Source organism: Rhamphochromis longiceps, linkage group LG6 (genome assembly GCF_057381845.1).
Source record: "Rhamphochromis longiceps isolate RC_006_pf linkage group LG6, R_longiceps_female_GT1.1, whole genome shotgun sequence".
Taxonomy (NCBI): domain Eukaryota; kingdom Metazoa; phylum Chordata; class Actinopteri; order Cichliformes; family Cichlidae; genus Rhamphochromis; species Rhamphochromis longiceps.
The window spans coordinates 10,103,980-10,176,068 of NC_140562.1; the positions used below are offsets into that span (position 1 = coordinate 10,103,980).

General features: G+C 38.9%; 3 protein-coding genes and 1 pseudogene across 6 annotated transcripts; all 4 read left to right on the top strand.

The window, feature by feature from the left end:
- Positions 1–40,947: 40,947 nt before the first annotated feature.
- Positions 40,948–49,702, top strand: LOC146667500 (protein NYNRIN-like). Of its 4 annotated transcripts, none has more exons than XR_014912070.1 (3): positions 40,948–41,684; positions 46,884–46,950; positions 49,296–49,535. XR_014912070.1 is itself a non-coding variant. In XM_085409194.1 (3 exons), the coding sequence occupies exon 3, from the start codon at positions 47,167–47,169 to the stop codon at positions 49,594–49,596; it is 2,430 nt and encodes an 809-aa protein (XP_085265320.1). In that variant the 5' UTR covers positions 40,948–41,462; positions 41,544–41,684; positions 46,991–47,166; the 3' UTR covers positions 49,597–49,702. The 4 variants fall into 4 exon arrangements, 1 of the variants encoding a protein (XP_085265320.1); XR_014912071.1 differs by lacking the exon at positions 46,884–46,950 and adding an exon at positions 46,991–47,103; XM_085409194.1 differs by lacking the exon at positions 46,884–46,950 and having other exon boundaries at positions 40,948–41,462; positions 41,544–41,684; positions 46,991–49,702.
- On the top strand, positions 44,326–45,468 carry LOC146667501 (uncharacterized). The gene has a single exon (XM_085409195.1). It carries the CDS (start codon positions 44,326–44,328, stop codon positions 45,466–45,468), a length of 1,143 nt encoding a protein of 380 aa, XP_085265321.1.
- LOC146667502 (uncharacterized) lies at positions 45,471–47,068 on the top strand. Its single transcript, XM_085408334.1, has 2 exons — positions 45,471–46,950; positions 47,060–47,068. Exons 1-2 carry the CDS (start codon positions 45,655–45,657, stop codon positions 47,066–47,068), a joined length of 1,305 nt encoding a protein of 434 aa, XP_085264460.1. The 5' UTR covers positions 45,471–45,654.
- Positions 49,703–71,636: 21,934 nt separating the features above from the next.
- LOC146667503 (uncharacterized) overlaps positions 71,637–72,089 on the top strand; it is a 1,268-nt pseudogene continuing 815 nt past the window's right edge.

Genomic DNA, 72,089 nt, shown 5'->3' on the forward strand with positions numbered 1-72,089 from the left:
GAAATAAAGCGATTTTCAACCACTTCATATAAATCGCTGTAACTTTTGATAGAAGACTCAGACAAACATGTTTATGGCTTTATCTTATAGAACTCAATATCCCCGTGCTGGGCAAACAGGTTTTGCAGCCGTTTGAGCTAAGATTTTAAAATTATTCACATAATGAAAACCTATACTTTGTTTCAGGCGAGTTTCCCATTCAAATGCATGTAACAGTGAGAAACGCATTGTCTTGGCGAAATAAAGCGTTTTTGAACAACTTCATATAAATCGCTGTAACTTTTGATAGAAGACTCAGACAACCATGTTTATGGCTTTATCTTATAGAACTCAATATCCCCGTGCTGGGCAAACAGGTTTTGCAGCCGTTTGAGCTAAGATTTTAAAATTATTCACATAATGAAAACCTATACTTTGTCTCGGGTAAGTTTCCCATTCAAATGCATGTAACAGTGAGAAACGCATTGTCTTGGCGAAATAAAGCGTTTTTGAACAACTTCATATAAATCGCTGTAACTTTTGATAGAAGACTCAGACAAACATGTTTATGGCTTTATCTTATAGAACTCAATATCCCCGTGCTGGGCAAACAGAACAGGTTTTGCAGCCGTTTGAGCTAAGATTTTAAAATTATTCACATAATGAAAACCTATACTTTGTCTCGGGTGAGTTTCCCATTCAAATGCATGTAACAGTAAGAAACACACTGTCTTGGCGAAATAAAGCGATTTTCAACCACTTCATATAAATCGCTGTAACTTTTGATAGAAGACTCAGACAACCATGTTTATGGCTTTATCTTATAGAACTCAATATCCCCGTGCTGGGCAAACAGGTTTTGCAGCCGTTTGAGCTAAGATTTTAAAATTATTCACATAATGAAAACCTATACTTTGTTTCAGGCGAGTTTCCCATTCAAATGCATGTAACAGTGAGAAACGCATTGTCTTGGCGAAATAAAGCGTTTTTGAACAACTTCATATAAATCGCTGTAACTTTTGATAGAAGACTCAGACAAACATGTTTATGGCTTTATCTTATAGAACTCAATATCCCCGTGCTGGGCAAACAGGTTTTGCAGCCGTTTGAGCTAAGATTTTAAAATTATTCACATAATGAAAACCTATACTTTGTCTCGGGTGAGTTTCCCATTCAAATGCATGTAACAGTGAGAAACACACTGTCTTGGCGAAATAAAGCGATTTTCAACCACTTCATATAAATCGCTGTAACTTTTGATAGAAGACTCAGACAAACATGTTTATGGCTTTATCTTATAGAACTCAATATCCCCGTGCTGGGCAAACAGGTTTTGCAGCCGTTTGAGCTAAGATTTTAAAATTATTCACATAATGAAAACCTATACTTTGTTTCAGGCGAGTTTCCCATTCAAATGCATGTAACAGTGAGAAACGCATTGTCTTGGCGAAATAAAGCGTTTTTGAACAACTTCATATAAATCGCTGTAACTTTTGATAGAAGACTCAGACAACCATGTTTATGGCTTTATCTTATAGAACTCAATATCCCCGTGCTGGGCAAACAGGTTTTGCAGCCGTTTGAGCTAAGATTTTAAAATTATTCACATAATGAAAACCTATACTTTGTCTCGGGTAAGTTTCCCATTCAAATGCATGTAACAGTGAGAAACGCATTGTCTTGGCGAAATAAAGCGTTTTTGAACAACTTCATATAAATCGCTGTAACTTTTGATAGAAGACTCAGACAAACATGTTTATGGCTTTATCTTATAGAACTCAATATCCCCGTGCTGGGCAAACAGAACAGGTTTTGCAGCCGTTTGAGCTAAGATTTTAAAATTATTCACATAATGAAAACCTATACTTTGTTTCAGGCGAGTTTCCCATTCAAATGCATGTAACAGTGAGAAACGCATTGTCTTGGCGAAATAAAGCGTTTTTGAACAACTTCATATAAATCGCTGTAACTTTTGATAGAAGACTCAGACAAACATGTTTATGGCTTTATCTTATAGAACTCAATATCCCCGTGCTGGGCAAACAGGTTTTGCAGCCGTTTGAGCTAAGATTTTAAAATTATTCACATAATGAAAACCTATACTTTGTTTCAGGCGAGTTTCCCATTCAAATGCATGTAACAGTGAGAAACGCATTGTCTTGGCGAAATAAAGCGTTTTTGAACAACTTCATATAAATCGCTGTAACTTTTGATAGAAGACTCAGACAAACATGTTTATGGCTTTATCTTATAGAACTCAATATCCCCGTGCTGGGCAAACAGAACAGGTTTTGCAGCCGTTTGAGCTAAGATTTTAAAATTATTCACATAATGAAAACCTATACTTTGTCTCGGGTGAGTTTCCCATTCAAATGCATGTAACAGTGAGAAACACACTGTCTTGGCGAAATAAAGCGATTTTCAACCACTTCATATAAATCGCTGTAACTTTTGATAGAAGACTCAGACAAACATGTTTATGGCTTTATCTTATAGAACTCAATATCCCCGTGCTGGGCAAACAGGTTTTGCAGCCGTTTGAGCTAAGATTTTAAAATTATTCACATAATGAAAACCTATACTTTGTTTCAGGCGAGTTTCCCATTCAAATGCATGTAACAGTGAGAAACGCATTGTCTTGGCGAAATAAAGCGTTTTTGAACAACTTCATATAAATCGCTGTAACTTTTGATAGAAGACTCAGACAAACATGTTTATGGCTTTATCTTATAGAACTCAATATCCCCGTGCTGGGCAAACAGAACAGGTTTTGCAGCCGTTTGAGCTAAGATTTTAAAATTATTCACATAATGAAAACCTATACTTTGTTTCAGGCGAGTTTCCCATTCAAATGCATGTAACAGTGAGAAACGCATTGTCTTGGCGAAATAAAGCGTTTTTGAACAACTTCATATAAATCGCTGTAACTTTTGATAGAAGACTCAGACAACCATGTTTATGGCTTTATCTTATAGAACTCAATATCCCCGTGCTGGGCAAACAGGTTTTGCAGCCGTTTGAGCTAAGATTTTAAAATTATTCACATAATGAAAACCTATACTTTGTCTCGGGTAAGTTTCCCATTCAAATGCATGTAACAGTGAGAAACGCATTGTCTTGGCGAAATAAAGCGTTTTTGAACAACTTCATATAAATCGCTGTAACTTTTGATAGAAGACTCAGACAAACATGTTTATGGCTTTATCTTATAGAACTCAATATCCCCGTGCTGGGCAAACAGAACAGGTTTTGCAGCCGTTTGAGCTAAGATTTTAAAATTATTCACATAATGAAAACCTATACTTTGTTTCAGGCGAGTTTCCCATTCAAATGCATGTAACAGTGAGAAACGCATTGTCTTGGCGAAATAAAGCGTTTTTGAACAACTTCATATAAATCGCTGTAACTTTTGATAGAAGACTCAGACAAACATGTTTATGGCTTTATCTTATAGAACTCAATATCCCCGTGCTGGGCAAACAGGTTTTGCAGCCGTTTGAGCTAAGATTTTAAAATTATTCACATAATGAAAACCTATACTTTGTTTCAGGCGAGTTTCCCATTCAAATGCATGTAACAGTGAGAAACGCATTGTCTTGGCGAAATAAAGCGTTTTTGAACAACTTCATATAAATCGCTGTAACTTTTGATAGAAGACTCAGACAAACATGTTTATGGCTTTATCTTATAGAACTCAATATCCCCGTGCTGGGCAAACAGAACAGGTTTTGCAGCCGTTTGAGCTAAGATTTTAAAATTATTCACATAATGAAAACCTATACTTTGTCTCGGGTGAGTTTCCCATTCAAATGCATGTAACAGTGAGAAACACACTGTCTTGGCGAAATAAAGCGATTTTCAACCACTTCATATAAATCGCTGTAACTTTTGATAGAAGACTCAGACAAACATGTTTATGGCTTTATCTTATAGAACTCAATATCCCCGTGCTGGGCAAACAGGTTTTGCAGCCGTTTGAGCTAAGATTTTAAAATTATTCACATAATGAAAACCTATACTTTGTTTCAGGCGAGTTTCCCATTCAAATGCATGTAACAGTGAGAAACGCATTGTCTTGGCGAAATAAAGCGTTTTTGAACAACTTCATATAAATCGCTGTAACTTTTGATAGAAGACTCAGACAAACATGTTTATGGCTTTATCTTATAGAACTCAATATCCCCGTGCTGGGCAAACAGAACAGGTTTTGCAGCCGTTTGAGCTAAGATTTTAAAATTATTCACATAATGAAAACCTATACTTTGTCTCGGGTGAGTTTCCCATTCAAATGCATGTAACAGTGAGAAACACACTGTCTTGGCGAAATAAAGCGATTTTCAACCACTTCATATAAATCGCTGTAACTTTTGATAGAAGACTCAGACAACCATGTTTATGGCTTTATCTTATAGAACTCAATATCCCCGTGCTGGGCAAACAGGTTTTGCAGCCGTTTGAGCTAAGATTTTAAAATTATTCACATAATGAAAACCTATACTTTGTTTCAGGCGAGTTTCCCATTCAAATGCATGTAACAGTGAGAAACGCATTGTCTTGGCGAAATAAAGCGTTTTTGAACAACTTCATATAAATCGCTGTAACTTTTGATAGAAGACTCAGACAAACATGTTTATGGCTTTATCTTATAGAACTCAATATCCCCGTGCTGGGCAAACAGGTTTTGCAGCCGTTTGAGCTAAGATTTTAAAATTATTCACATAATGAAAACCTATACTTTGTCTCGGGTGAGTTTCCCATTCAAATGCATGTAACAGTGAGAAACACACTGTCTTGGCGAAATAAAGCGATTTTCAACCACTTCATATAAATCGCTGTAACTTTTGATAGAAGACTCAGACAAACATGTTTATGGCTTTATCTTATAGAACTCAATATCCCCGTGCTGGGCAAACAGGTTTTGCAGCCGTTTGAGCTAAGATTTTAAAATTATTCACATAATGAAAACCTATACTTTGTTTCAGGCGAGTTTCCCATTCAAATGCATGTAACAGTGAGAAACGCATTGTCTTGGCGAAATAAAGCGTTTTTGAACAACTTCATATAAATCGCTGTAACTTTTGATAGAAGACTCAGACAAACATGTTTATGGCTTTATCTTATAGAACTCAATATCCCCGTGCTGGGCAAACAGGTTTTGCAGCCGTTTGAGCTAAGATTTTAAAATTATTCACATAATGAAAACCTATACTTTGTCTCGGGTGAGTTTCCCATTCAAATGCATGTAACAGTGAGAAACACACTGTCTTGGCGAAATAAAGCGATTTTCAACCACTTCATATAAATCGCTGTAACTTTTGATAGAAGACTCAGACAAACATGTTTATGGCTTTATCTTATAGAACTCAATATCCCCGTGCTGGGCAAACAGGTTTTGCAGCCGTTTGAGCTAAGATTTTAAAATTATTCACATAATGAAAACCTATACTTTGTTTCAGGCGAGTTTCCCATTCAAATGCATGTAACAGTGAGAAACGCATTGTCTTGGCGAAATAAAGCGTTTTTGAACAACTTCATATAAATCGCTGTAACTTTTGATAGAAGACTCAGACAAACATGTTTATGGCTTTATCTTATAGAACTCAATATCCCCGTGCTGGGCAAACAGGTTTTGCAGCCGTTTGAGCTAAGATTTTAAAATTATTCACATAATGAAAACCTATACTTTGTTTCAGGCGAGTTTCCCATTCAAATGCATGTAACAGTGAGAAACGCATTGTCTTGGCGAAATAAAGCGTTTTTGAACAACTTCATATAAATCGCTGTAACTTTTGATAGAAGACTCAGACAAACATGTTTATGGCTTTATCTTATAGAACTCAATATCCCCGTGCTGGGCAAACAGAACAGGTTTTGCAGCCGTTTGAGCTAAGATTTTAAAATTATTCACATAATGAAAACCTATACTTTGTCTCGGGTGAGTTTCCCATTCAAATGCATGTAACAGTGAGAAACACACTGTCTTGGCGAAATAAAGCGATTTTCAACCACTTCATATAAATCGCTGTAACTTTTGATAGAAGACTCAGACAAACATGTTTATGGCTTTATCTTATAGAACTCAATATCCCCGTGCTGGGCAAACAGGTTTTGCAGCCGTTTGAGCTAAGATTTTAAAATTATTCACATAATGAAAACCTATACTTTGTTTCAGGCGAGTTTCCCATTCAAATGCATGTAACAGTGAGAAACGCATTGTCTTGGCGAAATAAAGCGTTTTTGAACAACTTCATATAAATCGCTGTAACTTTTGATAGAAGACTCAGACAAACATGTTTATGGCTTTATCTTATAGAACTCAATATCCCCGTGCTGGGCAAACAGAACAGGTTTTGCAGCCGTTTGAGCTAAGATTTTAAAATTATTCACATAATGAAAACCTATACTTTGTCTCGGGTGAGTTTCCCATTCAAATGCATGTAACAGTGAGAAACACACTGTCTTGGCGAAATAAAGCGATTTTCAACCACTTCATATAAATCGCTGTAACTTTTGATAGAAGACTCAGACAACCATGTTTATGGCTTTATCTTATAGAACTCAATATCCCCGTGCTGGGCAAACAGGTTTTGCAGCCGTTTGAGCTAAGATTTTAAAATTATTCACATAATGAAAACCTATACTTTGTTTCAGGCGAGTTTCCCATTCAAATGCATGTAACAGTGAGAAACGCATTGTCTTGGCGAAATAAAGCGTTTTTGAACAACTTCATATAAATCGCTGTAACTTTTGATAGAAGACTCAGACAAACATGTTTATGGCTTTATCTTATAGAACTCAATATCCCCGTGCTGGGCAAACAGGTTTTGCAGCCGTTTGAGCTAAGATTTAAAAATTATTCACATAATGAAAACCTATACTTTGTTTCAGGCGAGTTTCCCATTCAAATGCATGTAACAGTGAGAAACGCATTGTCTTGGCGAAATAAAGCGTTTTTGAACAACTTCATATAAATCGCTGTAACTTTTGATAGAAGACTCAGACAACCATGTTTATGGCTTTATCTTATAGAACTCAATATCCCCGTGCTGGGCAAACAGAACAGGTTTTGCAGCCGTTTGAGCTAAGATTTTAAAATTATTCACATAATGAAAACCTATACTTTGTCTCGGGTAAGTTTCCCATTCAAATGCATGTAACAGTGAGAAACGCATTGTCTTGGCGAAATAAAGCGTTTTTGAACAACTTCATATAAATCGCTGTAACTTTTGATAGAAGACTCAGACAAACATGTTTATGGCTTTATCTTATAGAACTCAATATCCCCGTGCTGGGCAAACAGGTTTTGCAGCCGTTTGAGCTAAGATTTTAAAATTATTCACATAATGAAAACCTATACTTTGTTTCAGGCGAGTTTCCCATTCAAATGCATGTAACAGTGAGAAACGCATTGTCTTGGCGAAATAAAGCGTTTTTGAACAACTTCATATAAATCGCTGTAACTTTTGATAGAAGACTCAGACAAACATGTTTATGGCTTTATCTTATAGAACTCAATATCCCCGTGCTGGGCAAACAGAACAGGTTTTGCAGCCGTTTGAGCTAAGATTTTAAAATTATTCACATAATGAAAACCTATACTTTGTCTCGGGTGAGTTTCCCATTCAAATGCATGTAACAGTGAGAAACACACTGTCTTGGCGAAATAAAGCGATTTTCAACCACTTCATATAAATCGCTGTAACTTTTGATAGAAGACTCAGACAAACATGTTTATGGCTTTATCTTATAGAACTCAATATCCCCGTGCTGGGCAAACAGAACAGGTTTTGCAGCCGTTTGAGCTAAGATTTTAAAATTATTCACATAATGAAAACCTATACTTTGTCTCGGGTGAGTTTCCCATTCAAATGCATGTAACAGTGAGAAACACACTGTCTTGGCGAAATAAAGCGATTTTCAACCACTTCATATAAATCGCTGTAACTTTTGATAGAAGACTCAGACAACCATGTTTATGGCTTTATCTTATAGAACTCAATATCCCCGTGCTGGGCAAACAGGTTTTGCAGCCGTTTGAGCTAAGATTTTAAAATTATTCACATAATGAAAACCTATACTTTGTTTCAGGCGAGTTTCCCATTCAAATGCATGTAACAGTGAGAAACGCATTGTCTTGGCGAAATAAAGCGTTTTTGAACAACTTCATATAAATCGCTGTAACTTTTGATAGAAGACTCAGACAAACATGTTTATGGCTTTATCTTATAGAACTCAATATCCCCGTGCTGGGCAAACAGAACAGGTTTTGCAGCCGTTTGAGCTAAGATTTTAAAATTATTCACATAATGAAAACCTATACTTTGTCTCGGGTGAGTTTCCCATTCAAATGCATGTAACAGTGAGAAACACACTGTCTTGGCGAAATAAAGCGATTTTCAACCACTTCATATAAATCGCTGTAACTTTTGATAGAAGACTCAGACAACCATGTTTATGGCTTTATCTTATAGAACTCAATATCCCCGTGCGGGGAAAACAGGTTTTGCAGCCGTTTGAGCTAAGATTTTAAAATTATTCACATAATGAAAACCTATACTTTGTTTCAGGCGAGTTTCCCATTCAAATGCATGTAACAGTGAGAAACGCATTGTCTTGGCGAAATAAAGCGTTTTTGAACAACTTCATATAAATCGCTGTAACTTTTGATAGAAGACTCAGACAAACATGTTTATGGCTTTATCTTATAGAACTCAATATCCCCGTGCTGGGCAAACAGGTTTTGCAGCCATTTGAGCTAAGATTTTAAAATTATTCACATAATGAAAACCTATACTTTGTTTCAGGCGAGTTTCCCATTCAAATGCATGTAACAGTGAGAAACGCATTGTCTTGGCGAAATAAAGCGTTTTTGAACAACTTCATATAAATCGCTGTAACTTTTGATAGAAGACTCAGACAAACATGTTTATGGCTTTATCTTATAGAACTCAATATCCCCGTGCTGGGCAAACAGAACAGGTTTTGCAGCCGTTTGAGCTAAGATTTTAAAATTATTCACATAATGAAAACCTATACTTTGTCTCGGGTGAGTTTCCCATTCAAATGCATGTAACAGTGAGAAACACACTGTCTTGGCGAAATAAAGCGATTTTCAACCACTTCATATAAATCGCTGTAACTTTTGATAGAAGACTCAGACAACCATGTTTATGGCTTTATCTTATAGAACTCAATATCCCCGTGCTGGGCAAACAGGTTTTGCAGCCGTTTGAGCTAAGATTTTAAAATTATTCACATAATGAAAACCTATACTTTGTTTCAGGCGAGTTTCCCATTCAAATGCATGTAACAGTGAGAAACGCATTGTCTTGGCGAAATAAAGCGTTTTTGAACAACTTCATATAAATCGCTGTAACTTTTGATAGAAGACTCAGACAACCATGTTTATGGCTTTATCTTATAGAACTCAATATCCCCGTGCTGGGCAAACAGAACAGGTTTTGCAGCCGTTTGAGCTAAGATTTTAAAATTATTCACATAATGAAAACCTATACTTTGTCTCGGGTGAGTTTCCCATTCAAATGCATGTAACAGTGAGAAACACACTGTCTTGGCGAAATAAAGCGATTTTCAACCACTTCATATAAATCGCTGTAACTTTTGATAGAAGACTCAGACAACCATGTTTATGGCTTTATCTTATAGAACTCAATATCCCCGTGCTGGGCAAACAGGTTTTGCAGCCGTTTGAGCTAAGATTTTAAAATTATTCACATAATGAAAACCTATACTTTGTCTCGGGTGAGTTTCCCATTCAAATGCATGTAACAGTGAGAAACACACTGTCTTGGCGAAATAAAGCGATTTTCAACCACTTCATATAAATCGCTGTAACTTTTGATAGAAGACTCAGACAACCATGTTTATGGCTTTATCTTATAGAACTCAATATCCCCGTGCGGGGAAAACAGGTTTTGCAGCCGTTTGAGCTAAGATTTTAAAATTATTCACATAATGAAAACCTATACTTTGTTTCAGGCGAGTTTCCCATTCAAATGCATGTAACAGTGAGAAACGCATTGTCTTGGCGAAATAAAGCGTTTTTGAACAACTTCATATAAATCGCTGTAACTTTTGATAGAAGACTCAGACAAACATGTTTATGGCTTTATCTTATAGAACTCAATATCCCCGTGCTGGGCAAACAGAACAGGTTTTGCAGCCGTTTGAGCTAAGATTTTAAAATTATTCACATAATGAAAACCTATACTTTGTCTCGGGTGAGTTTCCCATTCAAATGCATGTAACAGTGAGAAACACACTGTCTTGGCGAAATAAAGCGATTTTCAACCACTTCATATAAATCGCTGTAACTTTTGATAGAAGACTCAGACAACCATGTTTATGGCTTTATCTTATAGAACTCAATATCCCCGTGCTGGGCAAACAGGTTTTGCAGCCGTTTGAGCTAAGATTTTAAAATTATTCACATAATGAAAACCTATACTTTGTTTCAGGCGAGTTTCCCATTCAAATGCATGTAACAGTGAGAAACGCATTGTCTTGGCGAAATAAAGCGTTTTTGAACAACTTCATATAAATCGCTGTAACTTTTGATAGAAGACTCAGACAAACATGTTTATGGCTTTATCTTATAGAACTCAATATCCCCGTGCTGGGCAAACAGAACAGGTTTTGCAGCCGTTTGAGCTAAGATTTTAAAATTATTCACATAATGAAAACCTATACTTTGTCTCGGGTGAGTTTCCCATTCAAATGCATGTAACAGTGAGAAACACACTGTCTTGGCGAAATAAAGCGATTTTCAACCACTTCATATAAATCGCTGTAACTTTTGATAGAAGACTCAGACAACCATGTTTATGGCTTTATCTTATAGAACTCAATATCCCCATGCTGGGCAAACAGGTTTTGCAGCCGTTTGAGCTAAGATTTTAAAATTATTCACATAATGAAAACCTATACTTTGTCTCGGGTAAGTTTCCCATTCAAATGCATGTAACAGTGAGAAACACACTGTCTTGGCGAAATAAAGCGATTTTCAACCACTTCATATAAATCGCTGTAACTTTTGATAGAAGACTCAGACAAACATGTTTATGGCTTTATCTTATAGAACTCAATATCCCCGTGCTGGGCAAACAGAACAGGTTTTGCAGCCGTTTGAGCTAAGATTTTAAAATTATTCACATAATGAAAACCTATACTTTTTCTCAGGCGAGTTTCCCATTCAAATGCATGTAACAGTGAGAAACGCATTGTCTTGGCGAAATAAAGCGTTTTTGAACAACTTCATATAAATCGCTGTAACTTTTGATAGAAGACTCAGACAAACATGTTTATGGCTTTATCTTATAGAACTCAATATCCCCGTGCTGGGCAAACAGGTTTTGCAGCCGTTTGAGCTAAGATTTTAAAATTATTCACATAATGAAAACCTATACTTTGTTTCAGGCGAGTTTCCCATTCAAATGCATGTAACAGTGAGAAACGCATTGTCTTGGCGAAATAAAGCGTTTTTGAACAACTTCATATAAATCGCTGTAACTTTTGATAGAAGACTCAGACAAACATGTTTATGGCTTTATCTTATAGAACTCAATATCCCCGTGCTGGGCAAACAGGTTTTGCAGCCGTTTGAGCTAAGATTTTAAAATTATTCACATAATGAAAACCTATACTTTGTTTCAGGCGAGTTTCCCATTCAAATGCATGTAACAGTGAGAAACGCATTGTCTTGGCGAAATAAAGCGTTTTTGAACAACTTCATATAAATCGCTGTAACTTTTGATAGAAGACTCAGACAAACATGTTTATGGCTTTATCTTATAGAACTCAATATCCCCGTGCTGGGCAAACAGAACAGGTTTTGCAGCCGTTTGAGCTAAGATTTTAAAATTATTCACATAATGAAAACCTATACTTTGTCTCGGGTGAGTTTCCCATTCAAATGCATGTAACAGTGAGAAACACACTGTCTTGGCGAAATAAAGCGATTTTCAACCACTTCATATAAATCGCTGTAACTTTTGATAGAAGACTCAGACAAACATGTTTATGGCTTTATCTTATAGAACTCAATATCCCCGTGCTGGGCAAACAGAACAGGTTTTGCAGCCGTTTGAGCTAAGATTTTAAAATTATTCACATAATGAAAACCTATACTTTGTCTCGGGTGAGTTTCCCATTCAAATGCATGTAACAGTGAGAAACACACTGTCTTGGCGAAATAAAGCGATTTTCAACCACTTCATATAAATCGCTGTAACTTTTGATAGAAGACTCAGACAACCATGTTTATGGCTTTATCTTATAGAACTCAATATCCCCGTGCTGGGCAAACAGGTTTTGCAGCCGTTTGAGCTAAGATTTTAAAATTATTCACATAATGAAAACCTATACTTTGTCTCGGGTGAGTTTCCCATTCAAATGCATGTAACAGTGAGAAACACACTGTCTTGGCGAAATAAAGCGATTTTCAACCACTTCATATAAATCGCTGTAACTTTTGATAGAAGACTCAGACAACCATGTTTATGGCTTTATCTTATAGAACTCAATATCCCCGTGCTGGGCAAACAGGTTTTGCAGCCGTTTGAGCTAAGATTTTAAAATTATTCACATAATGAAAACCTATACTTTGTTTCAGGCGAGTTTCCCATTCAAATGCATGTAACAGTGAGAAACGCATTGTCTTGGCGAAATAAAGCGTTTTTGAACAACTTCATATAAATCGCTGTAACTTTTGATAGAAGACTCAGACAAACATGTTTATGGCTTTATCTTATAGAACTCAATATCCCCGTGCTGGGCAAACAGAACAGGTTTTGCAGCCGTTTGAGCTAAGATTTTAAAATTATTCACATAATGAAAACCTATACTTTGTCTCGGGTGAGTTTCCCATTCAAATGCATGTAACAGTGAGAAACACACTGTCTTGGCGAAATAAAGCGATTTTCAACCACTTCATATAAATCGCTGTAACTTTTGATAGAAGACTCAGACAACCATGTTTATGGCTTTATCTTATAGAACTCAATATCCCCGTGCTGGGCAAACAGAACAGGTTTTGCAGCCGTTTGAGCTAAGATTTTAAAATTATTCACATAATGAAAACCTATACTTTGTCTCGGGTGAGTTTCCCATTCAAATGCATGTAACAGTGAGAAACACACTGTCTTGGCGAAATAAAGCGATTTTCAACCACTTCATATAAATCGCTGTAACTTTTGATAGAAGACTCAGACAACCATGTTTATGGCTTTATCTTATAGAACTCAATATCCCCGTGCTGGGCAAACAGGTTTTGCAGCCGTTTGAGCTAAGATTTTAAAATTATTCACATAATGAAAACCTATACTTTGTTTCAGGCGAGTTTCCCATTCAAATGCATGTAACAGTGAGAAACGCATTGTCTTGGCGAAATAAAGCGTTTTTGAACAACTTCATATAAATCGCTGTAACTTTTGATAGAAGACTCAGACAAACATGTTTATGGCTTTATCTTATAGAACTCAATATCCCCGTGCTGGGCAAACAGAACAGGTTTTGCAGCCGTTTGAGCTAAGATTTTAAAATTATTCACATAATGAAAACCTATACTTTGTCTCGGGTGAGTTTCCCATTCAAATGCATGTAACAGTGAGAAACACACTGTCTTGGCGAAATAAAGCGATTTTCAACCACTTCATATAAATCGCTGTAACTTTTGATAGAAGACTCAGACAACCATGTTTATGGCTTTATCTTATAGAACTCAATATCCCCGTGCTGGGCAAACAGGTTTTGCAGCCGTTTGAGCTAAGATTTTAAAATTATTCACATAATGAAAACCTATACTTTGTTTCAGGCGAGTTTCCCATTCAAATGCATGTAACAGTGAGAAACGCATTGTCTTGGCGAAATAAAGCGTTTTTGAACAACTTCATATAAATCGCTGTAACTTTTGATAGAAGACTCAGACAACCATGTTTATGGCTTTATCTTATAGAACTCAATATCCCCGTGCTGGGCAAACAGAACAGGTTTTGCAGCCGTTTGAGCTAAGATTTTAAAATTATTCACATAATGAAAACCTATACTTTGTCTCGGGTGAGTTTCCCATTCAAATGCATGTAACAGTGAGAAACACACTGTCTTGGCGAAATAAAGCGATTTTCAACCACTTCATATAAATCGCTGTAACTTTTGATAGAAGACTCAGACAACCATGTTTATGGCTTTATCTTATAGAACTCAATATCCCCGTGCTGGGCAAACAGGTTTTGCAGCCGTTTGAGCTAAGATTTTAAAATTATTCACATAATGAAAACCTATACTTTGTCTCGGGTGAGTTTCCCATTCAAATGCATGTAACAGTGAGAAACACACTGTCTTGGCGAAATAAAGCGATTTTCAACCACTTCATATAAATCGCTGTAACTTTTGATAGAAGACTCAGACAACCATGTTTATGGCTTTATCTTATAGAACTCAATATCCCCGTGCGGGGAAAACAGGTTTTGCAGCCGTTTGAGCTAAGATTTTAAAATTATTCACATAATGAAAACCTATACTTTGTTTCAGGCGAGTTTCCCATTCAAATGCATGTAACAGTGAGAAACGCATTGTCTTGGCGAAATAAAGCGTTTTTGAACAACTTCATATAAATCGCTGTAACTTTTGATAGAAGACTCAGACAAACATGTTTATGGCTTTATCTTATAGAACTCAATATCCCCGTGCTGGGCAAACAGAACAGGTTTTGCAGCCGTTTGAGCTAAGATTTTAAAATTATTCACATAATGAAAACCTATACTTTGTCTCGGGTGAGTTTCCCATTCAAATGCATGTAACAGTGAGAAACACACTGTCTTGGCGAAATAAAGCGATTTTCAACCACTTCATATAAATCGCTGTAACTTTTGATAGAAGACTCAGACAACCATGTTTATGGCTTTATCTTATAGAACTCAATATCCCCGTGCTGGGCAAACAGGTTTTGCAGCCGTTTGAGCTAAGATTTTAAAATTATTCACATAATGAAAACCTATACTTTGTTTCAGGCGAGTTTCCCATTCAAATGCATGTAACAGTGAGAAACGCATTGTCTTGGCGAAATAAAGCGTTTTTGAACAACTTCATATAAATCGCTGTAACTTTTGATAGAAGACTCAGACAAACATGTTTATGGCTTTATCTTATAGAACTCAATATCCCCGTGCTGGGCAAACAGAACAGGTTTTGCAGCCGTTTGAGCTAAGATTTTAAAATTATTCACATAATGAAAACCTATACTTTGTCTCGGGTGAGTTTCCCATTCAAATGCATGTAACAGTGAGAAACACACTGTCTTGGCGAAATAAAGCGATTTTCAACCACTTCATATAAATCGCTGTAACTTTTGATAGAAGACTCAGACAACCATGTTTATGGCTTTATCTTATAGAACTCAATATCCCCATGCTGGGCAAACAGGTTTTGCAGCCGTTTGAGCTAAGATTTTAAAATTATTCACATAATGAAAACCTATACTTTGTCTCGGGTAAGTTTCCCATTCAAATGCATGTAACAGTGAGAAACACACTGTCTTGGCGAAATAAAGCGATTTTCAACCACTTCATATAAATCGCTGTAACTTTTGATAGAAGACTCAGACAAACATGTTTATGGCTTTATCTTATAGAACTCAATATCCCCGTGCTGGGCAAACAGAACAGGTTTTGCAGCCGTTTGAGCTAAGATTTTAAAATTATTCACATAATGAAAACCTATACTTTTTCTCAGGCGAGTTTCCCATTCAAATGCATGTAACAGTGAGAAACGCATTGTCTTGGCGAAATAAAGCGTTTTTGAACAACTTCATATAAATCGCTGTAACTTTTGATAGAAGACTCAGACAAACATGTTTATGGCTTTATCTTATAGAACTCAATATCCCCGTGCTGGGCAAACAGGTTTTGCAGCCGTTTGAGCTAAGATTTTAAAATTATTCACATAATGAAAACCTATACTTTGTTTCAGGCGAGTTTCCCATTCAAATGCATGTAACAGTGAGAAACGCATTGTCTTGGCGAAATAAAGCGTTTTTGAACAACTTCATATAAATCGCTGTAACTTTTGATAGAAGACTCAGACAACCATGTTTATGGCTTTATCTTATAGAACTCAATATCCCCGTGCTGGGCAAACAGAACAGGTTTTGCAGCCGTTTGAGCTAAGATTTTAAAATTATTCACATAATGAAAACCTATACTTTGTCTCGGGTGAGTTTCCCATTCAAATGCATGTAACAGTGAGAAACACACTGTCTTGGCGAAATAAAGCGATTTTCAACCACTTCATATAAATCGCTGTAACTTTTGATAGAAGACTCAGACAAACATGTTTATGGCTTTATCTTATAGAACTCAATATCCCCGTGCTGGGCAAACAGAACAGGTTTTGCAGCCGTTTGAGCTAAGATTTTAAAATTATTCACATAATGAAAACCTATACTTTGTTTCAGGCGAGTTTCCCATTCAAATGCATGTAACAGTGAGAAACGCATTGTCTTGGCGAAATAAAGCGTTTTTGAACAACTTCATATAAATCGCTGTAACTTTTGATAGAAGACTCAGACAACCATGTTTATGGCTTTATCTTATAGAACTCAATATCCCCGTGCTGGGCAAACAGAACAGGTTTTGCAGCCGTTTGAGCTAAGATTTTAAAATTATTCACATAATGAAAACCTATACTTTGTTTCAGGCGAGTTTCCCATTCAAATGCATGTAACAGTGAGAAACGCATTGTCTTGGCGAAATAAAGCGTTTTTGAACAACTTCATATAAATCGCTGTAACTTTTGATAGAAGACTCAGACAACCATGTTTATGGCTTTATCTTATAGAACTCAATATCCCCGTGCTGGGCAAACAGAACAGGTTTTGCAGCCGTTTGAGCTAAGATTTTAAAATTATTCACATAATGAAAACCTATACTTTGTCTCGGGTGAGTTTCCCATTCAAATGCATGTAACAGTGAGAAACACACTGTCTTGGCGAAATAAAGCGATTTTCAACCACTTCATATAAATCGCTGTAACTTTTGATAGAAGACTCAGACAAACATGTTTATGGCTTTATCTTATAGAACTCAATATCCCCGTGCTGGGCAAACAGAACAGGTTTTGCAGCCGTTTGAGCTAAGATTTTAAAATTATTCACATAATGAAAACCTATACTTTGTTTCAGGCGAGTTTCCCATTCAAATGCATGTAACAGTGAGAAACGCATTGTCTTGGCGAAATAAAGCGTTTTTGAACAACTTCATATAAATCGCTGTAACTTTTGATAGAAGACTCAGACAACCATGTTTATGGCTTTATCTTATAGAACTCAATATCCCCGTGCTGGGCAAACAGAACAGGTTTTGCAGCCGTTTGAGCTAAGATTTTAAAATTATTCACATAATGAAAACCTATACTTTGTTTCAGGCGAGTTTCCCATTCAAATGCATGTAACAGTGAGAAACGCATTGTCTTGGCGAAATAAAGCGATTTTCAACCACTTCATATAAATCGCTGTAACTTTTGATAGAAGACTCAGACAAACATGTTTATGGCTTTATCTTATAGAACTCAATATCCCCGTGCTGGGCAAACAGGTTTTGCAGCCGTTTGAGCTAAGATTTTAAAATGATTCACATAATGAAAACCTATACTTTGTTTCAGGCGAGTTTCCCATTCAAATGCATGTAACAGTGAGAAACGCATTGTCTTGGCGAAATAAAGCGTTTTTGAACAACTTCATATAAATCGCTGTAACTTTTGATAGAAGAATCAGACAACCATGTTTATGGCTTTATCTTATAGAACTCAATATCCCCGTGCTGGGCAAACAGAACAGGTTTTGCAGCCGTTTGAGCTAAGATTTTAAAATTATTCACATAATGAAAACCTATACTTTGTCTCGGGTGAGTTTCCCATTCAAATGCATGTAACAGTGAGAAACACACTGTCTTGGCGAAATAAAGCGATTTTCAACCACTTCATATAAATCGCTGTAACTTTTGATAGAAGACTCAGACAAACATGTTTATGGCTTTATCTTATAGAACTCAATATCCCCGTGCTGGGCAAACAGAACAGGTTTTGCAGCCGTTTGAGCTAAGATTTTAAAATTATTCACATAATGAAAACCTATACTTTGTTTCAGGCGAGTTTCCCATTCAAATGCATGTAACAGTGAGAAACGCATTGTCTTGGCGAAATAAAGCGTTTTTGAACAACTTCATATAAATCGCTGTAACTTTTGATAGAAGACTCAGACAACCATGTTTATGGCTTTATCTTATAGAACTCAATATCCCCGTGCTGGGCAAACAGAACAGGTTTTGCAGCCGTTTGAGCTAAGATTTTAAAATTATTCACATAATGAAAACCTATACTTTGTTTCAGGCGAGTTTCCCATTCAAATGCATGTAACAGTGAGAAACGCATTGTCTTGGCGAAATAAAGCGTTTTTGAACAACTTCATATAAATCGCTGTAACTTTTGATAGAAGACTCAGACAAACATGTTTATGGCTTTATCTTATAGAACTCAATATCCCCGTGCTGGGCAAACAGAACAGGTTTTGCAGCCGTTTGAGCTAAGATTTTAAAATTATTCACATAATGAAAACCTATACTTTGTTTCAGGCGAGTTTCCCATTCAAATGCATGTAACAGTGAGAAACGCATTGTCTTGGCGAAATAAAGCGTTTTTGAACAACTTCATATAAATCGCTGTAACTTTTGATAGAAGACTCAGACAAACATGTTTATGGCTTTATCTTATAGAACTCAATATCCCCGTGCTGGGCAAACAGAACAGGTTTTGCAGCCGTTTGAGCTAAGATTTTAAAATTATTCACATAATGAAAACCTATACTTTGTTTCAGGCGAGTTTCCCATTCAAATGCATGTAACAGTGAGAAACGCATTGTCTTGGCGAAATAAAGCGTTTTTGAACAACTTCATATAAATCGCTGTAACTTTTGATAGAAGACTCAGACAAACATGTTTATGGCTTTATCTTATAGAACTCAATATCCCCGTGCTGGGCAAACAGAACAGGTTTTGCAGCCGTTTGAGCTAAGATTTTAAAATTATTCACATAATGAAAACCTATACTTTGTTTCAGGCGAGTTTCCCATTCAAATGCATGTAACAGTGAGAAACGCATTGTCTTGGCGAAATAAAGCGTTTTTGAACAACTTCATATAAATCGCTGTAACTTTTGATAGAAGACTCAGACAAACATGTTTATGGCTTTATCTTATAGAACTCAATATCCCCGTGCTGGGCAAACAGGTTTTGCAGCCGTTTGAGCTAAGATTTTAAAATTATTCACATAATGAAAACCTATACTTTGTTTCAGGCGAGTTTCCCATTCAAATGCATGTAACAGTGAGAAACGCATTGTCTTGGCGAAATAAAGCGTTTTTGAACAACTTCATATAAATCGCTGTAACTTTTGATAGAAGACTCAGACAAACATGTTTATGGCTTTATCTTATAGAACTCAATATCCCCGTGCTGGGCAAACAGGTTTTGCAGCCGTTTGAGCTAAGATTTTAAAATTATTCACATAATGAAAACCTATACTTTGTTTCAGGCGAGTTTCCCATTCAAATGCATGTAACAGTGAGAAACGCATTGTCTTGGCGAAATAAAGCGTTTTTGAACAACTTCATATAAATCGCTGTAACTTTTGATAGAAGACTCAGACAAACATGTTTATGGCTTTATCTTATAGAACTCAATATCCCCGTGCTGGGCAAACAGGTTTTGCAGCCGATTGAGCTAAGATTTTAAAATTATTCACATAATGAAAACCTATACTTTGTCTCGGGCGAGTTTCCCATTCAAATGCATGTAACAGTGAGAAACGCATTGTCTTGGCGAAATAAAGCGTTTTTGAACAACTTCATATAAATCGCTGTAACTTTTGATAGAAGACTCAGACAAACATGTTTATGGCTTTATCTTATAGAACTCAATATCCCCGTGCTGGGCAAACAGGTTTTGCAGCCGATTGAGCTAAGATTTTAAAATTATTCACATAATGAAAACCTATACTTTGTCTCGGGTAAGTTTCCCATTCAAATGCATGTAACAGTGAGAAACGCATTGTCTTGGCGAAATAAAGCGTTTTTGAACAACTTCATATAAATCGCTGTAACTTTTGATAGAAGACTCAGACAAACATGTTTATGGCTTTATCTTATAGAACTCAATATCCCCGTGCTGGGCAAACAGAACAGGTTTTGCAGCCGTTTGAGCTAAGATTTTAAAATTATTCACATAATGAAAACCTATACTTTGTCTCGGGTGAGTTTCCCATTCAAATGCATGTAACAGTGAGAAACACACTGTCTTGGCGAAATAAAGCGATTTTCAACCACTTCATATAAATCGCTGTAACTTTTGATAGAAGACTCAGACAACCATGTTTATGGCTTTATCTTATAGAACTCAATATCCCCGTGCTGGGCAAACAGGTTTTGCAGCCGTTTGAGCTAAGATTTTAAAATTATTCACATAATGAAAACCTATACTTTGTTTCAGGCGAGTTTCCCATTCAAATGCATGTAACAGTGAGAAACGCATTGTCTTGGCGAAATAAAGCGTTTTTGAACAACTTCATATAAATCGCTGTAACTTTTGATAGAAGACTCAGACAAACATGTTTATGGCTTTATCTTATAGAACTCAATATCCCCGTGCTGGGCAAACAGAACAGGTTTTGCAGCCGTTTGAGCTAAGATTTAAAAATTATTCACATAATGAAAACCTATACTTTGTTTCAGGCGAGTTTCCCATTCAAATGCATGTAACAGTGAGAAACGCATTGTCTTGGCGAAATAAAGCGTTTTTGAACAACTTCATATAAATCGCTGTAACTTTTGATAGAAGACTCAGACAACCATGTTTATGGCTTTATCTTATAGAACTCAATATCCCCGTGCTGGGCAAACAGGTTTTGCAGCCGTTTGAGCTAAGATTTTAAAATTATTCACATAATGAAAACCTATACTTTGTCTCGGGTAAGTTTCCCATTCAAATGCATGTAACAGTGAGAAACGCATTGTCTTGGCGAAATAAAGCGTTTTTGAACAACTTCATATAAATCGCTGTAACTTTTGATAGAAGACTCAGACAAACATGTTTATGGCTTTATCTTATAGAACTCAATATCCCCGTGCTGGGCAAACAGAACAGGTTTTGCAGCCGTTTGAGCTAAGATTTTAAAATTATTCACATAATGAAAACCTATACTTTGTTTCAGGCGAGTTTCCCATTCAAATGCATGTAACAGTGAGAAACGCATTGTCTTGGCGAAATAAAGCGTTTTTGAACAACTTCATATAAATCGCTGTAACTTTTGATAGAAGACTCAGACAAACATGTTTATGGCTTTATCTTATAGAACTCAATATCCCCGTGCTGGGCAAACAGGTTTTGCAGCCGTTTGAGCTAAGATTTTAAAATTATTCACATAATGAAAACCTATACTTTGTTTCAGGCGAGTTTCCCATTCAAATGCATGTAACAGTGAGAAACGCATTGTCTTGGCGAAATAAAGCGTTTTTGAACAACTTCATATAAATCGCTGTAACTTTTGATAGAAGACTCAGACAAACATGTTTATGGCTTTATCTTATAGAACTCAATATCCCCGTGCTGGGCAAACAGAACAGGTTTTGCAGCCGTTTGAGCTAAGATTTTAAAATTATTCACATAATGAAAACCTATACTTTGTCTCGGGTGAGTTTCCCATTCAAATGCATGTAACAGTGAGAAACACACTGTCTTGGCGAAATAAAGCGATTTTCAACCACTTCATATAAATCGCTGTAACTTTTGATAGAAGACTCAGACAAACATGTTTATGGCTTTATCTTATAGAACTCAATATCCCCGTGCTGGGCAAACAGAACAGGTTTTGCAGCCGTTTGAGCTAAGATTTTAAAATTATTCACATAATGAAAACCTATACTTTGTCTCGGGTGAGTTTCCCATTCAAATGCATGTAACAGTGAGAAACACACTGTCTTGGCGAAATAAAGCGATTTTCAACCACTTCATATAAATCGCTGTAACTTTTGATAGAAGACTCAGACAACCATGTTTATGGCTTTATCTTATAGAACTCAATATCCCCGTGCTGGGCAAACAGGTTTTGCAGCCGTTTGAGCTAAGATTTTAAAATTATTCACATAATGAAAACCTATACTTTGTTTCAGGCGAGTTTCCCATTCAAATGCATGTAACAGTGAGAAACGCATTGTCTTGGCGAAATAAAGCGTTTTTGAACAACTTCATATAAATCGCTGTAACTTTTGATAGAAGACTCAGACAAACATGTTTATGGCTTTATCTTATAGAACTCAATATCCCCGTGCTGGGCAAACAGAACAGGTTTTGCAGCCGTTTGAGCTAAGATTTTAAAATTATTCACATAATGAAAACCTATACTTTGTCTCGGGTGAGTTTCCCATTCAAATGCATGTAACAGTGAGAAACACACTGTCTTGGCGAAATAAAGCGATTTTCAACCACTTCATATAAATCGCTGTAACTTTTGATAGAAGACTCAGACAACCATGTTTATGGCTTTATCTTATAGAACTCAATATCCCCGTGCGGGGAAAACAGGTTTTGCAGCCGTTTGAGCTAAGATTTTAAAATTATTCACATAATGAAAACCTATACTTTGTTTCAGGCGAGTTTCCCATTCAAATGCATGTAACAGTGAGAAACGCATTGTCTTGGCGAAATAAAGCGTTTTTGAACAACTTCATATAAATCGCTGTAACTTTTGATAGAAGACTCAGACAAACATGTTTATGGCTTTATCTTATAGAACTCAATATCCCCGTGCTGGGCAAACAGGTTTTGCAGCCATTTGAGCTAAGATTTTAAAATTATTCACATAATGAAAACCTATACTTTGTTTCAGGCGAGTTTCCCATTCAAATGCATGTAACAGTGAGAAACGCATTGTCTTGGCGAAATAAAGCGTTTTTGAACAACTTCATATAAATCGCTGTAACTTTTGATAGAAGACTCAGACAAACATGTTTATGGCTTTATCTTATAGAACTCAATATCCCCGTGCTGGGCAAACAGAACAGGTTTTGCAGCCGTTTGAGCTAAGATTTTAAAATTATTCACATAATGAAAACCTATACTTTGTCTCGGGTGAGTTTCCCATTCAAATGCATGTAACAGTGAGAAACACACTGTCTTGGCGAAATAAAGCGATTTTCAACCACTTCATATAAATCGCTGTAACTTTTGATAGAAGACTCAGACAACCATGTTTATGGCTTTATCTTATAGAACTCAATATCCCCGTGCTGGGCAAACAGGTTTTGCAGCCGTTTGAGCTAAGATTTTAAAATTATTCACATAATGAAAACCTATACTTTGTTTCAGGCGAGTTTCCCATTCAAATGCATGTAACAGTGAGAAACGCATTGTCTTGGCGAAATAAAGCGTTTTTGAACAACTTCATATAAATCGCTGTAACTTTTGATAGAAGACTCAGACAAACATGTTTATGGCTTTATCTTATAGAACTCAATATCCCCGTGCTGGGCAAACAGAACAGGTTTTGCAGCCGTTTGAGCTAAGATTTTAAAATTATTCACATAATGAAAACCTATACTTTGTCTCGGGTGAGTTTCCCATTCAAATGCATGTAACAGTGAGAAACACACTGTCTTGGCGAAATAAAGCGATTTTCAACCACTTCATATAAATCGCTGTAACTTTTGATAGAAGACTCAGACAACCATGTTTATGGCTTTATCTTATAGAACTCAATATCCCCGTGCTGGGCAAACAGGTTTTGCAGCCGTTTGAGCTAAGATTTTAAAATTATTCACATAATGAAAACCTATACTTTGTCTCGGGTGAGTTTCCCATTCAAATGCATGTAACAGTGAGAAACACACTGTCTTGGCGAAATAAAGCGATTTTCAACCACTTCATATAAATCGCTGTAACTTTTGATAGAAGACTCAGACAACCATGTTTATGGCTTTATCTTATAGAACTCAATATCCCCGTGCTGGGCAAACAGGTTTTGCAGCCGTTTGAGCTAAGATTTTAAAATTATTCACATAATGAAAACCTATACTTTGTCTCGGGTGAGTTTCCCATTCAAATGCATGTAACAGTGAGAAACACACTGTCTTGGCGAAATAAAGCGATTTTCAACCACTTCATATAAATCGCTGTAACTTTTGATAGAAGACTCAGACAACCATGTTTATGGCTTTATCTTATAGAACTCAATATCCCCGTGCGGGGAAAACAGGTTTTGCAGCCGTTTGAGCTAAGATTTTAAAATTATTCACATAATGAAAACCTATACTTTGTTTCAGGCGAGTTTCCCATTCAAATGCATGTAACAGTGAGAAACGCATTGTCTTGGCGAAATAAAGCGTTTTTGAACAACTTCATATAAATCGCTGTAACTTTTGATAGAAGACTCAGACAAACATGTTTATGGCTTTATCTTATAGAACTCAATATCCCCGTGCTGGGCAAACAGGTTTTGCAGCCGTTTGAGCTAAGATTTTAAAATTATTCACATAATGAAAACCTATACTTTGTTTCAGGCGAGTTTCCCATTCAAATGCATGTAACAGTGAGAAACGCATTGTCTTGGCGAAATAAAGCGTTTTTGAACAACTTCATATAAATCGCTGTAACTTTTGATAGAAGACTCAGACAAACATGTTTATGGCTTTATCTTATAGAACTCAATATCCCCGTGCTGGGCAAACAGAACAGGTTTTGCAGCCGTTTGAGCTAAGATTTTAAAATTATTCACATAATGAAAACCTATACTTTGTCTCGGGTGAGTTTCCCATTCAAATGCATGTAACAGTGAGAAACACACTGTCTTGGCGAAATAAAGCGATTTTCAACCACTTCATATAAATCGCTGTAACTTTTGATAGAAGACTCAGACAACCATGTTTATGGCTTTATCTTATAGAACTCAATATCCCCGTGCTGGGCAAACAGGTTTTGCAGCCGTTTGAGCTAAGATTTTAAAATTATTCACATAATGAAAACCTATACTTTGTTTCAGGCGAGTTTCCCATTCAAATGCATGTAACAGTGAGAAACGCATTGTCTTGGCGAAATAAAGCGTTTTTGAACAACTTCATATAAATCGCTGTAACTTTTGATAGAAGACTCAGACAAACATGTTTATGGCTTTATCTTATAGAACTCAATATCCCCGTGCTGGGCAAACAGAACAGGTTTTGCAGCCGTTTGAGCTAAGATTTTAAAATTATTCACATAATGAAAACCTATACTTTGTCTCGGGTGAGTTTCCCATTCAAATGCATGTAACAGTGAGAAACACACTGTCTTGGCGAAATAAAGCGATTTTCAACCACTTCATATAAATCGCTGTAACTTTTGATAGAAGACTCAGACAACCATGTTTATGGCTTTATCTTATAGAACTCAATATCCCCATGCTGGGCAAACAGGTTTTGCAGCCGTTTGAGCTAAGATTTTAAAATTATTCACATAATGAAAACCTATACTTTGTCTCGGGTAAGTTTCCCATTCAAATGCATGTAACAGTGAGAAACACACTGTCTTGGCGAAATAAAGCGATTTTCAACCACTTCATATAAATCGCTGTAACTTTTGATAGAAGACTCAGACAAACATGTTTATGGCTTTATCTTATAGAACTCAATATCCCCGTGCTGGGCAAACAGAACAGGTTTTGCAGCCGTTTGAGCTAAGATTTTAAAATTATTCACATAATGAAAACCTATACTTTGTCTCGGGTGAGTTTCCCATTCAAATGCATGTAACAGTGAGAAACACACTGTCTTGGCGAAATAAAGCGATTTTCAACCACTTCATATAAATCGCTGTAACTTTTGATAGAAGACTCAGACAAACATGTTTATGGCTTTATCTTATAGAACTCAATATCCCCGTGCTGGGCAAACAGGTTTTGCAGCCGTTTGAGCTAAGATTTTAAAATTATTCACATAATGAAAACCTATACTTTGTTTCAGGCGAGTTTCCCATTCAAATGCATGTAACAGTGAGAAACGCATTGTCTTGGCGAAATAAAGCGTTTTTGAACAACTTCATATAAATCGCTGTAACTTTTGATAGAAGACTCAGACAAACATGTTTATGGCTTTATCTTATAGAACTCAATATCCCGTGCTGGGCAAACAGAACAGGTTTTGCAGCCGTTTGAGCTAAGATTTTAAAATTATTCACATAATGAAAACCTATACTTTTTCTCAGGCGAGTTTCCCATTCAAATGCATGTAACAGTGAGAAACGCATTGTCTTGGCGAAATAAAGCGTTTTTGAACAACTTCATATAAATCGCTGTAACTTTTGATAGAAGACTCAGACAAACATGTTTATGGCTTTATCTTATAGAACTCAATATCCCCGTGCTGGGCAAACAGGTTTTGCAGCCGTTTGAGCTAAGATTTTAAAATTATTCACATAATGAAAACCTATACTTTGTTTCAGGCGAGTTTCCCATTCAAATGCATGTAACAGTGAGAAACGCATTGTCTTGGCGAAATAAAGCGTTTTTGAACAACTTCATATAAATCGCTGTAACTTTTGATAGAAGACTCAGACAACCATGTTTATGGCTTTATCTTATAGAACTCAATATCCCCGTGCTGGGCAAACAGAACAGGTTTTGCAGCCGTTTGAGCTAAGATTTTAAAATTATTCACATAATGAAAACCTATACTTTGTCTCGGGTGAGTTTCCCATTCAAATGCATGTAACAGTGAGAAACACACTGTCTTGGCGAAATAAAGCGATTTTCAACCACTTCATATAAATCGCTGTAACTTTTGATAGAAGACTCAGACAAACATGTTTATGGCTTTATCTTATAGAACTCAATATCCCCGTGCTGGGCAAACAGAACAGGTTTTGCAGCCGTTTGAGCTAAGATTTTAAAATTATTCACATAATGAAAACCTATACTTTGTTTCAGGCGAGTTTCCCATTCAAATGCATGTAACAGTGAGAAACGCATTGTCTTGGCGAAATAAAGCGTTTTTGAACAACTTCATATAAATCGCTGTAACTTTTGATAGAAGACTCAGACAACCATGTTTATGGCTTTATCTTATAGAACTCAATATCCCCGTGCTGGGCAAACAGAACAGGTTTTGCAGCCGTTTGAGCTAAGATTTTAAAATTATTCACATAATGAAAACCTATACTTTGTTTCAGGCGAGTTTCCCATTCAAATGCATGTAACAGTGAGAAACGCATTGTCTTGGCGAAATAAAGCGTTTTTGAACAACTTCATATAAATCGCTGTAACTTTTGATAGAAGACTCAGACAACCATGTTTATGGCTTTATCTTATAGAACTCAATATCCCCGTGCTGGGCAAACAGAACAGGTTTTGCAGCCGTTTGAGCTAAGATTTTAAAATTATTCACATAATGAAAACCTATACTTTGTCTCGGGTGAGTTTCCCATTCAAATGCATGTAACAGTGAGAAACACACTGTCTTGGCGAAATAAAGCGATTTTCAACCACTTCATATAAATCGCTGTAACTTTTGATAGAAGACTCAGACAAACATGTTTATGGCTTTATCTTATAGAACTCAATATCCCCGTGCTGGGCAAACAGAACAGGTTTTGCAGCCGTTTGAGCTAAGATTTTAAAATTATTCACATAATGAAAACCTATACTTTGTTTCAGGCGAGTTTCCCATTCAAATGCATGTAACAGTGAGAAACGCATTGTCTTGGCGAAATAAAGCGTTTTTGAACAACTTCATATAAATCGCTGTAACTTTTGATAGAAGACTCAGACAACCATGTTTATGGCTTTATCTTATAGAACTCAATATCCCCGTGCTGGGCAAACAGAACAGGTTTTGCAGCCGTTTGAGCTAAGATTTTAAAATTATTCACATAATGAAAACCTATACTTTGTTTCAGGCGAGTTTCCCATTCAAATGCATGTAACAGTGAGAAACGCATTGTCTTGGCGAAATAAAGCGATTTTCAACCACTTCATATAAATCGCTGTAACTTTTGATAGAAGACTCAGACAAACATGTTTATGGCTTTATCTTATAGAACTCAATATCCCCGTGCTGGGCAAACAGGTTTTGCAGCCGTTTGAGCTAAGATTTTAAAATTATTCACATAATGAAAACCTATACTTTGTTTCAGGCGAGTTTCCCATTCAAATGCATGTAACAGTGAGAAACGCATTGTCTTGGCGAAATAAAGCGTTTTTGAACAACTTCATATAAATCGCTGTAACTTTTGATAGAAGAATCAGACAACCATGTTTATGGCTTTATCTTATAGAACTCAATATCCCCGTGCTGGGCAAACAGAACAGGTTTTGCAGCCGTTTGAGCTAAGATTTTAAAATTATTCACATAATGAAAACCTATACTTTGTCTCGGGTGAGTTTCCCATTCAAATGCATGTAACAGTGAGAAACACACTGTCTTGGCGAAATAAAGCGATTTTCAACCACTTCATATAAATCGCTGTAACTTTTGATAGAAGACTCAGACAAACATGTTTATGGCTTTATCTTATAGAACTCAATATCCCCGTGCTGGGCAAACAGAACAGGTTTTGCAGCCGTTTGAGCTAAGATTTTAAAATTATTCACATAATGAAAACCTATACTTTGTTTCAGGCGAGTTTCCCATTCAAATGCATGTAACAGTGAGAAACGCATTGTCTTGGCGAAATAAAGCGTTTTTGAACAACTTCATATAAATCGCTGTAACTTTTGATAGAAGACTCAGACAACCATGTTTATGGCTTTATCTTATAGAACTCAATATCCCCGTGCTGGGCAAACAGAACAGGTTTTGCAGCCGTTTGAGCTAAGATTTTAAAATTATTCACATAATGAAAACCTATACTTTGTTTCAGGCGAGTTTCCCATTCAAATGCATGTAACAGTGAGAAACGCATTGTCTTGGCGAAATAAAGCGTTTTTGAACAACTTCATATAAATCGCTGTAACTTTTGATAGAAGACTCAGACAAACATGTTTATGGCTTTATCTTATAGAACTCAATATCCCCGTGCTGGGCAAACAGAACAGGTTTTGCAGCCGTTTGAGCTAAGATTTTAAAATTATTCACATAATGAAAACCTATACTTTGTTTCAGGCGAGTTTCCCATTCAAATGCATGTAACAGTGAGAAACGCATTGTCTTGGCGAAATAAAGCGTTTTTGAACAACTTCATATAAATCGCTGTAACTTTTGATAGAAGACTCAGACAAACATGTTTATGGCTTTATCTTATAGAACTCAATATCCCCGTGCTGGGCAAACAGAACAGGTTTTGCAGCCGTTTGAGCTAAGATTTTAAAATTATTCACATAATGAAAACCTATACTTTGTTTCAGGCGAGTTTCCCATTCAAATGCATGTAACAGTGAGAAACGCATTGTCTTGGCGAAATAAAGCGTTTTTGAACAACTTCATATAAATCGCTGTAACTTTTGATAGAAGACTCAGACAAACATGTTTATGGCTTTATCTTATAGAACTCAATATCCCCGTGCTGGGCAAACAGAACAGGTTTTGCAGCCGTTTGAGCTAAGATTTTAAAATTATTCACATAATGAAAACCTATACTTTGTTTCAGGCGAGTTTCCCATTCAAATGCATGTAACAGTGAGAAACGCATTGTCTTGGCGAAATAAAGCGTTTTTGAACAACTTCATATAAATCGCTGTAACTTTTGATAGAAGACTCAGACAAACATGTTTATGGCTTTATCTTATAGAACTCAATATCCCCGTGCTGGGCAAACAGGTTTTGCAGCCGTTTGAGCTAAGATTTTAAAATTATTCACATAATGAAAACCTATACTTTGTTTCAGGCGAGTTTCCCATTCAAATGCATGTAACAGTGAGAAACGCATTGTCTTGGCGAAATAAAGCGTTTTTGAACAACTTCATATAAATCGCTGTAACTTTTGATAGAAGACTCAGACAAACATGTTTATGGCTTTATCTTATAGAACTCAATATCCCCGTGCTGGGCAAACAGAACAGGTTTTGCAGCCGTTTGAGCTAAGATTTTAAAATTATTCACATAATGAAAACCTATACTTTGTTTCAGGCGAGTTTCCCATTCAAATGCATGTAACAGTGAGAAACGCATTGTCTTGGCGAAATAAAGCGTTTTTGAACAACTTCATATAAATCGCTGTAACTTTTGATAGAAGACTCAGACAAACATGTTTATGGCTTTATCTTATAGAACTCAATATCCCCGTGCTGGGCAAACAGAACAGGTTTTGCAGCCGTTTGAGCTAAGATTTTAAAATTATTCACATAATGAAAACCTATACTTTGTTTCAGGCGAGTTTCCCATTCAAATGCATGTAACAGTGAGAAACGCATTGTCTTGGCGAAATAAAGCGTTTTTGAACAACTTCATATAAATCGCTGTAACTTTTGATAGAAGACTCAGACAAACATGTTTATGGCTTTATCTTATAGAACTCAATATCCCCGTGCTGGGCAAACAGGTTTTGCAGCCGTTTGAGCTAAGATTTTAAAATTATTCACATAATGAAAACCTATACTTTGTTTCAGGCGAGTTTCCCATTCAAATGCATGTAACAGTGAGAAACGCATTGTCTTGGCGAAATAAAGCGTTTTTGAACAACTTCATATAAATCGCTGTAACTTTTGATAGAAGACTCAGACAAACATGTTTATGGCTTTATCTTATAGAACTCAATATCCCCGTGCTGGGCAAACAGGTTTTGCAGCCGTTTGAGCTAAGATTTTAAAATTATTCACATAATGAAAACCTATACTTTGTTTCAGGCGAGTTTCCCATTCAAATGCATGTAACAGTGAGAAACGCATTGTCTTGGCGAAATAAAGCGTTTTTGAACAACTTCATATAAATCGCTGTAACTTTTGATAGAAGACTCAGACAAACATGTTTATGGCTTTATCTTATAGAACTCAATATCCCCGTGCTGGGCAAACAGGTTTTGCAGCCGATTGAGCTAAGATTTTAAAATTATTCACATAATGAAAACCTATACTTTGTCTCGGGCGAGTTTCCCATTCAAATGCATGTAACAGTGAGAAACGCATTGTCTTGGCGAAATAAAGCGTTTTTGAACAACTTCATATAAATCGCTGTAACTTTTGATAGAAGACTCAGACAAACATGTTTATGGCTTTATCTTATAGAACTCAATATCCCCGTGCTGGGCAAACAGGTTTTGCAGCCGATTGAGCTAAGATTTTAAAATTATTCACATAATGAAAACCTATACTTTGTCTCGGGTAAGTTTCCCATTCAAATGCATGTAACAGTGAGAAACGCATTGTCTTGGCGAAATAAAGCGTTTTTGAACAACTTCATATAAATCGCTGTAACTTTTGATAGAAGACTCAGACAAACATGTTTATGGCTTTATCTTATAGAACTCAATATCCCCGTGCTGGGCAAACAGAACAGGTTTTGCAGCCGTTTGAGCTAAGATTTTAAAATTATTCACATAATGAAAACCTATACTTTGTCTCGGGTGAGTTTCCCATTCAAATGCATGTAACAGTGAGAAACACACTGTCTTGGCGAAATAAAGCGATTTTCAACCACTTCATATAAATCGCTGTAACTTTTGATAGAAGACTCAGACAACCATGTTTATGGCTTTATCTTATAGAACTCAATATCCCCGTGCTGGGCAAACAGGTTTTGCAGCCGTTTGAGCTAAGATTTTAAAATTATTCACATAATGAAAACCTATACTTTGTTTCAGGCGAGTTTCCCATTCAAATGCATGTAACAGTGAGAAACGCATTGTCTTGGCGAAATAAAGCGTTTTTGAACAACTTCATATAAATCGCTGTAACTTTTGATAGAAGACTCAGACAAACATGTTTATGGCTTTATCTTATAGAACTCAATATCCCCGTGCTGGGCAAACAGAACAGGTTTTGCAGCCGTTTGAGCTAAGATTTTAAAATTATTCACATAATGAAAACCTATACTTTGTTTCAGGCGAGTTTCCCATTCAAATGCATGTAACAGTGAGAAACGCATTGTCTTGGCGAAATAAAGCGTTTTTGAACAACTTCATATAAATCGCTGTAACTTTTGATAGAAGACTCAGACAAACATGTTTATGGCTTTATCTTATAGAACTCAATATCCCCATGCTGGGCAAACAGGTTTTGCAGCCGTTTGAGCTAAGATTTTAAAATTATTCACATAATGAAAACCTATACTTTGTCTCGGGTAAGTTTCCCATTCAAATGCATGTAACAGTGAGAAACACACTGTCTTGGCGAAATAAAGCGATTTTCAACCACTTCATATAAATCGCTGTAACTTTTGATAGAAGACTCAGACAAACATGTTTATGGCTTTATCTTATAGAACTCAATATCCCCGTGCTGGGCAAACAGGTTTTGCAGCCGTTTGAGCTAAGATTTTAAAATTATTCACATAATGAAAACCTATACTTTGTTTCAGGCGAGTTTCCCATTCAAATGCATGTAACAGTGAGAAACGCATTGTCTTGGCGAAATAAAGCGTTTTTGAACAACTTCATATAAATCGCTGTAACTTTTGATAGAAGACTCAGACAACCATGTTTATGGCTTTATCTTATAGAACTCAATATCCCCGTGCTGGGCAAACAGAACAGGTTTTGCAGCCGTTTGAGCTAAGATTTTAAAATTATTCACATAATGAAAACCTATACTTTGTTTCAGGCGAGTTTCCCATTCAAATGCATGTAACAGTGAGAAACGCATTGTCTTGGCGAAATAAAGCGTTTTTGAACAACTTCATATAAATCGCTGTAACTTTTGATAGAAGACTCAGACAAACATGTTTATGGCTTTATCTTATAGAACTCAATATCCCCGTGCTGGGCAAACAGAACAGGTTTTGCAGCCGTTTGAGCTAAGATTTTAAAATTATTCACATAATGAAAACCTATACTTTGTTTCAGGCGAGTTTCCCATTCAAATGCATGTAACAGTGAGAAACGCATTGTCTTGGCGAAATAAAGCGTTTTTGAACAACTTCATATAAATCGCTGTAACTTTTGATAGAAGACTCAGACAAACATGTTTATGGCTTTATCTTATAGAACTCAATATCCCCGTGCTGGGCAAACAGAACAGGTTTTGCAGCCGTTTGAGCTAAGATTTTAAAATTATTCACATAATGAAAACCTATACTTTGTTTCAGGCGAGTTTCCCATTCAAATGCATGTAACAGTGAGAAACGCATTGTCTTGGCGAAATAAAGCGTTTTTGAACAACTTCATATAAATCGCTGTAACTTTTGATAGAAGACTCAGACAAACATGTTTATGGCTTTATCTTATAGAACTCAATATCCCCGTGCTGGGCAAACAGAACAGGTTTTGCAGCCGTTTGAGCTAAGATTTTAAAATTATTCACATAATGAAAACCTATACTTTGTCTCGGGTGAGTTTCCCATTCAAATGCATGTAACAGTGAGAAACACACTGTCTTGGCGAAATAAAGCGATTTTCAACCACTTCATATAAATCGCTGTAACTTTTGATAGAAGACTCAGACAAACATGTTTATGGCTTTATCTTATAGAACTCAATATCCCCGTGCTGGGCAAACAGGTTTTGCAGCCGTTTGAGCTAAGATTTTAAAATTATTCACATAATGAAAACCTATACTTTGTTTCAGGCGAGTTTCCCATTCAAATGCATGTAACAGTGAGAAACGCATTGTCTTGGCGAAATAAAGCGTTTTTGAACAACTTCATATAAATCGCTGTAACTTTTGATAGAAGACTCAGACAAACATGTTTATGGCTTTATCTTATAGAACTCAATATCCCCATGCTGGGCAAACAGGTTTTGCAGCCGTTTGAGCTAAGATTTTAAAATTATTCACATAATGAAAACCTATACTTTGTCTCGGGTAAGTTTCCAATTCAAATGCATGTAACAGTGAGAAACACACTGTCTTGGCGAAATAAAGCGATTTTCAACCACTTCATATAAATCGCTGTAACTTTTGATAGAAGACTCAGACAACCATGTTTATGGCTTTATCTTATAGAACTCAATATCCCCGTGCTGGGCAAACAGGTTTTGCAGCCGTTTGAGCTAAGATTTTAAAATTATTCACATAATGAAAACCTATACTTTGTTTCAGGCGAGTTTCCCATTCAAATGCATGTAACAGTGAGAAACGCATTGTCTTGGCGAAATAAAGCGTTTTTGAACAACTTCATATAAATCGCTGTAACTTTTGATAGAAGACTCAGACAACCATGTTTATGGCTTTATCTTATAGAACTCAATATCCCCGTGCTGGGCAAACAGAACAGGTTTTGCAGCCGTTTGAGCTAAGATTTTAAAATTATTCACATAATGAAAACCTATACTTTGTTTCCGGCGAGTTTCCCATTCAAATGCATGTAACAGTGAGAAACGCATTGTCTTGGCGAAATAAAGCGTTTTTGAACAACTTCATATAAATCGCTGTAACCTTTGATAGAAGACTCAGACAAACATGTTTATGGCTTTATCTTATAGAACTCAATATCCCCGTGCTGGGCAAACAGGTTTTGCAGCCGTTTGAGCTAAGATTTTAAAATTATTCACATAATGAAAACCTATACTTTGTTTCAGGCGAGTTTCCCATTCAAATGCATGTAACAGTGAGAAACGCATTGTCTTGGCGAAATAAAGCGTTTTTGAACAACTTCATATAAATCGCTGTAACTTTTGATAGAAGACTCAGACAAACATGTTTATGGCTTTATCTTATAGAACTCAATATCCCCGTGCTGGGCAAACAGAACAGGTTTTGCAGCCGTTTGAGCTAAGATTTTAAAATTATTCACATAATGAAAACCTATACTTTGTTTCAGGCGAGTTTCCCATTCAAATGCATGTAACAGTGAGAAACGCATTGTCTTGGCGAAATAAAGCGTTTTTGAACAACTTCATATAAATCGCTGTAACTTTTGATAGAAGACTCAGACAAACATGTTTATGGCTTTATCTTATAGAACTCAATATCCCCATGCTGGGCAAACAGGTTTTGCAGCCGTTTGAGCTAAGATTTTAAAATTATTCACATAATGAAAACCTATACTTTGTCTCGGGTAAGTTTCCAATTCAAATGCATGTAACAGTGAGAAACACACTGTCTTGGCGAAATAAAGCGATTTTCAACCACTTCATATAAATCGCTGTAACTTTTGATAGAAGACTCAGACAACCATGTTTATGGCTTTATCTTATAGAACTCAATATCCCCGTGCTGGGCAAACAGGTTTTGCAGCCGTTTGAGCTAAGATTTTAAAATTATTCACATAATGAAAACCTATACTTTGTTTCAGGCGAGTTTCCCATTCAAATGCATGTAACAGTGAGAAACGCATTGTCTTGGCGAAATAAAGCGTTTTTGAACAACTTCATATAAATCGCTGTAACTTTTGATAGAAGACTCAGACAACCATGTTTATGGCTTTATCTTATAGAACTCAATATCCCCGTGCTGGGCAAACAGAACAGGTTTTGCAGCCGTTTGAGCTAAGATTTTAAAATTATTCACATAATGAAAACCTATACTTTGTTTCCGGCGAGTTTCCCATTCAAATGCATGTAACAGTGAGAAACGCATTGTCTTGGCGAAATAAAGCGTTTTTGAACAACTTCATATAAATCGCTGTAACCTTTGATAGAAGACTCAGACAAACATGTTTATGGCTTTATCTTATAGAACTCAATATCCCCGTGCTGGGCAAACAGGTTTTGCAGCCGTTTGAGCTAAGATTTTAAAATTATTCACATAATGAAAACCTATACTTTGTTTCAGGCGAGTTTCCCATTCAAATGCATGTAACAGTGAGAAACGCATTGTCTTGGCGAAATAAAGCGTTTTTGAACAACTTCATATAAATCGCTGTAACTTTTGATAGAAGACTCAGACAAACATGTTTATGGCTTTATCTTATAGAACTCAATATCCCCGTGCTGGGCAAACAGAACAGGTTTTGCAGCCGTTTGAGCTAAGATTTTAAAATTATTCACATAATGAAAACCTATACTTTGTTTCAGGCGAGTTTCCCATTCAAATGCATGTAACAGTGAGAAACGCATTGTCTTGGCGAAATAAAGCGTTTTTGAACAACTTCATATAAATCGCTGTAACTTTTGATAGAAGACTCAGACAAACATGTTTATGGCTTTATCTTATAGAACTCAATATCCCCGTGCTGGGCAAACAGAACAGGTTTTGCAGCCGTTTGAGCTAAGATTTTAAAATTATTCACATAATGAAAACCTATACTTTGTTTCAGGCGAGTTTCCCATTCAAATGCATGTAACAGTGAGAAACGCATTGTCTTGGCGAAATAAAGCGTTTTTGAACAACTTCATATAAATCGCTGTAACTTTTGATAGAAGACTCAGACAAACATGTTTATGGCTTTATCTTATAGAACTCAATATCCCCGTGCTGGGCAAACAGAACAGGTTTTGCAGCCGTTTGAGCTAAGATTTTAAAATTATTCACATAATGAAAACCTATACTTTGTCTCGGGTGAGTTTCCCATTCAAATGCATGTAACAGTGAGAAACACACTGTCTTGGCGAAATAAAGCGATTTTCAACCACTTCATATAAATCGCTGTAACTTTTGATAGAAGACTCAGACAAACATGTTTATGGCTTTATCTTATAGAACTCAATATCCCCGTGCTGGGCAAACAGAACAGGTTTTGCAGCCGTTTGAGCTAAGATTTTAAAATTATTCACATAATGAAAACCTATACTTTGTTTCAGGCGAGTTTCCCATTCAAATGCATGTAACAGTGAGAAACACATTGTCTTGGCGAAATAAAGCGTTTTTGAACAACTTCATATAAATCGCTGTAACTTTTGATAGAAGACTCAGACAAACATGTTTATGGCTTTATCTTATAGAACTCAATATCCCCGTGCTGGGCAAACAGAACAGGTTTTGCAGCCGTTTGAGCTAAGATTTTAAAATTATTCACATAATGAAAACCTATACTTTGTTTCAGGCGAGTTTCCCATTCAAATGCATGTAACAGTGAGAAACGCATTGTCTTGGCGAAATAAAGCGTTTTTGAACAACTTCATATAAATCGCTGTAACTTTTGATAGAAGACTCAGACAAACATGTTTATGGCTTTATCTTATAGAACTCAATATCCCCGTGCTGGGCAAACAGAACAGGTTTTGCAGCCGTTTGAGCTAAGATTTTAAAATTATTCACATAATGAAAACCTATACTTTGTCTCGGGTGAGTTTCCCATTCAAATGCATGTAACAGTGAGAAACACACTGTCTTGGCGAAATAAAGCGATTTTCAACCACTTCATATAAATCGCTGTAAATTTTGATAGAAGACTCAGACAACCATATTTATGGCTTTATCTTATAGAACTCAATATCCCCGTGCTGGGCAAACAGGTTTTGCAGCCGTTTGAGCTAAGATTTTAAAATTATTCACATAATGAAAACCTATACTTTTTCTCAGGCGAGTTTCCCATTCAAATGCATGTAACAGTGAGAAACGCATTGTCTTGGCGAAATAAAGCGTTTTTGAACAACTTCATATAAATCGCTGTAACTTTTGATAGAAGACTCAGACAAACATGTTTATGGCTTTATCTTATAGAACTCAATATCCCCATGCTGGGCAAACAGAACAGGTTTTGCAGCCGTTTGAGCTAAGATTTTAAAATTATTCACATAATGAAAACCTATACTTTGTTTCAGGCGAGTTTCCCATTCAAATGCATGTAACAGTGAGAAACGCATTGTCTTGGCGAAATAAAGCGTTTTTGAACAACTTCATATAAATCGCTGTAACTTTTGATAGAAGACTCAGACAAACATGTTTATGGCTTTATCTTATAGAACTCAATATCCCCATGCTGGGCAAACAGAACAGGTTTTGCAGCCGTTTGAGCTAAGATTTTAAAATTATTCACATAATGAAAACCTATACTTTGTTTCAGGCGAGTTTCCCATTCAAATGCATGTAACAGTGAGAAACGCATTGTCTTGGCGAAATAAAGCGTTTTTGAACAACTTCATATAAATCGCTGTAACTTTTGATAGAAGACTCAGACAAACATGTTTATGGCTTTATCTTATAGAACTCAATATCCCCGTGCTGGGCAAACAGGTTTTGCAGCCGTTTGAGCTAAGATTTTAAAATTATTCACATAATGAAAACCTATACTTTTTCTCAGGCGAGTTTCCCATTCAAATGCATGTAACAGTGAGAAACGCATTGTCTTGGCGAAATAAAGCGTTTTTGAACAACTTCATATAAATCGCTGTAACTTTTGATAGAAGACTCAGACAAACATGTTTATGGCTTTATCTTATAGAACTCAATATCCCCGTGCTGGGCAAACAGGTTTTGCAGCCGTTTGAGCTAAGATTTTAAAATTATTCACATAATGAAAACCTATACTTTTTCTCAGGCGAGTTTCCCATTCAAATGCATGTAACAGTGAGAAACGCATTGTCTTGGCGAAATAAAGCGTTTTTGAACAACTTCATATAAATCGCTGTAACTTTTGATAGAAGACTCAGACAAACATGTTTATGGCTTTATCTTATAGAACTCAATATCCCCGTGCTGGGCAAACAGAACAGGTTTTGCAGCCGTTTGAGCTAAGATTTTAAAATTATTCACATAATGAAAACCTATACTTTTTCTCAGGCGAGTTTCCCATTCAAATGCATGTAACAGTGAGAAACGCATTGTCTTGGCGAAATAAAGCGTTTTTGAACAACTTCATATAAATCGCTGTAACTTTTGATAGAAGACTCAGACAAACATGTTTATGGCTTTATCTTATAGAACTCAATATCCCCGTGCTGGGCTAACAGGTTTTGCAGCCGTTTGAGCTAAGATTTTAAAATTATTCACATAATGAAAACCTATACTTTTTCTCAGGCGAGTTTCCCATTCAAATGCATGTAACAGTGAGAAACGCATTGTCTTGGCGAAATAAAGCGTTTTTGAACAACTTCATATAAATCGCTGTAACCTTTGATAGAAGACTCAGACAAACATGTTTATGGCTTTATCTTATAGAACTCAATATCCCCGTGCTGGGCAAACAGGTTTTGCAGCCGTTTGAGCTAAGATTTTAAAATTATTCACATAATGAAAACCTATACTTTGTCTCGGGCGAGTTTCCCATTCAAATGCATGTAACAGTGAGAAACACACTGTCTTGGCGAAAGAAAGCATTTTCGTACAACTTCATATAAATCGCTGTAACTTTTGATAGAAGACTCAGAAACACATGTTCATGGCTTTATCTTATAGAACTCAATATCCCCGTGCTGGGCAAACAGGTTTTGCAGCCGTTTGAGCTAAGATTTTAAAATTATTCACATAATGAAAACCTATACTTTGTTTCCGGCGAGTTTCCCATTCAAATGCATGTAACAGTGAGAAACGCATTGTCTTGGCGAAATAAAGCGTTTTTGAACAACTTCATATAAATCGCTGTAACTTTTGATAGAAGACTCAGACAAACATGTTTATGGCTTTATCTTATAGAACTCAATATCCCCGTGCTGGGCAAACAGAACAGGTTTTGCAGCCGTTTGAGCTAAGATTTTAAAATTATTCACATAATGAAAACCTATACTTTGTCTCGGGTGAGTTTCCCATTCAAATGCATGTAACAGTGAGAAACATACTGTCTTGGCGAAATAAAGCGATTTTCAACCACTTCATATAAATCGCTGTAACTTTTGATAGAAGACTCAGACAAACATGTTTATGGCTTTATCTTATAGAACTCAATATCCCCGTGCTGGGCAAACAGGTTTTGCAGCCGTTTGAGCTAAGATTTTAAAATTATTCACATAATGAAAACCTATACTTTGTTTCAGGCGAGTTTCCCATTCAAATGCATGTAACAGTGAGAAACGCATTGTCTTGGCGAAATAAAGCGTTTTTGAACAACTTCATATAAATCGCTGTAACTTTTGATAGAAGACTCAGACAAACATGTTTATGGCTTTATCTTATAGAACTCAATATCCCTGTGCTGGGCAAACAGAACAGGTTTTGCAGCCGTTTGAGCTAAGATTTTAAAATTATTCACATAATGAAAACCTATACTTTGTTTCAGGCGAGTTTCCCATTCAAATGCATGTAACAGTGAGAAACGCATTGTCTTGGCGAAATAAAGCGTTTTTGAACAACTTCATATAAATCGCTGTAACTTTTGATAGAAGACTCAGACAAACATGTTTATGGCTTTATCTTATAGAACTCAATATCCCCGTGCTGGGCAAACAGAACAGGTTTTGCAGCCGTTTGAGCTAAGATTTTAAAATTATTCACATAATGAAAACCTATACTTTGTCTCGGGTGAGTTTCCCATTCAAATGCATGTAACAGTGAGAAACACACTGTCTTGGCGAAATAAAGCGATTTTCAACCACTTCATATAAATCGCTGTAAATTTTGATAGAAGACTCAGACAACCATATTTATGGCTTTATCTTATAGAACTCAATATCCCCGTGCTGGGCAAACAGGTTTTGCAGCCGTTTGAGCTAAGATTTTAAAATTATTCACATAATGAAAACCTATACTTTTTCTCAGGCGAGTTTCCCATTCAAATGCATGTAACAGTGAGAAACGCATTGTCTTGGCGAAATAAAGCGTTTTTGAACAACTTCATATAAATCGCTGTAACTTTTGATAGAAGACTCAGACAACCATGTTTATGGCTTTATCTTATAGAACTCAATATCCCCGTGCTGGGCAAACAGAACAGGTTTTGCAGCCGTTTGAGCTAAGATTTTAAAATTATTCACATAATGAAAACCTATACTTTGTCTCGGGTGAGTTTCCCATTCAAATGCATGTAACAGTTGTTGTTAAAGACTAGTAGTCAAACATATGCCATTTTATGACCAGTAGTCAATGTAGTAAATTAGCTTAACAGCTGCAGGCCATATATTATCCTTTAGTTCTAATGGTGTGTTATATACGTAGTTTAGTCTCTATTATACTCTTGAATAAAAGAAACATAATCATTTGTAGTTCATTAGACAAAATGTGCATTACTCTGTATCCTTGATCAGCTGTGAATGTCTGACACTGTTTTCTTGAGAATGTTTTACTGCTGAATCATGTGAAGAAGGCCATAAGAGGGAGACTAGGTGTCTGAACAGAAGAGATAAAACACATTCTTTACCCCCCTTCCAGTTTCACACAGAAAGACAGGGAGGCAAGGTCAGGAGCCAGGCTCACTAAGAATTAGAAAAACATGTGAAGATGCAGCTTTTATGACAGAAAGGGGGGCTGGGATTAGCTATAAAAGTCTGTGAAAGTTGCCACCATTTTGAGACATGCTGTCGAACCTCTGCAGGCATCTCTCCCGTCCGGACGTTGTAATGCTCTTATTGTGAATTGTACCGAAATAAATGATTGTTGATTGAGCATATATACACCGAGTATTGTCCTTCCTTCAGCCCAAAGATTCAAAGAACTGCTTGTTTTCAACAACTTGGTGCCGTGTGACCCGGATCTTTGGTGTGCTGAGGAGGTGCAGATTTGGCCTTTGGTGAGATCGTGGGGCAAGGCGAACGGAAGACCGGTCTAACAACAAAAAGGTAAGCACAACCTGTTGTATTATACCAAATGTGCATATTGGGCTTTCCAAATTAATCTGTTCGCTGAGTCACATGTATTTTCACAGTAAATTTGTCGGTGTCTGGTTTTTGGCGCAAGATACTAACAACATAAGTTGAGGCTGAATTCCAGTGTGTTAAATAAACTGCTTCTACCGAGATACTAATAACATACTACGTTGGTCTAGATTGCAGTAATCTGCTTCTACCGAGATACTAATAACATACTACGTTGGTCTAGATTGCAGTAATCTGCCTCTACCGAGATACTAATAACATACTACGTTGGACTAGAGTGCAGCCACTTTACCTTCCACATTTAATTTTGTCTAATACTGGCTTCTGTAGCAATAATACGTTAGAATTTCTTCTGAAGACGCGGCCATTAGTTCAGTACATTGAAGTCGAGGTTTGTTTATTTTGTTTATGGTGTCAGTGACGTCCTGGCTTTTGCCGGCTATGAAATAGAAGTTGATTTAAGGACAAGCAGATACTGGCTTCACGGTGCAGTTGGACGCTGGCAACGCGAGAGCGAAACACGTCCGTAGGTTTGGTTTATGATACGGCGTGTTCCGGTGGTGCGGCCGTGAAGTGCAGTAGTGGTTGGTGCTAGTTTTAGTACATTTGATAGAGGTTTTGACGGTGGTTTGTGGCGTCAGTCGAGTATAAAGGGCTGCGGCCATAATACAAAGTAAAAATTTAAGTACAGAGCAACACCTGGTTTATGATGTCAGGTATAACTTCGGGGATGCAAGCATCACTTTTATGATGCGACTTTGCCCCGTGGTGGCGGTCATAATCGCAGAGAAAAGGGTATTTTGGTCTATGGTGCAGTGTGCTTTCAGAAGATCTAATAGTTGAGCTCAGAGGTTTCTGTGTAAAATTCCCGCTGAGGAAAAGTGTTGTGTGTGAGTGTCAAAGCGCGCTCTGGGTGAGAGAGTGTGTGTGAAGCTGCGAGGCGCGCTCTGGGTGCTGTCTTGTGGGTGAAGCGCGCACTGAGTGAGAGGGTGAGTGAGGCGCGCTCTGAGTGTGTTTTGTGTGGAGTGTGAAGCGTGAACACAGTGACAGTGACGGTTAATGTGTTTGATTAGGAGGACATTAGAGCAAACACACATTTTAGGATCAAAGGTTGATGCCTAGTGTACCTGTGGAACTTTGCCTATGGAGTAGCGACCCTCCTGTCCGTGGACGCGTGGCCAGGACCGGCGTTGTCCGGGTGCTGAGGTGGTGACTTGGGGAGGTGAGGGCCCCCGCATAGCCACGGAAATAACACTGGAACGACCGTGTAATCACGGGTTCACATTTATTTCCGGACTAGAACAAGACACATTTTGCGAACAAACGTTGAGTCTAGATTTAGTAAAGAAATATAAAAAGGTTGAATTCCTCGTTTCAGTGGTTGAAATTGTTGTGTGCCTGTCCCCTGACGAGTGTGAAATTAGAATAAAGAGGGAATTCGGAGCCACATAGAGATAGACGGGCATAATTGGGTGTATTACTCTGTGGTGTAAACATTTAAAGTATTAAAAATAAAAAAAAAAGGGAGTGAAAGGGCGAGAAGCGTGTGGTGGTGTGAATATGTCGGGTCCTAAATCTGACATAGAAAGAGGAGAAATGCAGGGTGAGTGGAAAACTGTTGATGAGCAGGTGAAGGAGTTGTTGCGGGCGCTGAGGGTCATGCGACCTGGCAGCGTGGGTGAGAAAAAATCAAAGGCTGCAGCTGTGGCAGCCAAAGTAAAAAAGTTGTGTGATAAGGAAGGAGTGAGAGGAGAATCAAGAAGTTCGTTGGCAAAATTACTTCTGGGAATAGCACAGAAGCGCCAGGAAGAAGAACAGGACATTAGTACACAGTTAGAGGAGGCTGCTTTTTGGAGCAGGCGGAAACTCGGGAAAAAGTTGCAGGAAATTCAGGAGGAGAAAGCCCGTGTAACAAGGTGGGCTGTGACATGCCAGGGGGTGGAGCACTGGATGAGGGAGAGAAGGGAGGAGCCTGAGAAGCTGATGCTGCCGGCTTCTCCGGTGAAGTCATCGCTCACTGGCTTTCCCCCTCCCTATCAGGCCCCCGCCCCCCTCTACCCTGTGCTGAGGGTGGAGCAGGGCAGTCTCTCTAGTGAAAATGGCCAAGTTTTAGAAGTGACAGGAGGCTATGTAGATTGTGATATATCTAAAGAGCCCAAACGACCTACTCCACCCCCGAGGGGTGAAACAATAAAACAAAGCTCCACTTTTGTTAATGAAGAGGGAGCTTGTGGCGGAGTGCAGTCACCGCCCATGAAACAGTCTCCCCAGCAGGCAGAGTCTGAAGAAGAGCGGGCTGTGCGGCTGCTTGAAACAGCTATAATAACTCTAGAGCAGCGTCATCAAATTTCTGAGGATGAGACATGTAGTGGAGTAGTTGTTGCACCACAGGTTGAGAAAGGTGAGGTGTGCGGGCCCGATGGGGACGCATACGAGGGCTGGTTATCAGGCACACTGGATGATAATACACCAGTAAGTGTCTGGGAAAAGCAGAAATTAGATGCAGTGCCGGAGCTAGAAGAGGCCTTTTACAATAGAGCAGCTAGAGAAAAAAGCAGGAAGAGGCAGAGTAGTTAAACCTAAACTTCCAAACAAACCACACCCCATGACACGTCGGAGCCAGGATGACAGGGACACTTTGTCTCTGCCGGGATCATTTCCCCTGGTGGTGACCGCTGGGGGTCACATGAAATACAAGCCATACGGGGTGGGAGATGTAACTGCATTGATTGAGTTATTACCTCCTATTACAGACGGAGGTGCAGGGTGGTTGAGAGAATTTGATAGAGCAACAACAGGTGTTCAACTGGCCATAGGTGATTTCAGAGCTGTGGTGGCCAGATGTGTTAAAGGCACAGCACTGGATGACATAGAAAAAATAGCAGGTACAGCATTGATGGCTGATAGCATCCCGTTTTGCCGTGTTGTGAATGAAATATCTCATGCATTACGTGAAAAATATCCCACTCCAAATGCTGCTAAAATTTTGAAGTTGTTGTGGAAGCCTGATCAAACTCCAAGGGAGTACATAGAACAGGCTAAAGCCACATGGGCCCTTAACACTGGCCAGCATCCTGGTAGAGAGGAGATGCAACAATTGTGGTTTAGAGACGCTGTGTTAAAAGGTGTGCCCGAAAAGGTCAGAGTGGCCATGACTGATAATCCCGACATGGAGGGAGCAGAGTCTCATGTGTGGGAGAAACATCTGGTGCATCGCCTGCAGACAGCTCATGATGAGGTTATGGCTAAGAATGAGGATGCAGATAACATGAAAGAGCAATTGTTGAAATTACAGCTGGGTGAAGCGAGGCTAAAAGCACAGGAGAAGAAAAAGGAGGAAAAAATAGCAAAAGTAATGGTAGCTCAAGGTTTCCAACAAATGGGGACTGATGTTGATCCTAATGCATTGCCAGTAGACACACCGGGACCCGCGCGAGGCACAAATTGGGGTGGCCGTGGGGTCGGTAGAGGAAATTGGGGCTCACGTGGTGGTCAACGGGGAGGAGGCGGCGGCATGGGCAGACAAAGGGGTGCGCCAAGAGGAGGTTTATATGTGCCAGGGACTGTGTGCTTCAACTGTGGTCAGACTGGACATTGGTTTCGAGAGTGCCCAGAACCACCTCAGCCGTTCACCAACAACATGCCACGTTCAGCCAGAAGGGGGCGTGGACAATGGTCGGCCCCCAACTCACAGATGGCTCCACCAGGCCAGTATTCAGTGGAATACGGGCAGCAGGGACAATACTGACACACCCCACAGAGAGGCCTGGAAATAGGGGGAGGGGCAGACCCCCTGTTACCACTGAGGGTTCATGGACGTAACCTGCCCTTTTTAGTGGACACAGGAGCAACGTATTCCACCATTCGTACGGCTCCTGACGACATCCCACTCACAGACACAAAAATCAGTGTTATCGGCTTCTCTGGGGTAACCATGACTTTGCCAGTGACTGTCCCTCTAAAGACGGAGTTAGGACGTCAGTCCTTAACACATTCATACATGATTTCATCACAAGTTCCAGTTAATCTGTTGGGCAGGGACCTGCTCATTAAGCTTGGAGCTACTATCATGTGTGGAGCTGATGGATTGACAGTGACTTTGAGAGATGGCACACAGCTGTCCTGTTTGCAATCAGGAATGAGAGGACAGTGGCTGTTATCTGAGGATTGTGAACGTACAGCGCAGATTTACTGGGCGCGACTGACCACATCAGATGGAATTCTGGCACAATACCAACTCTGGCGTCCCTGGATAATGTCCATGTCTGTTTACTCTCCCTTGCGTGACCCCTACCACGTGACCTTGTTTTATGATCACGAGCGCACTGAGTGCTTTGAGGAATTGTTTAACGAGTGTTTAGATGAGACAACTTGGGAGCTTAACTCTCAGGACATTTATGTTGGTACAGCTGGAGTGGCAGCGTTTGTTCCACTCCCTGAAGAGAAAATGAGCTGGTATAGAATGGGGGATGAAGCGGTTCCCCATGTGTCTTTGGCAGTACACGAGGGTCATCAAGCAAAAGATTTAGGCCCCATGGTGAGAACAGCCACAAGGGCCACAGATTGGCAACAAACACAACTCACTGATGTCTCATACTCACCCAGTTGTAAAACATATCGAATTTCTGTGACTGCTACTGATCAGAGTGTGTTAGAGCACAAATTTTTAAAGCGCACACATGGCAGGGAGAAATCTGATCACGAGGAAGCTGTTAAAGGCTTAACAGAACTCCCAGACACTCTGTGGTCTAAAGGTCCAACTGATGTGGGTTTAACATTTTGTTCACCCATCACATTTGAGTTAAAGGATGACACCCCTATTTGGCGTTCACAATACAGACACAGTCCAGAGGCAGATAATGGGATTGCAGAAACAATTTCAGGGCTCCTGCAGGTGGGTGTGCTGGAGTCGTCTTCCTCTGCATGGAACACTCCGATCCTCCCAGTTGAAAAGTCAGGCACGGGCAAGTATCGCATGGCACATGACCTTAGGGCAATAAACGCTGTCCTTAAGACACAAACAGTACCGGTACCAAACCCCTACACAGCTTTGACTAATTTATCTCCAGACCAGCGGTGGTTCACATGCATAGATTTGGCAAATGCTTTCTTTTGTCTCCCTCTGCATCCATCCTTAAGAGATATTTTTTCATTCACATACAGGGGCCAGCAGCTGCGTTACACACGGCTGCCGCAGGGTTTTGCCCTTTCACCTGGCATTTTCAATCAGGTACTAAAAAATGCTCTTTCTCCATGTGTTTTACCTGAAGGATGCACACTGATCCAATATGTGGACGATTTGCTGATTGCCGCTAAAACAGCTGATGCTTGTTTTCAAGCGACACTGACGGTGCTTCGCCAGCTGGCTAAAACAGGCTTTAAAGTAAGTAGAGAAAAACTCCAACTTGTCAGAACTGAAGTTACATTTCTAGGTCGTGTGGTGGCGATGCAGACGGTGGGCATGTTGGCGTCCCAGAGGGAAACAATTATGTCACACCCCCAGCCACGTACAGTCAAAGAAATGTTGTCATTTCTTGGGCTCACAGGTTACAGCAGACACTACATTCCTGACTATGTGGGCAAAACCAAACCTCTCAGGGATTTGGTAAGAGAACACGGCATGAGAGATCTCACAGCTAATCTCAACTGGACCACTGAAGCTGAAATGCGGTTCATTGAATTAAAGCAGGCCCTGTCTCGTGCAGCAGATTTGGCAATCCCCGATTATAACTCTGATTTCTCAGTTGATGTTTCTGAAACAAATGGAGTAGTAAATGGTGTGTTGTTTCAGAAAAAAGGGGGAAAGAGACAAGTACTGATGTATATCAGCATTGGCCTGGATAACACAGAAAAAAGACACCCCATGTGCACACAACATGCAGCAGGGGTAGCAAAAATAATTCAGAAAGTGGCTCACATTGTAAGAGGGCACCCACTGAAAGTGCTCACAACACACAGTGTGGTGGCCTATGTGAACTCACAGGCATTTACAATGACCCCATTGAGACAACAGAGACTGACTAAGATTCTGGAGTCTCCAAACTTGACCTTCACACATGAAGGGATTAACATGGCAGATCAAATGGGGGGGGGAACACCTCATGACTGTACACAAATAGTAGAGGTTGAAGAGAAAGTAAGATCTGATTTGAGGGCAGAACCGGTGAGTGACGCAGATGATTACTTTACAGATGGATGTTGTTTTAGAGATCCGAGTGAAGGATTGAAAACAGGCTATGCAGTGATGAAAGGAGTTGGAGAACAGCTGCTGGTGGAAAAATCAGGAACATTAGAAGGGCCTCAGTCAGCACAGAGAGCAGAGCTTGTTGCAGTGATAGAAGCTCTGAGATTAGGGAAAGGAAAAAGAGTTAACATTTATACTGACTCAGCATATGTTTTCGGAGCAGCACATGTAGAGTTGGGGCAATGGAGAAGGGCTGGATTCAGAACAGCCACAAATAAACCAATCAAACATGAGGAGGAAATGAGACAGCTGGAGGACGCTCTGAAAGAGCCTCTGGAGGTCGCTATCATAAAGTGTAAAGGGCATGACGACTCTGACACTTGGGTGGCGAAAGGAAACAGAGCAGCCGACGAGGAAGCAAAACGGGCGGCAGGCTATAAGGAAGGAAAACAAATGGTAAGTATGGGTATGGAATGGGGAGACCTGCCAGCCCAAAAGCGAGAGGACATCGAAAAGGCGCAAGGGGGAGCCTCACCCGAGGAAAAGGCGGTGTGGCAGGAAAGAGGGGCTGTACAATCAGAAGGATTGTGGAGAGGGCCCGACGGGCGACCAGTGCTCGCAGCAGGAGTGGCCCAGGAGAAAATCAAAGAAGCTCATGGGTTAGGTCATGTGGGCGTGGCCCAGATGGAAAGGGATTTGTGTCATTGGTGGCATCCCTACATGAAAAACCTGGTAAGGGAACATCTGAGAGCCTGCCTGATTTGTGGACAACACAATCCGAAGCCCACCGTGAAACCAGAAATGGGTAAGTTTCCTTTGCCAGAAAGACCAGGCCAGGAAATTGTGATTGATTACACTGACATGATAACCGCCGTTCGAGGGTGTAGATATCTGTTGGTGTGTGTGGATGGACTGACTGGTTGGCCAGAGGCGTGGCCTACCCGCAGAGAGGATAGCAAAACAGTGATCAAATGTCTGGTGAATTATTATGTCCCTTGGCATGGATTCCCAGAGAAGGTAAGATCAGATAATGGCACTCACTTTAAAAATCGAGATCTCGCTGAGGTGGAATGTATGTTGGGGTTGCAACATAGATATGGTACAGTTTACCATCCACAGTCTCAGGGAAAAGTGGAGAGAATGAACCAAAATCTTAAAAACAAATTGGCAAAAATCTGTGCACAGACTAACATGAATTGGGTTGATGCTCTTCCCATAGCCTTAATGAGTGTAAGGTGCGCCGTTAATCAGCGCACTGGGTTCACTCCATATGAGCTGCTGACAGGAAGACAATTTCCAGGCCCTGCAGCAGGTGTAAGAGAATTGAGAGAGGAAGTAAAAGTGTCTGAACATGTGAAACAGTTTAAAGCACTAAAAGCTCTTGTCTCTAGTTTCACTACGCAGGTGGGAGATCCAACAGGAAAGGAGGTGACCACGCCAGAGGCAAAGTGGGTGTGGCTGAAGGTGTATAAGCGAAAGTGGGACGAGCCAAGGTGGACAGGACCTTTCGAGGTGACCACTCGAACCTCTCACGCGGTCCAGCTGAGGGGCAAAGGCGACACCTGGTACCACTGGAGCCAGTGTGCAGCGGCGGAGGAGCCTAGGCGATCGGAGAGGCTCTTGGCGAAAAAGGGGGACACGGCTGTGACCCCAACAAAAAACACAGATCTTAGTATAGAAGGGGAAAAATAATACCCTGATCTGTGTAACGACCAAAGGGTAGTCTACCCCTGAGGTTGAAGAAAGAAGTCGAGAATCACCCGACGAGAAGATAGAATTACCTACAGCAAAATTAAAATTTAAAAAAAAAAAAAAAGTGCCATAGGCCCAAAGCTATAGTCTACAAGTTATTAGCCAGTATTAAAATGGGGGAGGAAAAGTCTAATGTAAAAATAAAGCTTCTGGAGAACTGGAAACTGATGGGAGTGTTAGCTATGATCACTATTGGTGTGCTAACTACTGTTTTTCTGTTGTGTGAGTTGCCCAGTTACAGAACTCATCCACCTCCTCTTCCTCTCGCGGACCCTGAGGCGACCAGCTCTGAGCGTGATGTAGGTGAGAAACCAGATCCTTGTTTGGAGTATTATGGAGGCATAGAGGTGGATTACGTTAGAGGATCCACCACAGCCTTCACTTTTGATCTGTGTTCCGTGATAGACTGTGGAAAGGATCAGACCAGTTGGCGCGGGTACGAAGTGTGGACATGTCATGACAGAAGATTCACAAATGCTTGTCTTGTAGGTAAACCCACCGCCACGGGGTACACCCCGTGTGAGGAGTGGGACATGGTGACCGGTTACACCCTCCCAGGATGGGATACACGGGGCCGTTGGGAGGGGTTTGCAATCCAGCGTGATTTCAGTAACACACAAAATCCACTTACAATGTCTATTGGTGGGTGGCAGGTTACACCGCAGCGGTACAGGAAAGAAGATAAAGTGTTTTATTTAGTGTTAGGAGTAGATGTATTTGGGAAAGACCCGAGGGGCGTCATAAAGATAAACTTTAAAGATCCACCCTGTAAATTACCTAGCCACAACACCACATTGAGCTGTAATTTCTCTAGCAGCGACACCGCATCAACCAAAGCCCCACCTTCCGTGTCTAAGGTAACAAAAATGGACTACACAAAGTGGAAACCCCGACAGCTGATGTCTCGTGCCACAGGATATGTGGACAGCAACCTGTGGTTGGACTGGCTGATTGAAACTACAAAAGAGCAAAAGGTGTCGGATTGTGTGGCATGCGCTACAGCACGCCCACGTTTATTTATTGAACCGGCACCTCTGTATCCAGAGGACCCCTGGGGTTTTGATTGCATGCTCCGACTTACTCGGAGAGCAGTAAATACAGGAAAATGTGCTCCATTATCTGCTTTATTTCCCCCAATAGATAATAACACCATTCCCGGACCGTTCACACCTAGGAAAGCTAATTATACTTGTTTTAATTTTACTGCAGATGATCCAGGAGAGCAGGAGTATGACGCTGGAGAGATCCCGGCAGATTGGTGTGAGGCCACATTTCCAGGAAGAGGAGAGGCAGCGCGTGCGAGCGCCACGGTCGTGGGTACTTGGGCTCGAGCCGGTTTGTACTATTATTGTGGAGGTGGGAGTCTGCATGTGCGAATACCAAATGAAGCGGTTGGTGTTTGTGCCATGGTCAGACTAGGAGCGCCTCTGCTGATAATAGGGGGTAAGGATAATTCTGAGAGGGTAGAGGGACATGCGCGACGACCACCTAGGCGCAGACGTCAAGGGTGGCCTAAAGGATCATCTTGGTCGTTTGATTTGACTGTTAATTCGCCCACATATATAGATTCTATCGGTGTTCCGCGTGGCGTTCCAAATGAGTTTAAATTAGTAGATCAGATAGCAGCCGGCTTTGAAAACATTCCAGTACTTTCTGCCTTGTTTCCCGTCACCCCCAACAAAAACGTAGATAGAATTAACTATGTCCACTATAACGTTCTCCGACTGTCAAATTTGACCCGTGATGCAATTCAGGGTTTAGCAGAACAAGTAGGTCCAACCTCTCTGATGGCAGTGCAGAACCGGATGGCGCTGGATATGGTTCTGGCTGAAAAAGGAGGGGTTTGTGAAATGTTTGGACAAATGTGTTGTACTTTTATTCCCAATAATACAGCTCCGGATGGCTCTGTAACTCGAGCACTGGAGGGGCTACGGACTCTGGCCCATAATATGCATGAACATTCAGGTATCGATAATCCGCTGGAGGAATGGATGACTTCTGTTTTTGGGCAATGGAAGGGATTTGTTATGTCAATCTTGGTCTCACTGTCTGTTTTTACTGCTGTCTTAACCACATGTGGTTGTTGTTTGATCCCATGCCTCAGAGCTCTGGTAGTTCGTCTTATTGACAGGGCCGTAACCTCAGGGCCGGAGGGCCGGGGGGTTATGATGCCTCTGTTAAAGGATGATCCTGAGGAATGGAGAGACGTGGACCTTGTGACCCTGGAATGCGTCTTGTAAGTGATCTCTTTGAGAAAAGAGATCAAAGGGGGTGTTGTTAAAGACTAGTAGTCAAACATATGCCATTTTATGACCAGTAGTCAATGTAGTAAATTAGCTTAACAGCTGCAGGCCATATATTATCCTTTAGTTCTAATGGTGTGTTATATACGTAGTTTAGTCTCTATTATACTCTTGAATAAAAGAAACATAATCATTTGTAGTTCATTAGACAAAATGTGCATTACTCTGTATCCTTGATCAGCTGTGAATGTCTGACACTGTTTTCTTGAGAATGTTTTACTGCTGAATCATGTGAAGAAGGCCATAAGAGGGAGACTAGGTGTCTGAACAGAAGAGATAAAACACATTCTTTACCCCCCTTCCAGTTTCACACAGAAAGACAGGGAGGCAAGGTCAGGAGCCAGGCTCACTAAGAATTAGAAAAACATGTGAAGATGCAGCTTTTATGACAGAAAGGGGGGCTGGGATTAGCTATAAAAGTCTGTGAAAGTTGCCACCATTTTGAGACATGCTGTCGAACCTCTGCAGGCATCTCTCCCGTCCGGACGTTGTAATGCTCTTATTGTGAATTGTACCGAAATAAATGATTGTTGATTGAGCATATATACACCGAGTATTGTCCTTCCTTCAGCCCAAAGATTCAAAGAACTGCTTGTTTTCAACACAGTGAGAAACACACTGTCTTGGCGAAATAAAGCGATTTTCAACCACTTCATATAAATCGCTGTAACTTTTGATAGAAGACTCAGACAACCATGTTTATGGCTTTATCTTATAGAACTCAATATCCCCGTGCTGGGCAAACAGGTTTTGCAGCCGTTTGAGCTAAGATTTTAAAATTATTCACATAATGAAAACCTATACTTTTTCTCAGGCGAGTTTCCCATTCAAATGCATGTAACAGTGAGAAACGCATTGTCTTGGCGAAATAAAGCGTTTTTGAACAACTTCATATAAATCGCTGTAACCTTTGATAGAAGACTCAGACAAACATGTTTATGGCTTTATCTTATAGAACTCAATATCCCCGTGCTGGGCAAACAGGTTTTGCAGCCGTTTGAGCTAAGATTTTAAAATTATTCACATAATGAAAACCTATACTTTTTCTCAGGCGAGTTTCCCATTCAAATGCATGTAACAGTGAGAAACGCATTGTCTTGGCGAAATAAAGCGTTTTTGAACAACTTCATATAAATCGCTGTAACTTTTGATAGAAGACTCAGACAAACATGTTTATGGCTTTATCTTATAGAACTCAATATCCCCGTGCTGGGCAAACAGAACAGGTTTTGCAGCCGTTTGAGCTAAGATTTTAAAATTATTCACATAATGAAAACCTATACTTTGTTTCAGGCGAGTTTCCCATTCAAATGCATGTAACAGTGAGAAACGCATTGTCTTGGCGAAATAAAGCGTTTTTGAACAACTTCATATAAATCGCTGTAACTTTTGATAGAAGACTCAGACAAACATGTTTATGGCTTTATCTTATAGAACTCAATATCCCCGTGCTGGGCTAACAGGTTTTGCAGCCGTTTGAGCTAAGATTTTAAAATTATTCACATAATGAAAACCTATACTTTTTCTCAGGCGAGTTTCCCATTCAAATGCATGTAACAGTGAGAAACGCATTGTCTTGGCGAAATAAAGCGTTTTTGAACAACTTCATATAAATCGCTGTAACTTTTGATAGAAGACTCAGACAAACATGTTTATGGCTTTATCTTATAGAACTCAATATCCCCGTGCTGGGCAAACAGGTTTTGCAGCCGTTTGAGCTAAGATTTTAAAATTATTCACATAATGAAAACCTATACTTTTTCTCAGGCGAGTTTCCCATTCAAATGCATGTAACAGTGAGAAACGCATTGTCTTGGCGAAATAAAGCGTTTTTGAACAACTTCATATAAATCGCTGTAACTTTTGATAGAAGACTCAGACAAACATGTTTATGGCTTTATCTTATAGAACTCAATATCCCCGTGCTGGGCAAACAGAACAGGTTTTGCAGCCGTTTGAGCTAAGATTTTAAAATTATTCACATAATGAAAACCTATACTTTGTTTCAGGCGAGTTTCCCATTCAAATGCATGTAACAGTGAGAAACGCATTGTCTTGGCGAAATAAAGCGTTTTTGAACAACTTCATGTAAATCGCTGTAACCTTTGATAGAAGACTCAGACAAACATGTTTATGGCTTTATCTTATAGAACTCAATATCCCCGTGCTGGGCAAACAGGTTTTGCAGCCGTTTGAGCTAAGATTTTAAAATGATTCACATAATGAAAACCTATACTTTGTTTCAGGCGAGTTTCCCATTCAAATGCATGTAACAGTGAGAAACGCATTGTCTTGGCGAAATAAAGCGTTTTTGAACAACTTCATATAAATCGCTGTAACTTTTGATAGAAGACTCAGACAAACATGTTTATGGCTTTATCTTATAGAACTCAATATCCCCGTGCTGGGCAAACAGAACAGGTTTTGCAGCCGTTTGAGCTAAGATTTTAAAATTATTCACATAATGAAAACCTATACTTTTTCTCAGGCGAGTTTCCCATTCAAATGCATGTAACAGTGAGAAACGCATTGTCTTGGCAAAATAAAGCGTTTTTGAACAACTTCATATAAATCGCTGTAACTTTTGATAGAAGACTCAGACAAACATGTTTATGGCTTTATCTTATAGAACTCAATATCCCCGTGCTGGGCAAACAGAACAGGTTTTGCAGCCGTTTGAGCTAAGATTTTAAAATTATTCACATAATGAAAACCTATACTTTTTCTCAGGCGAGTTTCCCATTCAAATGCATGTAACAGTGAGAAACGCATTGTCTTGGCGAAATAAAGCGTTTTTGAACAACTTCATATAAATCGCTGTAACTTTTGATAGAAGACTCAGACAAACATGTTTATGGCTTTATCTTATAGAACTCAATATCCCCGTGCTGGGCAAACAGGTTTTGCAGCCGTTTGAGCTAAGATTTTAAAATTATTCACATAATGAAAACCTATACTTTTTCTCAGGCGAGTTTCCCATTCAAATGCATGTAACAGTGAGAAACGCATTGTCTTGGCAAAATAAAGCGTTTTTGAACAACTTCATATAAATCGCTGTAACTTTTGATAGAAGACTCAGACAAACATGTTTATGGCTTTATCTTATAGAACTCAATATCCCCGTGCTGGGCAAACAGAACAGGTTTTGCAGCCGTTTGAGCTAAGATTTTAAAATTATTCACATAATGAAAACCTATACTTTGTTTCAGGCGAGTTTCCCATTCAAATGCATGTAACAGTGAGAAACGCATTGTCTTGGCGAAATAAAGCGTTTTTGAACAACTTCATATAAATCGCTGTAACTTTTGATAGAAGACTCAGACAAACATGTTTATGGCTTTATCTTATAGAACTCAATATCCCCGTGCTGGGCAAACAGGTTTTGCAGCCGTTTGAGCTAAGATTTTAAAATTATTCACATAATGAAAACCTATACTTTTTCTCAGGCGAGTTTCCCATTCAAATGCATGTAACAGTGAGAAACGCATTGTCTTGGCGAAATAAAGCGTTTTTGAACAACTTCATATAAATCGCTGTAACTTTTGATAGAAGACTCAGACAAACATGTTTATGGCTTTATCTTATAGAACTCAATATCCCCGTGCTGGGCAAACAGAACAGGTTTTGCAGCCGTTTGAGCTAAGATTTTAAAATTATTCACATAATGAAAACCTATACTTTTTCTCAGGCGAGTTTCCCATTCAAATGCATGTAACAGTGAGAAACGCATTGTCTTGGCGAAATAAAGCGTTTTTGAACAACTTCATATAAATCGCTGTAACTTTTGATAGAAGACTCAGACAAACATGTTTATGGCTTTATCTTATAGAACTCAATATCCCCGTGCTGGGCAAACAGGTTTTGCAGCCGTTTGAGCTAAGATTTTAAAATTATTCACATAATGAAAACCTATACTTTGTTTCAGGCGAGTTTCCCATTCAAATGCATGTAACAGTGAGAAACGCATTGTCTTGGCGAAATAAAGCGTTTTTGAACAACTTCATATAAATCGCTGTAACTTTTGATAGAAGACTCAGACAAACATGTTTATGGCTTTATCTTATAGAACTCAATATCTCCGTGCTGGGCAAACAGGTTTTGCAGCCGTTTGAGCTAAGATTTTAAAATTATTCACATAATGAAAACCTATACTTTGTTTCAGGCGAGTTACCCATTCAAATGCATGTAACAGTGAGAAACGCATTGTCTTGGCGAAATAAAGCGTTTTTGAACAACTTCATATAAATCGCTGTAACTTTTGATAGAAGACTCAGACAAACATGTTTATGGCTTTATCTTATAGAACTCAATATCCCCGTGCTGGGCAAACAGAACAGGTTTTGCAGCCGTTTGAGCTAAGATTTTAAAATTATTCACATAATGAAAACCTATACTTTTTCTCAGGCGAGTTTCCCATTCAAATGCATGTAACAGTGAGAAACGCATTGTCTTGGCGAAATAAAGCGTTTTTGAACAACTTCATATAAATCGCTGTAACTTTTGATAGAAGACTCAGACAAACATGTTTATGGCTTTATCTTATAGAACTCAATATCCCCGTGCTGGGCAAACAGGTTTTGCAGCCGTTTGAGCTAAGATTTTAAAATTATTCACATAATGAAAACCTATACTTTGTTTCAGGCGAGTTTCCCATTCAAATGCATGTAACAGTGAGAAACGCATTGTCTTGGCGAAATAAAGCGTTTTTGAACAACTTCATATAAATCGCTGTAACTTTTGATAGAAGACTCAGACAAACATGTTTATGGCTTTATCTTATAGAACTCAATATCTCCGTGCTGGGCAAACAGGTTTTGCAGCCGTTTGAGCTAAGATTTTAAAATTATTCACATAATGAAAACCTATACTTTGTTTCAGGCGAGTTACCCATTCAAATGCATGTAACAGTGAGAAACGCATTGTCTTGGCGAAATAAAGCGTTTTTGAACAACTTCATATAAATCGCTGTAACTTTTGATAGAAGACTCAGACAAACATGTTTATGGCTTTATCTTATAGAACTCAATATCCCCGTGCTGGGCAAACAGAACAGGTTTTGCAGCCGTTTGAGCTAAGATTTTAAAATTATTCACATAATGAAAACCTATACTTTGTTTCAGGCGAGTTTCCCATTCAAATGCATGTAACAGTGAGAAACGCATTGTCTTGGCGAAATAAAGCGTTTTTGAACAACTTCATATAAATCGCTGTAACTTTTGATAGAAGACTCAGACAAACATGTTTATGGCTTTATCTTATAGAACTCAATATCCCCCGTGCTGGGCAAACAGGTTTTGCAGCCGTTTGAGCTAAGATTTTAAAATTATTCACATAATGAAAACCTATACTTTGTTTCAGGCGAGTTTCCCATTCAAATGCATGTAACAGTGAGAAACGCATTGTCTTGGCGAAATAAAGCGTTTTTGAACAACTTCATATAAATCGCTGTAACTTTTGATAGAAGACTCAGACAAACATGTTTATGGCTTTATCTTATAGAACTCAATATCCCCGTGCTGGGCAAACAGGTTTTGCAGCCGTTTGAGCTAAGATTTTAAAATGATTCACATAATGAAAACCTATACTTTGTTTCAGGCGAGTTTCCCATTCAAATGCATGTAACAGTGAGAAACGCATTGTCTTGGCGAAATAAAGCGTTTTTGAACAACTTCATATAAATCGCTGTAACTTTTGATAGAAGACTCAGACAAACATGTTTATGGCTTTATCTTATAGAACTCAATATCCCCGTGCTGGGCAAACAGAACAGGTTTTGCAGCCGTTTGAGCTAAGATTTTAAAATTATTCACATAATGAAAACCTATACTTTTTCTCAGGCGAGTTTCCCATTCAAATGCATGTAACAGTGAGAAACGCATTGTCTTGGCGAAATAAAGCGTTTTTGAACAACTTCATATAAATCGCTGTAACTTTTGATAGAAGACTCAGACAAACATGTTTATGGCTTTATCTTATAGAACTCAATATCCCCGTGCTGGGCAAACAGGTTTTGCAGCCGTTTGAGCTAAGATTTTAAAATTATTCACATAATGAAAACCTATACTTTGTTTCAGGCGAGTTTCCCATTCAAATGCATGTAACAGTGAGAAACGCATTGTCTTGGCGAAATAAAGCGTTTTTGAACAACTTCATATAAATCGCTGTAACTTTTGATAGAAGACTCAGACAAACATGTTTATGGCTTTATCTTATAGAACTCAATATCCCCGTGCTGGGCAAACAGGTTTTGCAGCCGTTTGAGCTAAGATTTTAAAATTATTCACATAATGAAAACCTATACTTTGTTTCAGGCGAGTTTCCCATTCAAATGCATGTAACAGTGAGAAACGCATTTTCTTGGCGAAATAAAGCGTTTTTGAACAACTTCATATAAATCGCTGTAACTTTTGATAGAAGACTCAGACAAACATGTTTATGGCTTTATCTTATAGAACTCAATATCCCCGTGCTGGGCAAACAGGTTTTGCAGCCGTTTGAGCTAAGATTTTAAAATTATTCACATAATGAAAACCTATACTTTGTTTCAGGCGAGTTTCCCATTCAAATGCATGTAACAGTGAGAAACGCATTGTCTTGGCGAAATAAAGCGTTTTTGAACAACTTCATATAAATCGCTGTAACTTTTGATAGAAGACTCAGACAAACATGTTTATGGCTTTATCTTATAGAACTCAATATCCCCGTGCTGGGCAAACAGAACAGGTTTTGCAGCCGTTTGAGCTAAGATTTTAAAATTATTCACATAATGAAAACCTATACTTTGTTTCAGGCGAGTTTCCCATTCAAATGCATGTAACAGTGAGAAACGCATTGTCTTGGCGAAATAAAGCGTTTTTGAACAACTTCATATAAATCGCTGTAACTTTTGATAGAAGACTCAGACAAACATGTTTATGGCTTTATCTTATAGAACTCAATATCCCCGTGCTGGGCAAACAGAACAGGTTTTGCAGCCGTTTGAGCTAAGATTTTAAAATGATTCACATAATGAAAACCTATACTTTGTTTCAGGCGAGTTTCCCATTCAAATGCATGTAACAGTGAGAAACGCATTGTCTTGGCGAAATAAAGCGTTTTTGAACAACTTCATATAAATCGCTGTAACTTTTGATAGAAGACTCAGACAAACATGTTTATGGCTTCATCTTATAGGATTCAATATCCCCGTGCTGGGCAAACAGGTTTTGCAGCTGTGTGAGCAAAGATTTCCAAGTTATTCACATAATGAAAACCTATACTTTGTCTCGGGCGAGTTCCCCATTCAAATGCATGTAATCGTCAGAAACGCACTGTCTTGGCGAAAGAAAGCGTTTTTGTTCAACTTCATATAAATAGCTGTAACTTTTGATAGAAGACTCAGAAATACATATTAATGGCTTTATCTTATAGAACTCAATATCCCCGTGCTGGGCAAACAGGTTTTGCAGCTGTTTGAGCTAAGATTTTCAAGTTATTCACATAATGAAAACCTATACTTTGTTTCAGGCGAGTTCCCCATTCAAAAGCATGTAATCGTCAGAAACGCACTGTCTTGGCGAAATAAAGCGTTTTTGTACAACTTCATGAAGACAGCTGTAGTTTTTGATAGAAGGCTCAGACACACATATTTATGGCTTCATCTCATAGGATTCAATATCCCCGTGCTGGGCAAACAGGTTTTGCAGCTGTGTGAGCTAAGATTTCCAAGTTATTCACATAATGAAAACGTATACTTTGTTTCAGGCGAGTTCCCCATTCAAATGCATGTAATCGTCAGAAACGCACTGTCTTGGCGAAATAAAGCGTTTTTGTACAACTTCATATAAATCGCTGTAACTTTTGATAGAAGACTCAGAAATACATATTCATGGCTTTATCTTATAGAATTCAATATTCCCGTGCTGGGCAAACAGGTTTTGCAGCTGTGTCAGCTAAGATTTTCAAGTTATTCACATAATGAAAACCTATACTTTGTTTCAGACGAGTTCGCCATTCAAATGCATGTAATAGCGAGAAACGCATTGTCTTGGCGAAAGAAAGCGTTTTTGTTCAACTTCATATAAATCGCTGTAACTTTTGATAGAAGACTCAGAAATACATATTTATGGCTTTATCTTATAGAATTCAATATTCCCGTGCTGGGCAAACAGGTTTTGCAGCTGTGTGAGCTAAGATTTTCAAGTTATTCACATAATGAATACCTATACTTTGTTTCAGGCGAGTTTCCCATTCAAATGCATGTAATCGTCAGAAACGCACTGTCTTGGCGAAATAAAGCCTTTTTGTACAACTTCATGAAGACAGCTGTAGTTTTTGATGATAGAAAACTCAGAAATACATATTTATGGCTTTATCTTATAGAATTCAATATCCCCGTGCTGGGCAAACAGGTTTTGCAGCTGTTTGAGCTAAGATTTTCAAGTTATTCACAAAATGAAAACTACTTTGTGTCGGGCGAGAACTCCATTCAAATGCATGTAATAGCGAGAACTGCACTAACGTGGTGAAATAAAGCGTTTTTCATGGTCTTCATAAAGACAGCTGTAACTTTTGATAGAAGACTCAGAAATACATATTTATGGCTTTATCTTATAGAATTCAAGATCCCCGTGTTGAGCAAACAGGTTTTGCAGCTGTTTGAACTAAGATTTCCAAGTTATTCACATAATGAAAACCTATACTTTGTTTCGTTCGAGAACTCCATTCAAATGCATGTAATAGCGAGAAACGCACTAACGTGGTAAAATAAAGCGTTTTTCATGGTCTTCATGAAGACAGCTGTAACTTTCGATAGAAGACTCAGAAATACATATTTATGGCTTTGTCTTATAGAATTCAATATCCCCGTGCTATGCAAACAGGTTTTGCAGCTGTTTGAGCTAAGATTTTCAAGTTATTCACATAATGAAAACCTATACTTTGTGTCGGTCGAGAACTCCATTCAAATGCATATAATAGCGAGAAACGCACTAACGTGGTGAAATAAAGCATTTTTCATGTTCTTCATCAAAATCGGTTTAACTTTTGATAGAAGACTCAAAAATACATATTTATGGCTTTATCTTATAGAATTCAATATCCCCGTGCTGGGTATTAGATTATTCTGTTATTATATGTTACCTTATATATGTAATCAAAGTAGTTGAAGTAGAATACTGCTGTAGATCACATTATACCCTTTAATATAGAGTGTGTGAGCTGTATGTAGTTTAGTTCTCATTATACTTTTGAGTTAACAGAACATATTCACATATTAGTTCATTAGATAAATGTGCATCACTCTGTATCCTTGATCTGCTGGGAATGTGTTACACTGTTTTCTTGACATGCTTAATTGTTGAATCATGAAGAGAAGGTTGTAAGCAGGAGACTCTGTGTCTAAAGACAGGGGAGATAGATAGACCACATTCCACACCCCCACCTTACAGAAAGCAGAGAAACAACTGCCGAGGTCATAACTTAGGCGCTGTAACAGAGAAAAAATGTGATGTTTTGGCTTTTACGACTAGCTGGGGGCCACTAGAGACTATAAAAAGCTGAGCAACCCGTCACCATTTTGAGACATGTGCCTGACCCTCTGGTAGCATCTCTCCCGTCCGGACGTTGTAATGCTCTGACTGTTGAATTGTATGGAAATAAATGATTGTTGATTGAGCATTTATACACCGAGTATTGTCCCTCCTTCAGCCCAAAGATTCAAAGAATTGGGAGATTTCAACAACTTGGTGCCGTGTGACCCGGATCTTTGGTGTGCTGAGGAGGTGCAGATTTGACCTTTGGTGAGATCGTGAGGCGAGGTGAACAGAGGACCGGTCCAAAAATAAAAAGGTAAGCACAGCCTGTTGTATTATAAATACCAAATGTGCATATTGGGCTTTCCAAATTAATCTGTTCACTGAGTCACATGTATTTTCACAGTAAATTTGTCGGTGTCTGGTTTTTGGCACAAGATACTAACAACATAAGTTGAGGCTGAATCCCAGTGTGTTAAATAAACTGCTTCTACCGAGAAACTAATAAGACACTACGTTGAGCTAGTTGCAGTAAACTGCTTCTACCGAGAAACTAATAAGATACTACGTTGAGCTAGTTGCAGCCACTTTACCTTCCACATTTAATTTTGTCTAATACTGGCTTCTGTAGCAATAATACATTAGAATTTCTTCTGAAGACGCGGCCATTAGTTCAGTACATTGAAGTCGAGGTTTGAAGTTTGTTTATGGTGTCGGTTACGTCCTGGCTCTTGCCGGCCATGAAATAGAAGTTGATTTAAGGAAAAGCAGATGCTGGCTTCACGGTGCGGTTGAACGCTGGCAACGCGAGAGCGAAACACGTCCGTAGGTTTGGTTTATGATATGGCCGTGTTCCGGTGGTGCGGCCGTGAAGTGCAGTAGTGGTTGGTGCTAATTTTAGTACATTGAACAGAGGCTTGACGGTGGTTTGTGGCGTCAGTCGAGTTTTTTTTTTTAAGGGCTGCGGTCATAAAACAAAGTAAAATTTTACTTGCCAAGAAGTACATAGAGCAAAACCTGGTTTATGATGTCGGGTATAACTTCGGGGATGCAAGCATCACTTTTATGATGCGACTTTGCCCCGTTGTGGCGGTCATAAGCGCAGAGAAAGGGGTATTTTGGTCTATGGTGCAGTGTGCTTCAGAAGATCTAATAGTTGAGCTCAGAGGTTTCTGTGCAAATTTCTGCTGATGAGGAGCGCTCTCTGTGTGTCTCACTGATGGTGAAACGCGCTGTGTGTGTAAGGCGCGCTCTGGCTGTGGGTGAGGCGTGCGCTGAGTGTGCTTTTTGTGTGTGTGAAGTCTGAACACAGTGACAGTGACGGTTGATGTGTTTGATTAGGAGGACATTAGAGCAAAGACACATTTTAGGATCAAAGGTTGATGCCTAGTGTACCTGTGGAACATTTTGCCTATGGAGTAGCGACCCTCCTGTTCGTGGACGCGCGGGCAGGACCGGCGGCGTCCGGGTGCCGAGGTGGTGACTTGGGGAGGTGAGGGCCCCCGCATAGCTACGGAAATAACACTGGAACGGCCGTGTAATCACGGGTTCACATTTATTCCGGACTAGAACAAGACACATTTTGCGAACAAAGGTTGAGTCTAGATTAGTAAAGAAATATAAAAAGGTTGAATTCCTCGTTTCAGTGGTTGAAATTGTTGTGTGCCTGTCCCCTGACGAGTGTGAAATTAAAATAAAGAGGGAATTTGGAGCCACATAGAGATAGACGGGCATAATTGGGTGTATTACTCTGTGGTGTAATAAAAATAAAAAGGAGAGATAGTAAGAGGTGTGCAGTGGAGAATTATGGAGGAGTACAGAGAGGAATGTGTTGGGAGACTGGCGTACAGTTTACGCTGTCAAGGTAGGCGGGTTGCCTGCTTATCTGTTTAACATGTGATGAAAATGAAATTAAATAAATCTCTTAGTGTGTTAATACAGGAAGCTGCGGACCTGGACCAACTGCCCCCACAAGCACAGCGGTCGAAGCAAAATTATAGGTAATGGGAACCACACCCAGCACGAATCAGCAGCTGTGAAAAAGACAGCAGCGAGGAGAGAATTAGAGGAGAAATTAAGAGAAGTTTTAACACATAAAATTGGGGCCAACGGACTTGTGGAGGTTGGGAAGGCGTCCGGAGCATCACAACAAAAAGGTGAAACAAAAACACACAAGCAGAGAAATCTGAGAGAAAGGCTCCTTTTAAGGTAACGCCTAGTTTGAGAAAAGATAAAATTAACCTGCTTTTATACAAATGCACATACACGCAATGAAGAAACAGCTTACACTCATGAACACGTGAAGATTTTCCAGCAAGGTTAAAGAAAAATTAACATACTTAAATGATGAAGTCTATACATTACTGACAAAGAAACCCTCTGGGTTGCAGGACAACAATTTAACTAAAAAAAAAAAAAAAGGAACACTGGTCTAACCAACCAGGCAAGACACAACAAATTTAGTGGTTAAAAGATTCAAATTGTGACATGTTTTCTGTTGATTGATTAATAAAAGTGATTACTGAATGAAAGAAAGTTCCTTTTTTGGGCTTTTAAACATGATCTTAAGAATTTTAACATATACCGGTGTTGTCCTGTCAACTTGGTGGGTTAGGAGTTGATTATATCGGGAGACAAAAAACAAAAAAAGGGGGAGAGAAGGCTGACACAGGGCCTGGCCCCATTGTCTCCCCTCTGAATAACACAGCCAACACAACATCATTTTCCTGTTCGTTTGTTTTTGTTTTTTGTTTGTTTTTGTTTTGTTTTGTTTTTGTTTTTTCTATACATATTTAATTACAGGCTGCTTTGCCGGCCCTGAAAGCCGAGGCTGACTGGACTCCTGCTCTCCCCCATACGTGACACTGACCAAATGCTGCAACAGCTGGACCCACAACAACGACCTGAGAATGTCAACAGACCTGCAGGAATGTGATCTCATGCAGCCGAGACAGAGAGCACTAAACCTAAGGCCCGTTTCACTACACGGGGGAAAATTCCCAGACTGCGTCAGCTGACAGAGCTCAGCTGTGACGAGACGCCCGCCAAGCCCGAATGAAAAGTAAGGCCGAGCGAAAGAATGCTGACCTTGATAACTTTGCATTCACACTGTGCAGGACAGTGATGGACCAACACGGATGATCGGGCGGCAAAAAGGGCGTGACCGAGACAAGAGGAGTAACTGAGGACAGAAGGCACCTCAGAATGGACAAAACACAGAAGAAGATGCAGGTTTCACCTGCGGTGAACATCGACACTGGAGAAAGGACTGCCCCAATTGGGGTCAGAACCAGGACGGACTGAATTTTGAGCAGCAGCAGCAGCAATGGTCGCAAACAAACTGAAAAGGAGGGGGGCAGGACCCCAGGGCATGCTTCAGGCCGTGGTTTACCCAGAACACCAGAACAGGAAAGTGATGAACACACACACACACACACACACACACACACACACACACACACACACACACACACACACACACACACGGGAATGCTGATTCACTGAGAAGTGATGCACACACATACACATGCACACGCTTGTGCAATGAAGAGTGATCCACACGCACACACACATACACGCTGATGCAATGAAGAATGCTTTGCTTATGCTGATATGCAAAATGCTGCACACAAACATCCCAATGCATAATTTTTATGAGGAGCCATTGATTACCATTAAATACTTAGAATGTGTTATATGTCACCCAGAGGGCATTTATGTAGATTTTAGGAATAAGGTCTAAAAAAGTTTGGTTATGAAAACAATGTCTGTGCGTGATGTCTGTTTATGGCTCAAGGCCTTGACTGAATTCTTTGCTGTGCTTCACACAGCCCTGATGAGGAACAGTGGCACAGAGTGAAATTGATGAATTAATAGTGTAAGTTTTAGGTCGGAGTACGGCATTTTCTGTGATTGAGTTTTAATTCAAGGAGGAACAAAAGGTGTTACGGCACCTGAGGTTCTCATTCCCACACAATATTGTCCCGGCAGGAAGCAAAATGTTCCTGTGAATTTCTGGTTGATTGTTTGGTTTTGTTTAGCGCTAGCTTGATTTTATCAGTGAGCTTTGGCTTGTGTTCTTTCTCGTAAGCGAGAGAGGGATAGTTTTATGCTTGGACATGTCTGCAACGGGCCCTAGTTTGTGTTATTTTAGTAGTATTTTGTTGGTTATGTCTGTTTTCGTTTTTGTTACAGTGCACTGGAGAAAAAACATCTGAGAGGTGTGATCCACCGGTGGTGATATGTTGATATTTTGTGAGTTCATGATTTAACAATCAGCTCTTTGAACAAGGCCTGAAAGATTGAAATTTAAAGCGCTATAAAATATTATTACTGTAAACAGTTGCAAAGTGTGCTTCTCCATGATTGTAATTGGCTTGGGAGAAATTCACTTATAGGGAACACTGATCTAAAAGGATTGCACCGAGTCAATCCGGCCCAAAAAAACAACAAGGAATTGTTTTCCTTTAAAATGATGACGTCATCTTGCTGGTGATGGAGGCTCGAATAGGTTGCGCGGGAGACTCCATTATCAGCAACATCTGGTATGAATGTGTATGGAGGTATGCATGTGAATGGACTGTGATGGACTGACGACTAAAAGTTTTGACTGACTTGATACTGAGACAATGACTGCACCAACTTTAGGATTAGTAAATGCCAATAAACAATTAATAAACAATTCACCCAGCCGACAAGAGAAGGGTGGATGCTTCGCTTTGTTTTGTTTTGTTTTTTCAGGAGCAGGAGGATAAGAGAGACTGGAGGAGGAGACTCTAGCTTCACATAAGTATGAACTGCAGACTTAACACTGTGGTTGCTGATTTTGAGTTACCGATGTTTGCATTAAGAAAACTGTGCTATATTAGCTGTGTTTTGAGTAAGGTATCATGTTATATTATTGGGAATGCCAAATGCTACAGTGGAGAAGACTTTTGATACCACTCATGACTGGAATATGTTATTATTAACCATAGCAGGCCACTGTAAAAAGTCAATTAAATTTTATAGAGGAAAATCGCCAAAATTTAACAATACCTATGAATGACTGGCCACATTCAGAATAGAGATATGCAATAATAAACATTGGTCCACGTGATTTAGGTTCTCACTTGAAATAGTAAGTTATTAAATGTAGAATATAATCGACAGGGACATTTGATAGGATGTGGTACTGAAAAAGAACAAGAGCAAAGTAAATAAAGAAAATATTGTGTTTAGTTTGGATAAATTCAATTTAAAATGTACCATTTAAAATTTTGTTACGCTTAATTTTTGCAAAACACAACTAAAACTAAATTGAAACTAAGGATTTTCAGAAAATAAAAACTACACTAAACTAGCAAAGAATTGGTAAAAACTAATTACAACTGGTAAAAATTTAAAATCTGGAGTCGAAACTAAATAAAAATAACAACTAATGAAAATGGTGAAAAGTTTAAAACCCTGGTGCAGAGATTGGCAAATCTGACCAGGAAACGTTATAAAATGGATTGTCAGGATAGTCAGCGTTAAAGCCACTTTTGACAGTCCATACTAGGATGGCATTGGACATCTTCGGGGCGGAAGAGGGTTGGTGTGACCAAGGTGTGGTTTGGCTTGTTGTATGTACATTTCAAAATGTTACAGCTCTGGATGGACCAGTTACCAGGGCATGGAAGGATGACAGACTTTAGAAGATCCTCAGGGATGACAAGGCTGGAGCAACGGTACTCGAGAGAAGAATTTCTGATACTTTCTGAGATATGATGTCACCAACCTTCTCTTTTAAGTGTCTAGCTCCGGTGAATTGACACATGGGAGTGTGTCAAAAAAGGGGGAAGTGGAAGTTGAGTTTGAACATCAAACAATGGTGATATGAAAATTTCTATGAGTTTATTTTTGTGTTTAATAAATTAGCTATGGTAATGTGTTAGACTTAGAAAGGGTTCACTAATTTTTGATTTCTTTTACACACACATAAATTATGATTAGAATAAGTCCTGAACATAATATTTTAAACCAAATTTGAATCATTAGAAGAACAATGGATAACAATATTAGATTATCAAGGCTAGGGAGAGAGGTGTTTTGGTTTTCTGTCTCTTGCAGAGAAAGGAACAGACACCAGACGGGGGCCTGGAGATGTGAGGACCCTTCACAGCAGGGACAGATGTAGGGACTGCCGAGACAGCAACTGGGGTCAAGTGTCATGACGTTTGGGCTCCTGGAGAAGATGGATCCCACAAACACAGCAATAACCATGAAGGGGTTGGCGAAAACCAGGAACACCAGACCAACGAGGTTCAAGAGGCTCTTGGCAAAAAGGGGGACACGCCGGTGACCCCAAAATACACAGATCTTTGTTTGAAATCGGGGCAGAATAATCCCCAGAACTGTGCAATGACTAAAGGGTGGTCTAACCCCGGAGGTCGAAGAAAGAAGCTGAGAATCACCCAACTGGAAGACACTGGTAGCTGCAGCAATAAAAATAAAGGTTAAAAGCTCCTTAGACAGAGGTTCTAGTCTAAGTACATTTGAAAGGTATAAGGGGGCATTAAAATGGGAGTGGAAAACTGGAGCACCAAAATAAAGCTGTGGGAGAATTGGGGAGTGATGGGAGAGTCATCTGTAACTGCTGTTATGGTTGTAAATCTAACTTTGCTTGCATCTGAACTGCGTGAACACAGAGGTCATCCCACATATGGTCCACCCGTTAAAGGGGGACAGAGGGCCTCAGGATCAAGAAAACTTGGACCTTGCGACCCTGGAGTGCATGTTGTAAGTGATCTCTTTCAGAGATCAAAAGGGGGAATTATTAGATTATTCTGTTATTATATGTTACCTTATATATGTAATCAAAGTAGTTGAATTAGAATACTGCTGTAGATCACATTATACCCTTTAATATAGAGTGTGTGAGCTGTATGTAGTTTAGTTCTCATTATACTTTTGAGTTAACAGAACATATTCACATATTAGTTCATTAGATAAATGTGCATCACTCTGTATCCTTGATCTGCTGGGAATGTGTTACACTGTTTTCTTGACATGCTTAATTGTTGAATCATGAAGAGAAGGTTGTAAGCAGGAGACTCTGTGTCTAAAGACAGGGGAGATAGATAGACCACATTCCACACCCCCACCTTACAGAAAGCAGAGAAACAACTGCCGAGGTCATAACTTAGGCGCTGTAACAGAGAAAAAATGTGATGTTTTGGCTTTTACGACTAGCTGGGGGCCACTAGAGACTATAAAAAGCTGAGCAACCCGTCACCATTTTGAGACATGTGCCTGACCCTCTGGTAGCATCTCTCCCGTCCGGACGTTGTAATGCTCTGACTGTTGAATTGTATGGAAATAAATGATTGTTGATTGAGCATTTATACACCGAGTATTGTCCCTCCTTCAGCCCAAAGATTCAAAGAATTGGGAGATTTCAACATGGGCAAAAAGGTTTTGCAGCTGTTTGAGCTAAGATTTTCAAGTTATTCACATAATGAAAACCTATACTTTGTTTCGTGCGAGTTCCCCATTCAAATGCATGTAATCGTCAGAAACGCACTGTCTTGGCGAAATAAAGCGTTTTTGCACAACTTCATATAAATCGGCGTAACTTTTGATAGAAGATTCAGATATATGTATTCATGGCTTTATCTTATAGAATTCAATATCCCCGTGCTGGGCAAAAAGGTTTTGCAGCTGTGTGAGCTAAGATTTTCAAGTTATTCACATAATGAAAACCTATACTTTGTTTCGTGCGAGTTCCCCATTCAAATGCATGTAATCGTCAGAAACGCACTGTCTTGGCGAAATAAAGCGTTTTTGCACAACTTCATATAAATCGCTGTAACTTTTGATAGATGACTCAGACACACATATTTATGGCTTTATCTTATAGAATTCGATATCCCCGTGCTGGGCAAAAAGGTTTCGCAGCTGTTTGAGCTAAGATTTTCAAGTTATTCACATAATGAAAACCTATACTTTGTTTCAGGCGAGTTCCCCATTCAAATGCATGTAATCGTCAGAAACGAACTGTCTTGGCGAAATAAAGCGATTTTGCACAACTTCATATAAATCGGTGTAACTTTTGATAGAAGATTCAGATATACGTATTCATGGCTTTATCTTATAGAATTCAATATCCCCGTGCTGGGCAAAAAGGTTTTGCAGCTGTGTGAGCTAAGATTTTCAAGTTATTCACATAATGAAAACCTATCCTTTGTTTCGGGCGAGTTTCCCATTCAAATGCATGTAATCGTCAGAAACGCACTGTCTTGGCGAAATAAAGCGTTTTTGCACAACTTCATATAAATCGGTGTAACTTTTGATAGAAGATTCAGATATACGTATTCATGGCTTTGTCTTATAGAATTCAATATCCCCGTGCTATGCAAACAGGTTTTGCAGCTGTTTGAGCTAAGATTTTCAAGTTATTCACATAATGAAAACCTATACTTTGTGTCGGTCGAGAACTCCATTCAAATGCATGTAATAGCGAGAAACGCACTAACGTGGTGAAATAAAGCATTTTTCATGGTCTTCATTAAAATCGGTTTAACTTTTGATAGAAGACTCAAAAATACATATTTATGGCTTTATCTTATAGAATTCAATATCCCCGTGCTGGGCAAAAAGGTTTTGCAGCTGTTTGAGCTAAGATTTTCAAGTTATTCACATAATGAAAACCTATACTTTGTTTCGTGCGAGTTCCCCATTCAAATGCATGTAATCGTCCGAAACGCACTGTCTTGGCGAAATAAAGCGTTTTTGCACAACTTCATATAAATCGCTGTAACTTTTGATAGATGACTCAGACACACATATTTATGGCTTTATCTTATAGAATTCGATATCCCCGTGCTGGGCAAAAAGGTTTCGCAGCTGTTTGAGCTAAGATTTTCAAGTTATTCACATAATGAAAACCTATACTTTGTGTCGTTCGAGAACGCCATTCAAATGCATGTAATAATCAGAACGGTTCGCAGCCGAGTGTGAAGCAGCGGGAATGAGGATCAGCACCTCCAAATCTGAGGCCATGGTTCTCAGCCGGAAAAGGGTGGAGTGCCCACTCCGGGTCGGGGATGAGTTCCTGCCCCAAGTGGAGGAGTTCAAGTATCTCGGGGTGTTGTTCGCGAGTGATGGGAGAAGGGAGCCGGAGTTCGACAGACGGATTGGGGCTGCAGCTGCAGTAATGCTGACGCTGCACCGGTCCGTCGTGGTGAAGAGGGAGCTGAGTGTAAAAGCGAAGCTCTCAATTTACCGGTCGATCTACGTCCCTACCCTCACCTATGGCCACGAGCTGTGGGTAGTGTCCAAAAGAACGAGATCGCGGATACAAGCGGCAGAAATGAGCTTCCTCCGAAGGGTGGCTGGCCTCTCCCTTAGAGATAGGGTGAGAAGTTCGGCCATCCGGGAGGGGCTCAGAGTAGAGCAGCTGCTGCTCCACATCGAAAGGAGCCAGCTGAGGTGGTTCGGGCATCTGACAAGGATGTCCCCTGGGCGCCTCCTGGGTGAGGTGTTCCAGGCATGTCCCACTGGGAGGAGGCCCCGGGGCAGACCCAGGACACGCTGGAGAGATTATATCTCTCGGCTGGCCTGGGAACGCCTTGGTATTCCCCCGGATAAGCTGGAGGAGGTGGTTGGGGAGAGGGAGGTCTGGGCCTCTTTGCTTAGGCTGCTGCCCCCGCGACCCGGCCCCGGATAAAGCGGATGAAGATGGATGGATGGATGGATACAAAGCCAGTGACTAGAAAGGCTACAACTGGTACCTATCCAGTTCGGACGGCAATAACCCAGGCTGGGACACCGTTTTCACTTATACTGGAAACGATTGGACACCATACAAAGAAGATAAACTACAAGGGTCTGCAAAAAATCTTTCAAAACAACTGGCCTTGACTCAAGCAAATGATCATTTGATCCTGAACTTCAACACAGAAAGCAACCCACTGCTGGAGAAACCACCAAGTTCACAGAAAAGAACCCACCTGTTTCCAACAACTAAAACATCCAGTGGAACGCTGGCAGGAGACTCAAGTTGCTATCATCTAACCCTGTTCATATACAAGAGTGGAAAAGACCCACATCATTTCTTGTCAATATGTAACAACATAACGAAGGAAGTAAACACCGCAACGAGCCCCTCCTCTACAGACACAACTCCTGCTTTGACCAAAGGCCCACTATCAACAACCATGACAGCAGTGATGATAGTAGGACCAAAACTGAAATCAGACGACTGGTTCCGAATAACCACAGGTATCACAGGACACACAAACAACTGGCTGTTGCTGGCAGAACAAGCAGCTCAAGATGCTAGTGATGACTGCATGGTCTGCCTAGGACCAAGACCAATACTGAGAGTGGTACCTGCACCTATAGGAAAAGATTGCCTGACAGCTGTCATGAACTATACCAACATTGGAAACTCAAACTGCACAAACTGAGACAGAATTTTCCCCATCACCAAACAAGAAAAGAGAAAACCCATCTTCTCACGAGACGTGACAGCAACAAACCACACCTGCATAAATATGACAGGTCCAGGAGAGAGGCTGGGAAGCCTTAATGCATCAAGCTGTCTAACCATTACAGAAGTGGACCCCTCATTCAAACCAGAGAGCAGAGCCGATGT

Bases quoted from the DNA above. Each gene is read 5' to 3' on its own strand.
- LOC146667500 (XM_085409194.1), top strand. From the start codon at position 47,167: ATGCAGACGGTGGGCATGTTGGCGTCCCAGAGGGAAACAATTATGTCA.
- LOC146667502 (XM_085408334.1), top strand. From the start codon at position 45,655: ATGACTTTGCCAGTGACTGTCCCTCTAAAGACGGAGTTAGGACGTCAG.
- LOC146667501 (XM_085409195.1), top strand. From the start codon at position 44,326: ATGACACGTCGGAGCCAGGATGACAGGGACACTTTGTCTCTGCCGGGA.